This window comes from Vipera berus (assembly GCF_964194415.1).
Source record: "Vipera berus genome assembly, chromosome: 17".
In the NCBI taxonomy this organism is placed as follows: Eukaryota; Metazoa; Chordata; class Lepidosauria; order Squamata; family Viperidae; genus Vipera; species Vipera berus.
Window position 1 is genome coordinate 475,580 of NC_138220.1, and position 71,415 is coordinate 546,994.

Genomic DNA, 71,415 nt, shown 5'->3' on the forward strand with positions numbered 1-71,415 from the left:
TGCATAAGTGCCTCTTCTTCGGCTAAGATCCTGCATACATGATCCACTGTGCGTTGAGCAATAGGCACTTGATTAATCTTGGAAATAGCATCTTTCCACTCATGATTCAAAGAATTGATGATAATGCTGATCATTTGAAAATCATCAATAGGATAGCCTTTTTCACCCAGTTCTTTTCTAATACCTTTCATTTTAGTCAAATGTGCTCCAATATGTTCACCAGGTTTTAATCTGGAACCATGGAACTCAGACAAAAGCAAACATGTAGACTCAATTGATGTAGGCCGATAACATGTTTCTAACTGAGTCCAAATTTGTTGGGCAGTTGCATCATGTGAAAACGTGAGCTGCAATTCAATGTCCATTGACATCAATAATGTTGTGCATGCTCTATTATCCAAGTCCCATATGTCAGGAGTCCATGGCTGGGCAGGAGGATTAAACACCATCATGTGAGTACCTTCTCTGCGTAACAAAAGTCCAACCTCACTGACCCATGCCCTGTAATTCTGTCCTGACTTCTTTAATTTTGAATCACCAGCCAGTGGTACAATGGAAGGTGTTTGATGAGGAATATACAACTGAGGTACTGGCTGTGCAGGTTGTGCAATCCGACCATAACCTGCAGTGGGCACCAGTGGCGTCTGTGCCTGGACATGCGGCAGTTGCATTGAAGCTGCCGGTAGTCTTGGTGCTGGCTGTGCCTGTCTTTGAGCTGTTATTCCACCCTGGCCAGCAGGAGGCTCTGGCGCTTGGACTGGTGCATTAGCATAATCTGCAGATGACACTGGCCTTCGCATATAAGAACCCGGTGGCAATTGCATGTGGGTTAAATATGGCTGTGTTCTGCCAGGTAGAGGGGCTTGCATAGAAGCAATATTAACAGGAGAAGCAACAGTAACAGGAATCCTAGCACCATCAGGGGCTGGAGCCTCAGATAACGGCAGAAATCTTGTATCTCTGAGCAAAGACTCCTCCATAGACAATTGCGAGAGTGAGAGCTCCAATTCATGTCTTAATGCAGCTTCACCAGTAGATGGTGCTATAACATTTGCTTCAGGCATCACTGTGGCTCTGTATGGCCTTTGGGACAGCCCATAATCATGTGACATAGGAGCCTCCGGTTCCCAATCGTCTTGCATGACACTCAATGATGGGCGTGACTTAGGCTTTGGGGAAGAAGGAGGCAATATGGCTTCTCCTCGTGGGTGTGGCAATATGGCCGGTTCATGCTCATAATTCCTCTCATATTGCTGAACCATTGACACATATTTCTTTGCCTGCTGCAAACGCCTTTCAAAAACCCCAATTTGTTCACAGTAGCCTTGCATAGCCCTATCTCGCATAGTTTGCTTGGGGCTTGAAGGAGCAGAAGAAATTTTCTTTGGCTGAACTTTAGGTTTCGCTCCAAGCCTTTGAAACTCATCTTGAGCCCCTGGAGTGTGAACATTTTCAAAAGCAGCTGCCAGGGAGCTTGGAAAAGTAGAAAAAAGAGTGACTGACCTTGCATCGTAGACAGGAGCAGGTGCGTCTTCTCCAAGGCGTGTGGCCGAAGCTATCGGAGTTTTTAAAGTCGAAGGGAGCTGGCCCACAGAAAGACTCCTTTTCAGCCGTGGCTTCCTTCCTGACATGTTTCAGCAGTTAATCACCACTGCCTCACTAGCACTAACTAACTGATAACAGCCGCAGAAACATGCATCTCCAAAAACATAAATCAAACCATCCTCGATACCAAAATGTCAAGGTAAAAATCACCTTTGTAGAGGGCGACGGACCGTGCTTCAGAGAATGCATGATATGCTTGCAGGAAGGCAATAAAAACACGACGCATAATCTTACTAAATACCTTTTACTTACAAAAATATAAAAACTAAATATATATTATACAGAGCTAGCTGGGCTACATCCTAACGTAACAGACAGTAACAGCAAAGAAAAAAAAACAATACAGATAACAACCCAGAACTTTCTCTAGACATGCGCACTAAACAGACTGAAACCATAACATAGCTAGTCATATGGGATTCACTATGGTTACCAGATAAGTTATCACAACAGGTGCAGAGAGAAGAGGAAAATGTACAGTTAGAAATGAACTTTTCTGACGAACATAAAAAAACGTGCAGTGACAAGCATTTCCCAGCTCGCTGTGTTCTTCCCTTCGCCAAGAGTGGAAATCTGTTAATTTATTCCACAAGAACCGAGCAAGGGAAAAAGGGCTGCATGTCAGCACTAAGAATAATTCCGGCTGTTAATTCCACACAAAATGTTGGGAGTTAATGGCAGCTCCTCTGAGTCAAACGTCACGGTAAACAGTTCATTTAATGAAGTCCTTGAGGGCATTTTCAGAAGTTCCTCCTCCTCCAGAACGGTCCCACCAGCTTCTCTGCCCCCATCTTTCTACCTTCACAACTGAAGAGATGGGCCACCTTAACCCTCTCGTTGTCCCTGGACTACAGTTCCCAGCATGCCTCACCCATTGGTAGCAAAATCTGGATCTCGGAGAGTTGACTTGGGTTGGTGAGGAAGGTGGCCTGGCTCAGCCTTTCCATCATCAACTGTGTCGCGTCCATTTGCAATTTCCTTCCAAGAAGAAGGGAACTGTAGTCTAATTCTCACTCTGCTCCTGCTGGTTCACAGCCGCTGTGCGGTTCCTCCTTCTCCAGAAGACCTTTGAAGGAACGGTCCCACCCGGTTCTTGCTCCCCAACCTCCCCAACTCTTGAAGAGGTGGGCAACCCTAGCCCTCCCAATGCCTCACCGTTGGCAATGCAATCTGGATCTCCGAAAGTCGAGTTTCAGCGGCATCTGGAAACCTTCCGTCTTTTGATCAAGGCATTAATTAGCTCCTTCTTATCTCCAAGTCGGCCCATTCAAACTTTACACCAGACGATCTGCAAAAAAAGGAAGAACAATGTTAAAAATTTCTCCCTAGTTTTGGCCTGAATTTCCATTCTGTAATTAAACTTTTTTATCCTCGGAAGAACTTGGAAATTGGATGCTTTCAGGAGCCCGAGCTAGTCAGAAACATTTTGCATGGGGAATTAATCCACAGCTCCTGTATTTATAAAGATTGGATAGCAGGCTCTTTTTTAATTTTATTGTTTCTTTTTGTCCTTACACATTTTGATAATTCTTCCACCCGTCTGTGAGAAGCCACACTTTAAAAAACAAGAACATTCTTTGCAGTTCTTTATTGTCTCGCTGATCTAAAGGGAATATTTGATTTTAAAATCCAAAAAGTTAGAAAGAAAATCCTGTGCTTGGAAGTGTAAAAGGTATAATTTATCACTCGATGGTTTTGTGGGGTTTTTTTAAAGTCGTAAACGGGAAGAGAAGTTGTTGAAATCCCAGATTTTGTACACCTTATTATTATTATCGTTTAACTCGTAGAATTTGTTCTCGCAGAAATTTGCTTTCGTATTCTATTCCTTTACATTTTGATTCTGTCAGGGACAGAACTCCTTTTCAGTCTGAGTATAAAATAGTTTTTTCTTTTTCCGGACAGGTGGCGATAAATTGTAGGTAAACCCACTGTTTTCCTGAAAAGCTTTCAGATAGTCCTTGACTTATGACCACAATGGAGCCTCAAAATTCCCATCGCTAAGTGAGACACACCTCGCACCCCATGGCAGCAACAACATAATCAACCCTGGAGGTTTTCAAGAATAGACCGGACAGCCACTTGTCTGAATTGATCTAGGGTCTTCTCCTTGAACAGGGGGTTGGGCTGGAGGACCTCCAAGGTCCCTTCCAACTGTATGATTCTATGTTCTACATCAGCCCCTTGATCGGCTCCGTCTGGTTGTGGTCCCCAAAACCACATTTTTAGGCCCTTTCAGAAAAGCACCCCCTTGTGGGGAAGATGTTCCATGCAGGAGGGGCCACCGCCAATAAGGCCCTTTTTGGTGGTCACCCCTAATCGATGGGACCCCTAACATGCTCTCCCCTCCCATCCCGGGGGACCGGCTGGATGTCCTTGCTTCCCTTTCAGGCCCGAGCAGAAGCTAGTGGCGGTTGTGCTGCCTCCCAGAGTTTTGCGATATTTTCCTTCTGAAGAGCCCACCCAGTCTGCAACGTGGCCGTGTCTGGAACACAACCTCCGAAGTACCTTCAGCTGCCTGGCAACATGCTAAATTAAAATCCATTTTCTCAAGAATGCATTCGACTGCACAGGAGGGTGTGCAATGCCACTTAAGCTGGAGCTGATAAAGAGGCCGAATAAGGAAGTCAGAAGCGCAGGCGGCGTTTCGCAAACGTTCCCTGATGCCACTCCACCGATGGCTTGCAAAATTGAGTATTCATAGCAGAGGAAGCCTTTAATGGAACCGGGACTTGATGGAATATTTGGCTGGCTCTCTCAAAGCCCCCCCCTCCCTCCCTCCTGCTTTTTACTAACTTTGCTGAAAATTAAAAAATAATTGAACCGGATCCAAGCCCTTCATTTATTTCTCCCCCCCCCCGGGGAGGGGGCGGCGGCTAAGCCGGCGGAGTTGCGAGGCTGCTGCCTGTGTGTGTTCCTTGTCACTTTGATGAATCCTTTAGTCCCACCGACTTTAATGCAAAGAGAGGCTGGCGTCGCCCGCCTGTCACTTAAGTGCCAGATGCGACAAAGGCTTCCGTTTGAAATCAGAAGAACTAATTTGAAGGGGAGGGGGAGATAAGACCCCTCTTCGGGTTTTTTATTTTTTATTTTTTGCTAAATCAGCTGCTTATGTGAAGGCAAATTACGCCTGACAAACAATAAAGGGAGGGCGAAACCCCAGTCTCATGGACAGGAAACAGACACCAAACGGATTCTGTGCCAAACATCAGCCACAGGGTTACGACCTTAACCGACAATCCTTGAGCTGCAACTGGTTGCTACAAAAAAGCCCAGGGTTAGTAAAACTGGGCATGACTGGTTTAGCAAAACCAAGAAATGTTGGTCCTGCTTACATTGTAAGCCAAGGAATACCTGCAGACCCCTTTTCTTCTGTGGGCTTAACGTCCTGTTATCTATCTGTTGCCCTGACTGTAGCTTTTCTTCCTGTTGGAAGGACTGGACATGAGAGTGGTCTTCCAGTATTTGAGGGGCTGCCCCAAAGAAGAGGGGGGTCAACCTATTCTCCAACGCACCAGAAGGCAGGAGAAGAAGCAACGGATGGGAACTGCCCAAACAGAGAAGCAACCTGGAACTAAGGAGAAACTTCCTGACAGTGAGGACAATTAACCAGTGGAACAGCTTGCCACCAGAAGTTGTGGGTGCTCCATCACTGGAGCTTTTCAAGAAGAGACTGGACAACCATTTGACTGGGATGGTATAAGTCTCCTGCTTGAGCAGGGGGCTGGCCTAGAAGACCTCCGAGGTCCCTTCAATCTGTTATGTTCTATGTCTCTCAAGAACATTCCCAGAGAGCCTCACAATAGGAGAAGGATCTGTCCTTTCAAAATGAAATGTCTGCATTTGTGAAGGAACCCCACTTCCATTGGACTGTCTAGGTAGCCAGCCAAGCTCACTGCCCAGTGCCAAGACTGTTTCTGAGAACTTCTAGGAGAATTCCCTGTTTTCTCCTTGGAGTAGTGAGCTGCGCTTTGTTCCGAAGCGCCTTCACTTCTGATGCTGGCCGAAAGAGAGCTGTGGAGAGGACTCCCTGGATCTACACGGATGCTATTCTGGGAGATCTCCGGAGATCGTTAAATGGGGAAGGAGATGATACCAGATCTTCCACCAACTCCGCTGTGGGGAGAGCGGTGAAAGACAGAATCTATTTTCTGGAGGTGAACCCCAAGGCCCCCAAGGCAGAGTGTCAATTAATTACAACCGCTGTTGGGCCTTCCTTGTCTGATGCTCCTGAGGCCCCACTGATCCGAGGGAGACAGCTACTCACCCGTAGCTCCACATCTACGTCAATAAAGGCTTCTTCTCAACAGCAGGGCCTACATCCCTCTCCTCTCTGAGTTGTATCTCCAAGGGAAGTGACAGTAATTGCTTCTGAAATCTCTACATCGCTTCTCCAGGCTGGAGAAGAATATTATTTAAAGTCTCCGATAATTCCTTGGGAGAATAAAAATGGCTGGGAACGCAGCCCATTAGTTTCCATTTCGAATGGAGTTGCCCAAAGAGACGGTCTCACCTTAGCTGGGGTCTCTGGGGTGGGGCGGGGCTGTGCCCCTCCCTGCAGACGAATGAGGGCAGTCCTCACAATCGGGACCAAGACTTCAGTCGCTAAGCAAGTTGGCTCTTACATGATTCACACCCAATTTTATAACCAGCAGGGGATGCCGCAATGGCTAATAGTGTAAAAAATGGTCATAAGTCACTTTTTTCTGTGCTTTGGTCACTAAATGAGCTGATGTACACCTGCTGAGTTTGCTCAAACTTTGATAGACCGAATCGTGTCTGATTCACTTCAACCCTGGCGTTCGATCACCCCAAAATTGACCGGACTCTCTTCCGATGCTGAAGCTGCATCCGAAAAGCATCCCACTTGGATTCTGACATCCGAATCCGATCGGGCTCCACCTCGGAATCGTGGCTTATTGGCTTTGGATCGATTCGGACTGCTCAGCCCAAGTTGTTTATTGCGAGGAGCGTGAGAGCAAGCAAGACAGAGAGAGACAGAGAGAGAGCGCGAATCCGTTCACGTCGGAGCAAATGAAGTCGGATGCGTTGCGTTCAATTTGCTTCAATGGATTGATCGGTTAATCCAATCCTTTCAAGGCAATTGAACAGATTGGTTTGGAGCTACGGATATTCTTCCAGCCAATGCCTTCTCTCGGCCTCTGGGTGCCCCGATGGGGTTAGGCTTAAACTCCCTGCCCATCCGCTTGGGCCACGGGGAGGTCACAGGAAATCCCGAAGCTTTAGAGAATAAGCTGTGTTCCTCTGTGTTCCTCTGATACTTGGAACTGCCTTTTACAACTGGAGAGGCTTAGAATGCAGAACATGGAATGACAGGGTTGGAAGGGACCTCGGAGGTCATCTAGTCTCTAGCAGGAGACCCTATAACCCATTCCGGACGAATGGCTGTCCGATCACTTCTTAAAAACCTCCAGTGATGAAGCACCCACGGCTTCTGAAGGCAAGCCGATCCACGGGTGAATTGATCTGGGATCGTAGAGTAACAGAGTAGGAAACCCTGTTCCATGTCCTATGTTGATTTGCCACTTTGGGAAACCTTTCCCGGACCTGCTTTTAAAATCCAATTCGTGCCCAAATACTTACTCTCCATTCCCCAAAGATCAGATACCTCCCTCTGCTTTTTAAGAATGCAATTTCTTATTTTATTCCGCTGGAAGAAGTGATGTTTTCCCTTCCTCAAGACTCTTTGACGGAGTAATATTTCAACTTTCTTCACTTTGCTCTCCAGAGACCCCTCTGTGGCCCACAACTCTCCTCTGCTCAGCGGAGGGCCGTCACCTCCCTCTCTCCCTCCCCACATTTTTTTTCCACCCTTAAAATTTTAAAAAAACAAACAAACCCCACAGTTTGGACTGGAACGTGGTGGGGAGTAGATTCTCTCCATCCCCAGCTGCCGCTTTGAATGGAAAGCCTTGAATATTCATTTCGAAAATGTATAATTTATAGTTATGGCAGATGAGTCATAATTTAAGTGTTATTGCCCTAAATTATCTATAGCATTTCAAACTTGGAAGAGAGAGAGGCTTAAACATCAAAATTGTGAAATTACGGCAGAGAAGGGAAAACAAACAGATTGCCCTGGAGCTGTTCTGCTCTGGAGACCTCGCTCGCGATCGGCTTGACCCAATTCAAGCGATTGAGGTGCTCCTCGAATGGTGGCACCCTCCATGTCTTGGCAAAGGACACCCCCAACTCCTTGAAACCACGTTCTCCTTTTCACGATGTCTTGAAGACAAGACACTCCATGCTCGTTGAGAAGACAAGTGACTTCATTTAGCTTCAACAGAGGTGGTCCTTCTTCTCAAAGTCTTACTTGCTTCAAAAGACCCCAGATCCACGATAATTCTCATACCTTGGACAAACTGAAGCCCCCTGAAGTCCCCAGAATCTTAGCTCGGAGCTCCTTGAAGACATCTAAACATGGTTTCCAAATTTTGATTACAAGAAAAGATTGGGAGAAGGATTGAACTTATAATTGGGGAGTCACGTCTGACACAAATGGCTGTCCAGACTCTTCTTGAAGACCTGCAGTGATGGGGCACCCACAACTTCTGGAGGCAAGCGGTTCCACTGGTGAATTATGATCTCTGTCAGGAAACGTCTCCTTACTTCTAAGAAGCGAGCCTTGTAAAGCTTGCTAAACAATCACCTTGCAAATTGTGCGTTTTTGTGTTTTCTCCCAGCCCAGTTTCTGCAACCATCAAAGCTTGCCACAATTTGCCCTTGGACTAAAGCAACAGACTGATACTGTCTCTCAATTAAATGTCTATGTTGGGCTTAAATCAGAAAGAGCCCCCGTGAATAAACCGAAGGGGAGGTGGCATGTAATTGGGACTATAAAACATATCTTTAATAAGATTCTGCTCCCCTGAATGTTTATGGGACAAGTGGATTTGCAATTCCTTCCCCATCACCACCACCACCGCAGGTTGACTCGTACCCTAATTAGGTGTGATTATTGCTCTCTTACAAATAATCTTTGCAGCCAGCGTCCATTCCACAGAGAGTGATCAGGCAATGGTTTAATTAAATTTTCGTGTTTAATTTCCTTCTCTTTTCCATGGATACTTTGGGTCTGAAAACATCAAGTTGCTCAGGCTGGGAAGCCAGGATTTCAAAGGTTTAGCTTCAGATAGCTAGAGACCCCCGTGCTAAACTCTTCTCTTTTCCAAACCAGGGAACCGTATTTAATTTGGCATAATGGATGTAAGATTTGAGGATAGTTCCTGATCAGATTTGACCCACAGAGGCCACACCAAACGATTGCAAAGCTTTAAACCAGAGCTTTCTTTTCAAACTTGATGACTCTAAGATGGGTGGACTTCAATTCTCAGAATTCCCAGCCAGCATGGATGGACATCAGCTCCCAGAATTGCTTTGTGCTATGGTAAAGCATCCCTTTTGATCTGTATCTCCATTGAGGCCTGCTTACTCTCTTTTAATGCCTTCCTCTGCAATCTCTCTGCTCTAGGTTTGATAAAAAGCGCATGGTTGGCTATTATGGGAGTCGAAGTCCACACGTTTTAAAGCCACTCAGGTTTAAACGAATTCAAATCTTTGCACTTCAGTTTTTGGCACTGAAATGTCAGCAGAGGCGTCCTCAGCCAAGCCCACCACTCAGTGGTCTGCAAATAAGTTAGAGAAGTCCACGGATTCTGCTTCCTTTCTGGGTGTTTTTTTCTTAATTTTTTCCAATCTCCAGTTCAGTTTGCTTTTAATTAAAAATGTCTGGAAATGCACATACGTTTCTATACACGTTCCTTCTAACTTAGCTGTTTTGGCAAGAAAAACCTTCCCAATAGAAATGGCTTAATGGGTATTATTTTACCCCATTCTAAAACACATTTACTTAATTGGAGAACAGCATTGGTTCTAAAGGAGAAAATTGGATAAAATCTGAAGCAAATTAATTCCCGAACATTTTTCCTTCCAGGACCCGGTTAAATAATTTGCACTTACTTAAGAGGGGAAGAATTGCTTTTTCTTCTCCTAAATTTTCACCAGCAAAACAGCCAAGGTGTGTCTCGTTTTCTGAGTGTCGGTTGGCTTTGGGGAAAATGAAAGATGGACATGATCAGAAAGGGGAAAAAAGAGAATAATTTTTGAAACTGATGCTTTTAATAGACCAAGGACTCTCCTTTTGGTAAACCTAAATTTAAGACCTATTTAGGTCCACCTATTCTGCAAAGCACCTGAAGGCGGAACAAGAAGCAATGGAGGGAGAAAAGGGTTGGAAGGGACCTTGGAGGTCTTCTAGTCCAGCCCCTGCTCCAGCAGAAGACCCTTATACCATTCAAGGCAAATGCCTGTCCAGTGTTCTTCTTGAAAACCTCCAGCGATGGAGCACCCACAACTTCCAGTGGCAAACCGTTCCCTTGGTTAATGGATCTGGATCAGATTTTGCAAGAAAATTGTAAGCAGAATTCAGGGTGATATGAGTTTGAACAACATGCCGGACTCGGTGCAAACAGGACTGGATGTTTGAGATGTCTCTGACATCCGATATGGTGTCGTTTTTAAGGATTCGCACTCAGCCCCTCCTACCTCACAGGATCGCTGTAACGCAGATAAACAAAAGGATATTTTGGGGAATAAGCAACTTGAGCTGGAAAAAAAAGAGCGGTGAAGTTAAATCCATGCCGTGTTAAAATCATAACTAGTGGAAAGTTAAAAAATTAACCTTTTTCCTTTTTTTTTAAAAAAAAGAGGCAATTAGTTAAAATGCCAGCGAGGAGGTGATGAGAAGGATTAATTTCAAGTTGTAAAAGAGGTCAGGAAAAATGAAAGTGTCCTTTCGTAGGAAGCTTCCCCGTCACAGAATATAAATAAGCAAAATTAATGCCGTTTTCGAGATTTGTACCGCACGGAAGGTGAGCCAAAAGGTTTCCACAGCGTCTTGACCCGTGGATGTTCAGAAATTAAAATTAGATGTTTTTTTCCTCTTTTAAATATGCATTGGAATTTGGCTTCCTGCTTAAGGGAGAAAGGTTCTCTTTTGGTAATGTTAAATTTTAGGCTTATCCTACGGTATTGGGACCTCTTGAGGCAATGAGGCTTTGCCTGCAGCTGAGATGCAGAAAGTTGAGTTTTGTATTTCTTCATTAATTTTAATATTTCAAGAGTGCTGTTTGCTGACAACTGGATAAGGAAAGGACGCTGCTTATTTGATTTGTTAATTGCTAAGAAATGTGTTATGAGATGGAGAGTTTTATACTGGCTAATTAAGACAAGAATATGAAGTTGTTTATGCTGGTGATGAGGTTGGTTAGTTTTTTTTTTAAAAAAGTGGGAAATTACAGTATCTGTAATCCTTTCCTTTCCCATTTCCCCCCCCCCTTTCCCTTCCCTTCCTTCCCCTTCCTCTCACAGCTGAGTCAGGGACCACCTGTTCTATACCTGCACGGAATATAATTACAATCGGTTTGAAACGACCGAATATCATTCGGCAGTCTCGTTGCTCCTCACGAATCTTGCAATAATTTATCTTGATTATTTAATAGAAAACCTCCAGAGTCCTTCCAGCCCTTGGATTCTGTGATCCTTGGAGCTCATTTAGGCAAGGAGACAATATGAAGAATCGCTAGATGGGCAGATAAAGCCACGGACAAGATAAACACACTATTTGTGTTGCCCAAGATAAGCTGTTTCTAACATAAACTTTTCCAATTATCTTTGGGGCCATGTGTCTTCTGCCAAAATACGTCTCTCTCTGTAAACCTGAGCAGAGAAATGATGAATATTAGCACTAATTGCTGCCAGTCCCTGCCTGGAGGGATCTGTCCTGTCCTGTCGTCCTGTTCTATTTGGTTTTATTCCATTCTACCGTGTCCTGCTCTGTTCTGTTTTCTATTCTGCATTCTGTCCTGTCCTGTCCTGTCTTATCCCAATTTTGCATGTCCTGCTGCTCCTGCGTCGGAAGTGCTCTCAGGCAACAGAGAGGGGAAACGAGCCCCAGTTAATTTTAGAAATTCTCCTGGTCCAGCAGCAGGAAAGTACGCAAAGGAGGGCAGAGCCCCTTTCCCCACCTCTGCTTCAGCAATCCGGCCCTCCCCGTCATGCTTTCCAGCAGCTGCTGAAAGGCCACGCCAAGCCCTTTCAGCCTGGATTAGCAGCAGCGGCTGCTGCGAAGAGGGTTCCGCTTCAAGCTCTCAAAGTGGCCCCCATTATGGCTTGGCGGTCAGCCCGCCGGTTAATGCATCTATGTAAGTGAAGGCAATTTAGTTAATTTGTCTTTCGTCTTTAATTTCCTCCACGCTAAGCTAACAAGATTATATAACTGCTCAAGAGGGACCAAATCCGGGGATCGGATAGGCCAGGTTTAAAAAACCATGTGGCAGATTAATAAAAAAATTCAGCAATCTCTCTTCTCGTCCTGGAGGAGGAGGAGGAGGAGGAGGAGGAGGACAACGACGACTGTGGAGTCCTTGATGGTCTCAGAGCTTGGGGGTTTCTTGGGGATGTTTTGTTACCCAACTAGATAACGTCATCAGTGCTAAGGGGAGTTGCAAGGAGGAGGAGGGGGATGAGGAAGAGGAAGAGGAGGAAAAGGTAGAGGAAGAAAAGGGCTGTGGGGTCCTTGGTGCTCTTTGAGCATGGCGGCTTTCATGCAGATGTTTCATGACCCAACTAGGACACACCATCAGTGCTAGAAGAGAGTGGGGGGAGGAGGAAGAGGAGGACTGTGGGGTCCTTGGTTCTCTCTGAGCTTGGTGTTTCCCTTGCAGACATTTCACCACCCAACTAGAGGGCGACTTCATCTCCCATCATCGCTACACTTCCAGTGAGGTGAGGACGAAAGTAGGGGGGTGGTCCATCAGCCAGGCGAGGTTCTCCGTCCTAGGAAGCCTTGCAGTGACCCCCCCCCCCGTTCTTCTTCTAGCAGGCAGATCTCTCCTGCCACCCACGGCTTCCTTCCGCTCATCTGTGGTTCATCTGGAGACCACCCACTCATGGCTTTCAAGGTCCCTGCTTTCTCTCCAACCATTCAACTCTCCAGCAGAGAGAGAGAGAGAGAGAGAGAGAGAGAGAGAGAGAGAGAGAGAGAGACTGAGATTCACATCTCAATCTGACAACGGGGGGGGGGGGAGCAAAAGAAAAAAGAAAAAGCAAAAGAAAGAAATATTATTGTCTCTTTACCTTCCCGTGGCTTCTCCCCTTATTAAAACGGAATCCTGATCTTCCTTTGGAGAATGCAAGCCATCGGTTTCCATAACATTTTTTCCTCTCCAACCCCACCGACTTTAAAGCCAGCCTGTTTTCTTTCCCGGCGCTTTGGGGTAGCTCCCCCCCACACAAACAGGGTTTTTGGTTGCTTTTTGTTTTTTTAAAGCAGTTTAAAGTATTTCCGCATGACTAAGGCATCTGCAAGGCCACGGCTCGGCTTAGGACCGTTTCCAAATGGTGTATATTTGATCACCAATAAGGCAGAAGACCCTCCTGAGGTTATTCTAGGAAAAGACCTTGGAGGTCTTCTAGTCCAGCCCCCTGCCCAAGCAGGAGACCCTATGCAGTCCCAGTGAAAAGGCTGCCCAGCGGTGGAGCCCCCACCACCTCTGGTGGCAAGCAGTTCCACTGGTTCATTGTCCTCACTTTTAGGAAGTTTGTCCTTAGTTCCATGTTGCTCCTCTCCTTGACTTGTTTCCATCCCTGGCTTCTTGTCCTGCCTTCAGGGGCTCTGGAGAAGAGCTTGACTCCCTCTTCTTTGGGGCAGCCCCTGAGAGACTGGAAGGCTGCTAGCCTGTTGCTCTCATCTGCACTCTTTCCAGAGTCTCAACCTCTTCTTCCCATCACGGCACCCCAAACTGGGTGCAATATTCCAAGTGTGGCTTTACAAAGCGGCACTAACACTTCCTTTGGGGCTGGGCTGCTGCCTTCCTAGGCTCCTGGGGCCCTCCCTTGCCGATGCCGCCTTTGATCAAGCCCTCTGCAGCCAGGGCCTCTGCCTGTCCAAGACCAGGCCGCTGCTGCTAAGGAACAGGGGATAATGAGGAACGTGCCGGAAAGAGGCTGTTAATAGATGCATCCTTATTAGAGGATTTATGGAGAATGTAAGAGGCTGTCTACATGCTGGTCAAACGCCGGTCCCGCTTAAGAGCAGTAATTGCTTATTATTACCAGACAGTTTCTGAGGAGACACAAGGGGGGCAAAAGCTGGCAGAACCGGTGGAATTCCTGTCTGCGGTTCCAGAGTTGAGTTGATCCACTCTGCTGGGAAGGGATACAGACTAGGTCACTCTTATGGCGGGGAGACGCAGACTGGGGATGTCCCAGGTTGCAATGCACATGCCTTATAAGCTCCATCAGTCTTTCAGTGTTAGAAGGGATGGGGTGTAGAGAGAGGAGGAGGAGGGGGAGGGAGGGAGGGAGGGAGGGAGGGAGGGAGGGAGGGAGGGAGGAAGGAAGGAAGGAAGGAAGGAAGGAAGGAAGGAAGGAAGGAAGGAAGGAAGGAAGGAAGGAAGGAAGGAATTTTCAACAATGCCAAAACGGCTTCTCTCCTTTAGACCAAAGACTCCTCTGCCTCTTTCTCCCCCAAAATTGTTATCCTCCGCTCTACAAGACGCCCCACACAGCCAGCGGCCACATTGATATCCAGCAAACTTGAGTTCTAGATTCCTAATCTTGTCCCAGACTTGCAAAGTCAGCCAGGGTAGCCCCGGTGTCCTTCAGCCCAGGACGGTCTCTTTCCTGCAACATAAACCAGGTTAAATTTCTAGATTTAACCCAATAAACCCACATCCCAGTGCCCAAAGGGCGACGTAAGGGGAGCTGAGGTAGAAATGTTTTCGCCCGGAATGCAAGCAGGGAAGATCCTCATTAAGCCTCATTTCCAGATTCGGTTGATTTCACACAAACATCATCTCTCTTTCTCTCTCTCCCCCTGCAGGCAACACTTAATGTATGTATTTTTAAAAGGATGACTCTGTGTCACACAGGCCGGATGCCAGACTCTGATCCAGATCCGATCTCCACGCACAAAGCTTCATTAGTGAGTCAGCCCTTCCAGCCACGTGACAATCAGGGCAAAATTGAAGCAACGTCCTGCCAGCTGGGGTGGGGGGAAGGACCACGAGGGTGCCATTTTTGGACTCGCAAGGTGGCCATCCCTCAATGGAGGAGGTTTTTAGAGGTTCTCCAATCATGGTGCCTGTGGAACTCGAGGCCACGTTAGAAGAGACTTCTTTGGGGTTGATCTCAAGGTGGCCATCCCTCACGGTGTCTTTGGAGCCTCACAGGTATGTTAGGAGAGACGTGTTTGAAGGTTGGAGACCAGGGACAGAACAGAACTAAATCGTTGTGTGGAAGGCAGTGTGGTGTTTGGGCTCCCCACTGTGGTCTCCCATCCACCAATTCCTGCCGTTTTGCCCTGGCTGTGACAGAATCCCCAACGGAACAGAACACGCAAAGAGCCTCTGATGCCTCCTTCTTCATTCATCTTCAGAGCTTTGCTTGTTCAGGCCCTCTTCTGAAATTTGACCTGGGGACCTTCGGTTATGGCCACCGTTTTCATATCAGCAAACGAGCTGAAAGCCGATATTTTGCCAAAGGTGGTTCCACCAAATATATATACGTATTTTTGCATCGTCTGTTATTTTCATAACAGTTTGTTTGAAATGTTGAGGAAATACTGGTCGTTGATTCAGAAACCTTTTAAAATCTACTTATCAGCGGGTTAGTTTTTAGCTGTTATTTTTTAAATCATGGGAAGGAAATTTGGCCAGATCCCTTCCTGGCAGCCATCTTCCCCCACACAGCAGACCGGTGCAGAATAGCTGAAATTCTGAGACCGACAAGAGAGATTTGAACGAGGAAGATCTGAAAATCCCTTCCCTGTTGTGTTTCTGAAATTGCATCCTCTACTGCTTTACGCTTAAGTGTTTCTCATTACACAGATCAGGTCTTAATACCTGGATATTGGAAGGAAGGAATGCCAGCCTCCCACACAAGGAACACTGGAGTCAGGGACATCACGATAACATTGTGTAAATAAAGCCAACTAAGCTGGTGAGAAAAGTAAATTCTTATACTTAGGCAGGAAAAAAGCCAAATGAATAGGAGGGACCTGGCTGAATAGTAGCAACTGTGAGAGGGATCTCGGAGTCCTGGTGGACAATCCCTTAAACAGGAGCCGGGCGTGTGCGGCACCTGCCAAAAAGGCCAACACAATCTAGGCTGCATCAAGATCAAGATCACATGAAGTGTTAATAAGGCCACACTTGGAATACGGCATCCAGTTTTGGTCACCACGAATGCTTAGATCCAGAAACAGTGCAGAGAAGAGCAACAAGGCTGACTAAGAGGCTGAAGGCTGAAATATATGATGAACAGTTGCGGGAATTGGGTATGGCCAGTCTAGAGAAAAGAAGGACGAGGTGGGACAGGATAGCAGTCTCCCAAATATCTGAGGGGCTGCCACAAAGAAGAGGATGGGCACAAATTAATTTGGAAGATAACCGATATACACACACACAGAGAGAGAGAGAGAGAGAGAGATGAGAAAGTTATAGCTAGATTAGACAGATAGATGATGGATGGATGGAGAGGTAGAGATAGGTAGGTAGATGGATAGATAGATAGATACACAAAGAGACAGGCAGATGTAAGGATGACAGTTAGAAAGATTTGCCCCAAGCTTCTAGGCCTGTGGCATGCTTAGCCCCTCCCTCACCCCCCCCCTCTCTCTTTCCTTCTCCCTCTGGCGTGCTGCACACCCTGCCGAGACACAGATTTATTTACTGAAAGAGGGGAGCAAATGCAGCAATCTCCTCATCTCTCTTCTCCTTTGTTTGCTTGGGCTAATTCCTAGCCAATGATCCTTTCCTGGGCTCTGCTCATCAAGAACCAATTTACATAAAGCTGAACCCAGGGTGACTCTTAATAGGGGTGTGTGTGTGTGGACAAAAGGCCTTTTCTTCCCAAACAGGAAGTTCCTGGAGAGAAGAAAATGCAAATTTGCTGGAATGCCAATTTTCTGCCAGGCTGGTCTTTCTATCCATAGTTCCTGATTCTTTCCTCTCTCTCCGTATCATCTATCTATCTATCTATCTATCTATCTATCTATCTATCTATCTATCTATCTATCTATCTATCTATCTATCTATCTATCTATCTATCTATCCACCCACCCACCCACCCACCCAGTCCTTCTTATGACTTTGCTTCTCGGAAGGTCGCAAAAGGGGATTCCATGAGCCTGGAACACCGTGGCCGTCATAAATATGAATCAGTTGCCATATTTATGAATTTTGATCATGTGACCGTGAGGCGGCTGAAGTGGTCGTGAGTGTGACAAATAGTCACCAGTCGCCTCTTTCAGTGCCGTTGTTTGAATGGTCGCTAAATGGAGTACTGTAACTCAATGCTTACTCAACCTGTGTAAGACTAGCTTCCTCACCAGCAAATTGCAGTGTGTTGCCTCTTTTGGGCTTCTCAGCTGCTGGCCGACAGCCGCCAATAAATTTGGGAGGTTTAAAATTGCTCTGAAAATGCAAAGGAGGACTTTGGGGAGCACCTGTTGAGGATTGGGGGGGGGGAGAAGCATTTTTCTTGGTCTAATCCAGCCCCAGGGGCGTTTCGCTCTGCAGAGAGGCAAAAGGAATCGGAGAGGCGTTTAGAGACAAACGAGCTGAACGGAAAAGGTCATCGAAGAGTGTAAATATTTAAGGACTTTAATCAATAAAGGTATTTGTCATGCAGGCTGAGAAGGACGTGGTAATTCATTCCACGGAGGAAAACATGTGTTGCCAAAAACAAATTAATCACCCCGGGCTACAGCAAGGAGGGTTTGTCGCCTGCCAAGGGCGGACGGTGTCGGCCCCCCCCCCGTTTGGGTTGGCAAGAGGCCAGCCATTTTGACAGCCAGGAGGAAACCGTGAGGAAGGGGCGACCGACAAACCCCAAAACAGAGCTTGGAAGTGTTTGCAGGGCTCTTAGTGATCTCCGAGCTGGGTGGTTTTCTTGCAGACGTTTTGTGACCCAACTAGGAAATGTCATCAGTGTTAGAATGGAATGGGGTTTGTGCAGAAGAGGAGGAGGAGGAGGAAGAGGAGGAGGAGGAAGAGGAGGAGGAGGAGGAGGAGGAGGAGGACTATGGAGTCTTTGGTACTCTCTGAGCTGGGTGGCGTTCTTGCAGACATTTCATGACCCAACTAGGGAACAGCATCAGTGCTAAAAGGCAGTTTGCAGAAAGGAGGAGGAGGAGGAGGACTGTGAGGTCCCTGGTGCTCTCCAAGGTTGATGGTTTTCTCATAAGAGATTTCATAGCCCAACCAGGCAGCCTCGTCAGTGCCAGAAGGGAGGGGGCTTGCCTTGTGCTTACACACGAGTGGCCTGCCCTCTCAGGACTGCTAAAAGTGCTCTTCTGTCATCAAAGACTATTTTTCTGCCCCTCTGGAGGGTCCCCTAAGTTTCCCCTTGGCATGAGAAGCCACCCTGCCAGTCGAAGGACCCGAACCTCTGATTATTGACAGTGGAAGGACGGCTTATCCCTGGCTCGGAAATAACTAGCCAGGTCTTAGAAACAAACCCCCGTTCCTTTTGGGATGGTGATCAGGACACAACTCTGAAGTCAAGAATCAAAGAGTGATGTCTGTTTTTTCCCCCCTCCGCATTCTGCTTTCCACCCACTCCTCCTTTTTTCCGTTTGAGAAATATTCTGTTTTTACTCAAGCCAAGCTGTGCAACAGATGAAAACAAGTATTTTCTGACTCTGGAGAGCAAATGTTGCCTAATGTACTTGCTAAGATGGAGTTCCTCAGAAGACACTTGACAGAAAGCTCTGCAATTTGGCCTCCGTGAAGTAGGAGGGGGAGTAAGATAATGGGAGGAGCTCTGCTGGTTTGGGCTGAAGACCCTGAGTGAGGGTCCCACCTATTCTCCAAGGCACCTGAGGACAGAGTGTGAAGCCAGGGAGGGAAACTCATCAAGGAGAGAAGCAACCTGGAAGGTAGGAGAAACTTCCTGACAGTGAGAACAATTAACCAGTGGAACCACCTGCCTCTAGAAGTGGTGAACGCTCCATCACTGGAGATCTTTTGGAAGAGACTGGACAGCCCTTTGTCTGGAATGGTCTAGGGCCTCCTGCTTGGGCAGGGGGTTGGACTAGAAGACCTCCAAGGTCCCTTCTTACTCTGTTATTCTGTAATCCCAGATGGATTAACCAGCGGAACTGCTTGCCTCCAGAAGCTGTGGGTGCTCCATCAGTGTAGGTCTTCAAGAAAAGATTGGACAGCCCTTTGTCTGGAATGGTCTAGGGCCTCCTGCTTGGGCAGGGGGTTGGACTAGAAGACCTCCAAGGTCCCTTCCAGCCCTAGGATTCTACATGTAATCCTATATTTTCTGGGTTCCTGCATTGGCTTGGCGTGAAGAGACTTTATCCCCCCATCTCAACTTCCTGTGAGAAACACAAGACCAGATGCAGGAAGAGGATGGAAATACAACACGGGCTTGAAGGAGACACAAAGAGCCTACCAAATGGCACCAATTAGGCAGAGCTGCTTCCTTCGAAAACACCGAACAGACACGGTGGTCGTGACACATGTAGAAACGTTCAGGCAGATTGGAGGAAAAACCACAGATGCAGGAAGAAGACCAGAAGAACGTGGGCTTGAAACAAATCTACAGAAAAGTTCTCGGTCGGCCAGCCACCAAGCGTGGTGTGATGGCTCTCCAAAAATGATCACTTCAGATCTCAGAGTTGGACAACCTCTCTTGCACCTTGAAGTCCAGGATAAAGAGACTTGTGGAACTTAGGAAACAGGGGAAATATTTCAGCTGGCGATGGAAGACAGGGACTTTGACGGTTCAGAGAATTCCAGCATTTCAACCCAACCTTCAATAGTTCCAGAATTTCAACTCACCCTTCAGTGGTTCCAGAATTTCAACTCAACCTGCATTCAGCTGTGCTCCCCTAGAAATATGAAAAAATATATATCACTTTTGGGCTTGTTCCGAGGTGCATTTTCCAAACAGGTCGTCTCTTGAATGGCCCAACTCTTACACCATCATAAATGCAGCGTTTGTGAGAAAGAGATCTGACTCTCTCTCTTTTTCTCATTCTCTCTCTTTCTCTCTCCTGTCTCCCTCTTTTGTTCTCTTACTCTTCCTCTTTTTCTCCCTCGCTTTCTCCTCTCTTTGTCTCCCTTACTCTTTCTCTCCTTCTTTCCCTCTCCCTCTCTCTTTTAATCTCTTTCTCTCCTCTCCCTTTCTCTCTCTCTTTTACTCTCTCTTTCCTTCTCGTTCTTTCTTTCTGTGTGTGTCTCTGTGTGTGCGTCATGTGTAACAACAATAAGGACACAACTTACTTTTTCCTCCTCCAATGAATCCCACCCCAGACCTTTGGCGATTCTAAATCCCATCTCACTTTATTAGGAATTTTCCTTTTTTTTAAAAAAAAAAATCATTTTTCTGCCTTTCCCCTCCCACCTCACCCCCAATCACGAACAGCTCCTGTCTGAGCGGTTTATCACCCTTATCAGCTCTTCCAGCATCTTCCCCTGGAATTGATTACCGATTGGACCCAGGGAAAAAAATAATAAATTAAAAAATCAAAACGAGGAAGGGAAGAGGACAGCTTTGACGGCTTTGGCGTTTCTTTTACTGCCGTGTGTTATTAATGAATGGAGACAGGCTTGTCTTTAGCAAGATGTCCCCCCACCCACCCTCTCCTGAATTTAATTTGACATTAGATTTCATCCGTCTTTTCCAATGTTTTACGGTGAAGCACAGATTGAAATAAGAAGAAATAAGGGGGGGGGGAAGGGTGGTGGTGTTGCAGTGTTTGGGAAACTGCCTTTCGGGGAAATTGCTATCGGTGCACATTTGTTAGGCTGTATCACCCCAATCTCCTAGCAATTGCAGCCCCTTCCTCTTTCTTTCCAGATGCTGATGCAAACCTCCCCGGCCTGAAATAACTCAGGGGTGGGATGCCTTGAAATATCGTCTCTCTGAACCCGCTCATCCAGGGTATTCTTACGGCTTCCCCCAACCAGATAAAGAATATTGGGGGGGGAATGTTTCCCCCCCCTTGTTGAGCCTCTGGGTGTCAAGACTTCCTCCACTGAGGGAATAGAGTAGCATCCTTTGGGATGTAAGCAAAAAAGTTTATCTCCCCTGGTTTTGGACGGTTTATCACTGGAGATCACTGAATTGATAGGATTGCAGACTAACAAGGCTGGAAGGGACCTTGGAGGTCTTCCAGTCCAACCCCCTGCTCAAACAGGAGACCCTACACCATCCAAATGGCCGCCCAGTCTCTTCTTGAAGACCTCCAGTGATGGAGCAGCCACAACTCCCAGAGCATCCATCCATCCTTCCTTCCCTTCCTCCCATCCATCCATCCCACAATCCGTCCTCCAGATCCCTTATCACCTTTCCATGCATGGCTTCCCTCCTGCACATCAAACTCTGTTTTTATGTTCTAGTTGATAATACAGAAATGTCTAAATAAACAAGGTAGTCCTCTGCTTATGACTTACACGACTGAGCCCCAAATTTCTGTTGTTAAGTGAGACATTTGTTCAGTCAGTTTTGCCCCCATTTTACAACCTTTCTCGCCACTGTTATTAAGTGAGCCACACGTCTGTTAAGCGAACCTGGCTTCTTCCCCATTGACGCTGCTTGTCAGAAGGTTGTAAAAGGGGATCACGTGACCCCTGGGGACACTACAACCGTCGTAAATTCGAGTCAGATGACGAGCATCTGAACTTTAATCACGGCACCGGGGATGTAAGTGTGAAAATTGGTGCCTTTTTTCAGTGCCGTCGTAACTTTGGATGGTCACTAAATGAAGTGTTGTAAGTGGGGGACTTGTTAACCTGACTTAGATGTTTCCAGCTTCGAGACGGGACCCGTCACTCTTCAAAGGTGTCCCATTAGGGAAATATCCTGCAAGCATTGTTTAAACTTTCAAGACAGGACACTATGGAAGGTGTTTTGCACAGCTGCACAACACACACACAGACAAAATACAGAGGAATTTGTTGGTGCATGGCGAGGCAGCTGAAAGGTTATTCAATTAATGAGATCTCACGGAAAGAGAGAGAGAAAAAATAAACAATTAGGCTTACAAAAATGAAGAATGAGACAATCGGTGCAAACGAATTGCCACCAAACCAGGGAATCTCATTAAAGTACAAAAAAAATAATAATACAATGTGTGAAGAAGCACACACGCACACACAGACAGACACCACAAAGAAAGAGGATTTTTTTAAAAAGGAGAGTGAAAATTAACAGGCTTAATCTTGTTTTTGACATTATGATTATTAGCCACGGGGGGGGGGGGGGCATTGAGGCAAGCTTCATTAAGGTAATTCATTTTCAAATTTGACACTGTGAGCAAATGAATGCCAAGGTAGGAAAAGTAGCAACCGAAGGGGGGTGGGGCTGTGTGAGGGTACAAATCCCACCTGGGGTGGTTTTAAGGGCTGAATTGGGGAGGGGGGATTAAGAATATTTTGTGCCTGTGTTAGAAAAGGCAAGAAAATGGCCCAGCTAGAAAAAGCAGGAAGCGATTCTAAGTTTCCCGTTTCAAGAAAAATGCCCCATAGAGTGACTTTCTGATTTAACAGACCACCTGATTTAACAGACTTTGGATTTAGCAGCACCTAATTTTTTTTTTTTGCCTGAACATCGCCTGCAAACAACAGACAAGTTGTTTGACCCTGAATGACTGGGCAGTTCCTTGTCCATCCTTCGCGGTGGCTCACATCGTTTGCCCAGGATTGTCATCACGCCAAGGATGCCAGCAGTGTCCTTGCAATGATTTCCTCAAGTACGCTGCCCCATTTGCATAACAACATCGCCGTGGCAATGATGTCATTTTCAATTTGCAACTTTCCCCCATTGAATTAGATGAATTGAAAGGAATTTGATCTTGACACTTCTTTCCAAGATTAAGAGAACCTGTGCAATGAATTTTTTTCAACTTAAGTTGTTATTTTATCTTCCACAAATAATTTCTCCAAGGAAATCACTTAGCTGTTCTTGACTACGCTGATGCCAAAGTCAAATCCCTCCGCAAATGGCCTGTATCGTGTGTAGATATGTATACATGTATGTGTAAATGTGTGTCTGTATCAACAGCTATTTATTCACTATCTCACAGAAAAAATGCAGGTAGTCCCAAAAAGCAAGTCAGTTGATAAATGGGTTTTGCCATCATAAATACAAGTCGGTCGCCAAGCATCTAATTTTGATTACATGAACCTGTGGATGCTGCAACGTTTGCAAGTGTGAAAAACAGTCCTAGCACATTTTTTTCCAGTGTTGTTGTAACTTCGAGTAACTTTGATTAACTCTAAAAACGTTTCATTCCCTCACTGACTTTTATTTTATTCCGAGTAAAACCAATGTTGTCTGCCACTTGTTTTCCTCCCTCGCTTGAAACAGGATATTATTCTTTTCAGTGTAAACATATTTACATTTGCAAATAACAGTGTGTTTTGTTTTGTTTTCAAAAGAGACGGTGTAATTACACTGTTTGATAAAATCTTGATAAACAGAGAAATAAAGTTGGAAGCGGGGCTTCACTTGAGTGCGGACACGACAAAAACTTCGTCACCCATAAGTGGACGGCCCGTACTTTTGAACCCCTTCCAATCAAATCACACACACACACACACACACACACACACACACTAATTAAAAAAGCACCAGGTCCAAAGCAAAATGACAAAGTGTCATAAAAAATACATAAAAACAGAAAGTGTATATAACTATGTTTTTTAACTGACTGTACCCCGCCTTCTTTATTATGTTGGTCTCCGGATCCTAATAAAAACTTGATCTGAATTGAATTGAACTGATTTAAATTGATTTAATTTCAGCTGAATTGAAGTGGATTGAATGGAATGGATTTGAGTTGAGTGGATCTGAGCTGATTTGATGTGAACTGAACTGAACTGAGTTTTAGCTTTGCTGCAACCATTTTTGTAGTACAAGATTACCGTTACGTCACTTTTCTCAGTGATGATTTAACCTCTCCGTCTTTTATATGAGATTTTTCTTTATATTTTTGTTCTTTGATCCACGCTGAGCTTTCGGGGTGCAGATCTTAAGCTTTCTCTGCTCTGGTTGTTCTCCACCATCTCTGAGTCCATCACAATGCAGAAGTCAGAACACGAAGCAGACCCTCAACTAGAGACTGTGATTCTTTCCTTTTGCCCCCTGATGTAACTTTGCAGAAATATATCAGTAAAAACAGGATGAGAAACACTCAGAAGTTTGAGGGCAAAGAGCAAAGTATTTTAATGGGAGCATCTTCCAAATGATGTGTCCAACTTTTCTGGGATGGTTGGATCAGAAGGGAGATCTCCAAACTTCTCTTCTTCTTTTAAAAGAATCTCTCAACTGTTCACATGGACATAAAAAAACCATAATATGTCACAAATACCACCTGGGTTGATCCTGCAGACAAGACTTTTGTCCTTGAGACGATCCGGAGATGTTCTTGAGATGTTCCTCAAGTTGAGCAAACAACACCGCTTTTTAAATCACCAGCTGACTATAAATAACTCAGTTTTGACCCTAAATAAACCATCCAAGCTCTGATGGTGTTGTTTGCTCCTGGAAACTTTCAGACTTTGAAAAGTATGTCAATCTCCTGAAAACGATTGGGTTGTGTTTTTTTTGAAAGCTCTGTCTTGTGAAAACAGATGATGGCTCCATCTTCTAAATCCACTTAAGCGTTTTCTTTTGATAACCGTCAAACTTCAGCGGGGAAGAGAAGAGCTTCTGGGATCAGCTCCCAGATCTTCACAAAAGAAGGCAGATAACCTGGATTGAACGTTTTCTTTGAAATTAACTAGCTTGAAGATCCATCAGAAACGGCAGAGCTTTGGAAACCAAAGTACAAATAAAGCGCCCTGGAAGCAAATGTTATCCATCCGTCTGTCTATCTTTCTGTCTATTTCTCTATCTGTCTGTGTATCTTTCTGTCTGTCTATCATCTAGGAGATGGGAATGAGAAGAAGGGAGGGAAGGAGGGAGGGAAAGGATGGATGGATGGATGGAAGGAAGGAAAGAGAAAGAGGGATGGAAGGAAGGAAGGAGATGGGAATGAGGAGAAGGGAGAATAAAAACTCCCTTAGCAACTGTCTTGCTTAGCAACATAAATCTAGGCCTCCATCACTGTCCTAAGTTGAGGCCCTCCTGCCCTTGACAGAGGGAAAACTTTGCCTAAGGGGAACCTGCAATCCTGTTTGGCAAATCCTAGCCATTCAACCTCGTTTTTGCAAGATTCGACCCCGTGTTGTGCTCTTCGCTGTGACCAGCTTGTGCCTGTTTGTGTGAAGCTGCCACAAACAGTGTTATCCTGACCGGCCAATGGTTGTTCTCCCCGACAGGGCCCAGCCAATGAATTAAGAGTGGGTTGCTGCCATTGGAAGGGGAGCCCAGCGGAGGGAACACAGGCAATAAAAAGGGAGCTTGTGCTGTGCAATAAACCAGAGTTCGAGAACATGCAGGCAGGGAAATCAAAGCTTGATCGGAAGCAAAGTGCCTGCAGCCAAGCAAGGAAAAGCATGTTGTTTTTTTCCAACAGGCAGAGCTCATGAATCCTTAAAGGACTTGGAGCTTTGCATAAAACACACTCACACATAACAAACCCATTTCTTTTTAGCCCCGGTTGTTGTTACGAATGCACGCGGGGCCGGCGCAAACAGCCCCAGCTGAGCCAGGCTTTAGGAGAAAATTAACATTTAGCCTCTTCAGGAAAAGGGGGGGCTGCCAATGTGGTCTTTCTTTCTTTCTTTCTTTCTTTCTTTCTTTCTTTCTTTCTTTCTTTCTTTCTTTCTTTCTTTCTTTCTTTCTTCTTTCTTTCTTTCCTTCCTTCCTTCCTTCCTTCCTTCCTTCCATGTATAAGCTGCCTATAAATTTTACAAATAATTCTAAACAATTACGCTAGACTTTCCCCTTTCCCCTTCTGCCTTTCTCCTTCCTTAATTTTCCCGGAATTCTCTTCTTCTTTTTTCCCCTGTGTATTTTTCTATTTTGCATTTGGAGAAGCGAATAAAAACCGGTGACACTAGTTTAGCATCTACGTCCCTTGGAGTGAGTCTTCTTGGCAGCCAATTCCGGAGAGTTGTATCTTTGCAATCAGGGGAGCAGGTGTGATGAAGAGCCTTTTTGCTGCAGTATTTTCTCCCTTCTGTCCCAAGCGGCTCCTGGGTTAGCCAGGGATTGTGTATAACACCAATACGCCTTCCCGCATCTACGGAGAGGCACAGAGCATCTCCCGTTCTCTCTTTTCCCCTGTTTATTTATATCCTGCTTTATTTGCAGAAGCAGCACACAAACCTTTGCAAAATCAACCAAGCTAGGATTCCCTGGGACTTCCTGTCTCCCAGTGCAGGCTCTGCATTTTCCCCAAAGCTACGAAGAGCAGGAAAGCAATGCAAATGTTTAGATATTTTTTTTTTAAAAAAAGATGAGGCTGAGGATATAACAACAGAGTAACAGAGTTGGAAGGGACCCTGAAGTCCAACCCCCTGTTCAAGCAGGAGAGCCAAGAGCATCCAGGACGAAAGACTGTCCAGTCTCTTCTTAAAAACAACTTCTGGAGGGAAGCCCTTCCACAGATCCTCAACTTAAGACCACAAGCAAGCCCAAAATTTCTGTTACTAAGTGAGACAGTTTTGCCCCACTTTATGACCTTTCTTCATGCAGTTCTTAAGTGAATCACTGCCGATATGTCAGTAACTCCGAACGATCCCTCCAAACGTGGGGGGGGGAAACAGTTTCCAGACATGAACAAAAATTCGCTCCTTCCGAGGCGTCGTGTCTTCCCTTTTGTTATTGATGGGAACATCCCCACAATTTACCGCGGATGATCAGAACTACATTTAAGGCCCGGGAAAGGCTGGACCATATTTCAAGCCCTTCACGTCCTCCTAGTCTTTCTATCTCTCATTTCTCTCGGCTCTGACACGACGTTGAAAAGCCGCGTCAGCATCTCTGGGCGGCCTTCGTATTCAGCCCCGGTTGGAGAGATGCTATTTTGGGCCAAATTGGACATCCTAAAATTAGAACTGTCCCTCTCCCTCCACTCCTCCCCCCCGATTCAGTTTTATTTAATTTTCATTTTTTTTTTACTCCAGAATTCAAATCTGGGCAGCAGGACATTTTATTTTGCAAATCAGGGAAGCTGAGAAAGTGATTCCCCTTGACGCTGGTTTGTTCAGGGGAGTTTAAAGCTGAATGATGAGCATATAATAAGAGCTGGAAAGGACCTCGGAGGTCATCTAGTCCAACCCCCTGCTCAGGCAGGAAACCCTATGCCATTTCGGACAAAGGGCTGTCCAGTCTCTTCTTAAAAACTTCCAGCGTTGGAGCATTCACCGCTTCTGGAGGCAGGTGGTTCCACTGGCTAATTGTCCTCACTGTCAGGAAGTTTCTCCCTTAGTTCCAGGTTGCTTCTCCCTTTGGTTAGTTTCCATCCATGGCTTCTTGTCCTGCCTTCAGGCGCTTTGGAGAATAAGTTGACCCCCCTTTTCTTTGGGGCAGCCCCTCAAATATTGGAAGACTGCTATCATGGCACCCCTAGTTCTTGTCTTCGTTAGCCTAAACACATACCCAATTCCTGCAACCGTTCTTCGTATGTTTTTGCCTTCGGTCCCCTAATCCTCTTTGTTGCTCTTCTCTGCAGCCTGTCTAGGACCTCTGACTGGTCCTTCTGCATTTGTCAGACAGCAAAAAGTGGCATCACGAATGAGGATCATTGCATGGATAAAGACCAAGGTATATTTGTGGTATCTCTAGATAAGGTTGGGGGGGGGAGAACCCCAATTAATTTTTTTTTTTGCTTTAAGTCTGGCTGAGGAAGATCATTTCTGAGATTCAAGCCAGGGGCCAGCTTCAAATTCCAATTTTATCCTATTTTGGTCCAAAGCTCAGCCGAGCGTAACGTTTTAAACGCAGAGTCTACGACCCGATAATCAGTTTATACAAGCTCTGAACAAGGTAACTAAAACGTTACGTTTATAGTACAAGCTCTGGAAGACCAAAGTCTTTGAAAAACTATCCGGCAAGTTATGACTCGTATTGATATAAATACACGGCCTGGTGATGGATTAAAATATAGCACAGGCTGCTATTCCCAGAGCAATGAAATAGGATAAAATACGAGCTGAACGGAGAATAAAAATGAAAACGGTAAAAGCTGATTGCATACAAATAGGTTACTCACAATCAAAGTGATAACCAGGTGGCTGAAAGCGAAATTTAACAGGCAGCAGTGTCTCCCTGCAGATATAGAAACCAGGGTTTGTTTGGGGCTGTTAATTCTTAGCAAATTGTCCTGACCTTAACCTAAATGACAGGTGACGATAAGACTGCCAATAAAGGCAGCTTGGTAAAGATTTACAGGTAGTCCTTGACTTAGATCTGCAACCGAGACAAGAAGCGAAGGATGGAAAGTAACCAAGGAGAGAAGCCACCTGGAACTAAGGAGGACAGGACAGGAGAAAGGGGGGGGGGAACACCTTTCTCTCCCTTCATCCCAACAAGTAAAAACAATTTTAGTAATTTATCTACCACCTTTAAATACAGCATAATTATCCCCATACCTCACCTCTTAATTAAAAAAAAAAATCAAAATATTTCATTAAACATTCTTTACTAAAAGTCCAGTAAGGACAACCACATATATTCATATTTCTCTCTCTCTCTCTCTCCCTCCCTCCCTCGCTCTGATCTTCTGCTCACCTGGCAAGCTGCCTCTTCACCTGTTCTGGCCAAGCTGTGGCTCTGCTGCCCTTGAGAGCTGCTTCCTGTGGAGAAGGCAGCAAAGGCAGGAGAGAGAGAAGGGAAGTGCAAGGGCCCGTCTCAGCCGCGGGAGAAGGCTGAAAGAGCCGCATGGGGCTCCAGAGCCACAGGTTGCTGACCCTGAACTAGAGGGTCTCTGAGGTCCCTCCAGGACTCTATGATCCTGAGATAGATGCCCGAGATGGACGGAGGGAGGGAGGGAGGAGAGGAGAGATGGATGGAACAGCTTCCCGCCAGACGTTGTGGGTGCCCCATCACTGGAGATCCTCAAGAAGCGACTGGACAGTCATCTGAGCAGGGCCTCCTGCTCGAGCGGAAGGTTGGACCAGAAGACCTCCAAGGACCCTTCCAGCCCCAGGATTCTCCAGTTCTCTCTCTCTAAGCTGGTGGCTCTTCAGAGCAAGGTGGTTGCAGGATCTGCCCTTGGAAGCAGCCGCCAGGGTGCCTCTCCCTCCCAGCCTGCGGCTCTTCCTTGGACCTCAGCAGCTGGATCAGTTAAGACCCAAACCTGCTCCGTATGGGACTCCAGCTGTTCCTTAGGCCCTCCCTGTTGACTTTGAGGGGGCCGCACTTTTAAAATAACACAAACACAGCCCTGGCAGCCACACTTTGTCTTCTGGCCTGCAAGTCCCCCATCCATCCATCTTGGAGCCCTCCCGAATCTCCGGCAAGCCGCCGTGGAAGGTCACCTCTCTCCCCAGCCGCCCAAACGGCTTTATTTCAAGGCCGCCGAGAAACCTCAGACAGGGCCTGTCTTGTTACGATTATACATGGTTTTTCTCCACGTAGATCCGGGTGGGTCTCTCCTTCTGCCCCGACTTACGACCACCGTGGAGCCCAAAATTTCTGTTGCTAGGCGAGACAGTTGCTAAGTGAGTTTTGGCCCCATTTGGCCACCTTTCTGGCCACGGTTTTGAAGTCCAGTTGTTAAATTAGGAAGACGAGTTGTCAAGAGAAACCCCCCTGCCCCACCCCCAAGGTCGTCTGTGAGAAGAATGACTTGCCTCCAGAGGTTGTGGCTGCTCCATCGCTGGAGGTCTTCAAGAAGAAGTTGGACAACATTTTGACTGGGGTGGTCCAGGCTCTCTTGCCCCAATAGGGGGTTGGTCATTCCAGGTTCTGTGTTCTGATCCCAGCTGAAGCCTGACTTGTCCTGGCCTTTCAGAAGGGCCTTTCAACCCTGATGTGAAACACAAGCATCTGTGTCACTTCCCAGTCTGTGCAGTGGGCAAAGAGAGTCCCGGTCACAACAGCATCGAGAAAGAAGGGGGAAGAACATACACAACTTACAACGGACCTGGCACACTTTTCTCTGCTGCTGGGAGAAAGCAGTATTCCGATCAGGTGTTTGCAGCCGGCGTCTTCCTGTCCTTCCTTGGCTCCCGTGAATGACAATCGCCCACATTTTGATGGAGTTAGATGAAGAGGCCGGCGAAGACTTTGGAGATGCGCGGATCATACAAAATCGGACGAGGAAGCTGGGGCGGGAGACGGTGGGAACGGAACTGAAAACCAGAGCAGAGGATGGACAGAAAGGAGGAAAAAGGAGAGGGGAGGGGAGGGGAGGGAAGGGAAATTGGATTCGCTTAAAGATGGTGTGATTCATTTAACAACCGCAGTGACTCGCTTAACATGTTGCAAAACACCCACCCACCTACGCACCGACACAAAATCCCTCCTTTCTCCCTCCCCCAGATGTAATTTTGACGGGGCGCTGGATTCGAAACTCTCTGATGACTTTCTAGGGCTGCAAAAATTTGCAGCTCGCTAACAAGCCCCGTGCAGAAGCTTGACAACAACCTTGTGCATCTGTGTGTGTGTGTGTGTGGGTTTTTTTTAATGGCAGCCCCTGATTAAGGAGCGAAACACCAGCGTGCGCACTCGCCCGAACTAACTTTAGACAGATCCACACATCTGTCCTGGCCGCTGCTAAGCAACCGGGCCCAAAGTGCTTAGCTTTGAAAAGTCTCGATCTGAATTCCTTTGTGTGCAGCCAGATTTGTGATGCTAAATTAAGGTTGCCACCTTCCCCCCCTTTCGCCCCCCCCCAGCCCTTCCTCTGTAGCAGGCAGGAAGAACATAGCGAGCCAGCATTGGTTTAATTGCTTTCCTTTAAAAAGCTGAAACCGCAGAACAGAATAACAAGAGTTGGAAGGGACCTCAGAGGTCTTCTAGTCCAGCCCCCTGTTCAGGCGGGAGACCTTATCGCATCCTACTCCAATACGGCTGTCCAGTCTCTTCTTTAAAAACTCCAACAGCCACAAGGTCTGAAGGCAAAGCCGTTGCACTGGTTAATTGTTTTGGCTGCTGCCACACACGGCCGGCTCCACCAGGACTCCGAGATCCCTCTCACCATTATTGCTATTGGCCCAGGTACCACCTATCCTGCACCTGCGCATTTGGTTTTTCTTGCCCAAACGTAGAACCTTCCTTTTTTCACCACTGAATTTCATTTTGTTAGATAGTGCTCAGTGTTCAAGTCTCTCCAGATCCTTCTGGATCTTCAGCCTGTCCTCTGGAGTGTTGGCTATTCCTGCCAGCTTGGGGTTGTCTGCAAATGTCGTGGTTTCCCCTTCCATACAGGCTTCCCACGAGCGAATTTCACTTTATTTTCAAGCTGAACCCAGAAGTGAAGTGCTCCATTAGCAATAAGTCCTCGACTTACGACCACGATTGGGGTTTGTTTAGCAAGTCATCGTATCCGGTTGGGCGTGAATCAAAATTACATTTCCGATTGGACCAGAAGGTTCAAATTGGTCGAAATGAATTGGCGTAGGAAGGAATTATCAAGTGCAACTTAGAATTAAGTAAAGATGCCTCTTCTTGTAATTTCCATCTGACCCAACCATGTTGGAGTGGGCAGAAAGGATAAATGGCTAATTAGAAGCCATTAATTATCCCGGCTAATGTTGACTTTGAAAGTTTGAAAGAAAAGAGAAGAGAGAGAGAGAGAAAGGGAGGGTGGGAGGAGGGGGGCAGGGGGATGGACTAGAGGACCTCCAAGGTCCCATCCATCTCTGTGATTCTATGATTCCATGAATCCCCTTGTCTGAATGTGGCACTTTCCCATCAGCTTCATGGCTGTCAGAGTGAGTCAAGCAGAAGCCAGAAGGGATATTTCAGAAGACGGAATCTGCTTTCTTCCTCTCTAATTAAACTTGTCGTGGGACCAGCGTCAAATGAAGTGGAAAAAAGCGGGCTACAATCTGCAGCTGTTGGGAAAACCACAACGGTCCCTCAGTTCACAATGCTTCCAGATTCTCTCCTCTTGAAATGGACTCAAGTGTGCGAGTTCTTAAAAATTCAGAATAACAGGGTTGGAAAGGACCGTGGAGGTCTTCTAGTCCAACCCCTTTATTCCATCCAGCTCAAATGGCTGCCCGGCCTTTTTCCCCCCAATGCCATTGTAACTTTGAACGGTTACTACACAAACTGTTGTAAGCCAAGGACTGCCTGGGCTTATTACTTACTAAATTTCCATCCCGTCCATCTCCCTTACAGGGTGACTTTGCAGCGAATGCACAAAGGGAAGGATGCAGGATTGACACAGTGCAGAAGGGATGCACCTCCATTTTGAGGTACACTACTCTTGTACAGGGAGGCTTGATTTTGCATTGGGAGACCATTGAAAGACTGGGGAGGAAGAGAAGGTGGAAAACTTTGCCCCAAACCATCCATGCTTTGAAATTCCTCTGCTTCCCTGCTGTAAAATGACTCCCGAGGAGACCGGCCTCCCGGGCGCTCCCCACTTAACAACGGCAGCCCCATCCTAAGCAGCTCCTTAGTAACCGTATCCAGGCGAGCATCCTTCCTTGCTGCCCACGGGGGGAAAAATTTGGAGAGACTCCTGTCAGCAAAGGTTGCGAAAACGGGATTGGCAGCCTTCCCCAAGCACCCACGTGCAGCTGGGTGGGGGGGGGGGACCGAAAGGTTACTGGGGGGGGATTGCAACCCCCTGGATTGGAACAAGGAGCCACATTCAAGGCAGGAAGAAAGAGAGACTATGGTTCCTGTCTTCTGGGAAATTTAGCTCTTAGAAATTATAAACAACGGCAGGCAACCTTAGCAACTTCCCGACTGGAAGTTTTCGCTTTTGAGAGACACAGAATCCAAAGTGGAGTCTAAGTTTGTCCTGAGCTGACCTGCAGTTTGCAGGATTACCTCAGAAAGGAGGGAGAAGCATTTTGTACATGCTCAGAGGCTAAGAGAAAGAAAAGAGAGAAAAAGAGACAGATAGATAGATGTTCCTTAAACCTGGTTTAAACTCTTGGTGCAAACGGTGGTTCGAGGCTCATCCTGGCCTGTGCAAGCCATCTTTTTCATCAAGTGTGGTTTGGGAAGAGTCGGGGTGATGCCATCGAAGCCCCAAATTCCTAGCCAGGAGTTGCAATCGAGGGCAGGAAAAATAAAAGGTGATTCATAGGGACAGATGAAGTAAGCAAATATTTAAATATTTAGCACCGTTCACTGGAGGTGTGAGGTTACTCATTTGGCTTCTGACACTTCAGGATCCCTGCGTTTGCATCAAGTACAGGAAGGAAGCAAAACGGGTCTCTGAATCCATCCCTTAAATCGCTTTTTGCATCTCCAAAAGGCCAGCTCTGTGCAATCGGTCGCTGACTTCATTTTATCGGCAAACCCAGTTTGTGCAACATTTAGAGTCACTGGGCAATGTGAGTTCACACAACTTGCTGGACCTCAAAGGGGCTTCTGGGATTAAATCGGGGCTGGTTCCACCGATTTTTGTGTATCCACACAAAACGGACGGTCTTTTTCCTCTCTGAATGCAGATCTCTAGATGTAAGGGGTAGCTGCAGACAGCGGTTCATTGGTTTAAGCCATTGTTTGTCCAACTTGGTCACTTGAAGATGGGTGGATTTTGACTCCCAGAATTCCCCAGGAAGGAAGGAAGGAAGGAAGACAGGGAGAGGAGGGAGAAGAGGGAGGGAGTAAAGAAAGAATAAAGGGAGGGAGGGAGGGAGGGAGGAGGAGAGGAACGTGGACACAAGCAGTGCTTTTCCAAAAAGGGCTGGCAAATATATATCTCTAAATGCCCTGGAACACCAAACATTGCAATAAAACTTCTGGGCTTCTTCCAATGTATAAAATGAACTGAGCTGAGCTATTTATTGCCTTCTATGTTATTTACGCCACGATTCGAGAGGCAGGGAGCTTTATTTTTGAGGTAATGGGGATATAAACTCGCCTCCTGCATCCTTCAAAAATAAAAGCAGCTTTTCTTCAATTTCAGGCTACTTTTCCTGGTCTTAAATAACCATTTTTGAGTTGAACGAGGCCTTGCAGTTCATTTGTAGGCTCTCTCATAACTTTTGAACCATTTTATTGGTTGGCTCAAAACTCTGTCTTTCTCCCTTTCTGTCTGTGGAATTCCCAAAGGATTTTGCTACTGCCTCTCAGATCGAAAGGAGAGATACTTCAGTGCAGAGTTTGTCAAATTTGGCAACTTTAAGATGGGTGGACTTCAGTTCCCAGAATTCCCCTGCCATCTCCCTCCCTCCCTCCCTCTTTTTCCTTCCTCCTCCCTCCCATCCTCCTTCTTCCTTCTTTCCTTTCTTCTTCCTCCCTCCCATCATTTTTTCCTTCCTTCCTTCCTTCCTTCCTTCCTTCCTTCCTTCCTTCCTCCCTCCCTCCCTCCCTCCCTTCCTTCCCTCCCTCTGTCCTTCTCCATTCCCCCAAATCTCCAGCAACTTTTGTAGGCCCTCATGTTGACCTCATGGTACTTTCAGAGGACTCTCTCACCCATCATCCCCTGCACCCTCCGAGCGCCCGTCAGATTATCAGTTTTAGAGGACACAAAGTGCAGAGTTAATCCGTGTGACCTGGGAAGACCCCAAAGGCATTAGCCGCTTTAAATGAGTTTAGCATTATTTCAGTGTCACCTGCCAGTTAGCCCCAGATGCAGGCAGCCGGAGCAACATCTGTGCCCGCTATCCGTGGCTGGATTGGCAAACTGGTTTAAATAAACCCTGGTTCAGCCTAGCCAAGGGGCGGTTCCAAAGCTTCCTCCTCCTTTTAAATCTCTCCCCTTCCCCTTCTTCAGGGATCCCCCAGCGTCCCGGGGGTCACCTGGCTGGGGCAGATGGGCCCTGGAGTCCACTTGTCTCTCCTCTAGCACCCGGGTAGTCCCCCGGTTGAGACAGATGGGCTCTGGGTGCCCCTTCTTCAGGCTGGCTCCGCGTGCCCCCCTCTTCCCTCCGCCCCACGGCCGGGTGTGTGTGTGTGAAGGAAGATAAGGGGGTTCGTGCCCCCCCAGCTCCTGGGGGTGACGTCAGGCGGGGCTGGGCCAGGCGGCGTCGGCAGCGTCGGAGCCAGCCAGAGCCACCGGCGGGGCTGCAGCGGCGCAGCTGCCGAGCCAGCCAGCAAGCGGAGGGAAGCGGCGGTGGCGGCACCGGGCACCGGGCAGGGATCGCCGCCTGGATGCTCTGCGGAGGAGGAGGAGGAGGAGGCCCGGCTGACCTCAGGCGCCCCCCCGGCCAGGCTGAGCCCTCGCCCGCCGCCCCCCTCCCAATGATCCCGGGCGGCTGCCGGGGGGCGGCTCGCGCCCCCCACTCGGGCCGGCTCCGGCGCCCCCGCTGACCCCTCGCCTGCCCGGGCCAACTTCGCCGCGGCGGCGGCGGCTTCGGGGGGCGGCGGGGGTCGCCCTCCCGCTCCTCTCGCTCTCTCTCCGCCGGCCGCAGCGGCGACCCCCCCCTCCCGCCCGTCTCCGCGACCGCAGGCGTGACAATGTGGATGCGGTGGGCTCCGGCGACCAGGTGAGGGGCTTCCCCGCGCGGGGGGCGGGGAGGGGGCGGCCTTCTCCTCCAACTGGCCCGGCTCCGGGCGGGGGTCGCGGCGGCCGCCCCCTCCCTGGGCAGGCGAGGGCGCAGCGGCCGGAACAGCTGGCCCGGCGCGGCGAGGGTGGGGGCGCTGCCGCTCGCCCCCGGAGGCTGCCACCCGGGATCTCGGAGGGCTGCGTGGGGCTGACTGCGACGCCGCCCTCCTCCGGGCAGCCCCCGGCCTGGGGCGCAGCCGAGCGTCACGCGTGTCGCCCCGGCCGCTGCCCAGGACTTGCCCTCCGACGGGCAGCCAGACGCGGGCAAGGCGAGCCTTAAGTTGCTGGGGCGTTTATGCAACAGCCTGCCACGCACGCACCGACACGTGTGCCTCTCTTTTTGGGGGGTGGGGAGTAGGTTGGACCCCGGCCGGACCGAGAGAAATTAGCTTGGCGGAAAAATCCCTCCAGCCCCGCGGGGCGCGCGAGCCAACCCGAGTACGTGTGAAGGTGAACCTGTCCGTTCCCGGGGCAGCCGCGCGCGGGCGCGTGTGTAAGGGAGCGTGGCGGGCATCGTTCGCTCCCTCCACACACACTCCCCGCCTCCCTCTCGGGCGGGATGCAGCAGACTTCGCAGCGTGCGCGGGGTCTCCGGGACCCCTTGGAGATCTCCCCTGGAGGAGAGCTCCGTTCAGACGACCGAACTGGGCTGAGTCGAGACCAAGGGCTAATTCCGACGCCGGAGTCTGGGTGGTCCGATGCCGCCCATCTGTCTTAGACACCGACGGTCTTGGAATCGGGGTTTTCTCCTAAAAGCCAAACATTGTGGACGTCTTCCAGAAGAAACTGGACAACCAGGGGGTTGGACTGGATGACCTCTAAGGTCCCTTCCAGCCCTATCCTTCCATGTTTCATCCTTGCCTCTGAAAATGAATTAAACTCACACGTTCTTTGCGACTCTCAAAATCCGGGTGGGCGACGTTCGTGGGATGAAGGTCAAGTCTTGTTCGGGCAGTTTCCAAAGAAGATAATCTAATGCTTGATAGATAACAGATAATAATCTAATAATAATAGAATAATAGGCAGCATCTTTTCTTCATGCAAAGAACGGGGTTTTCCTGCCCTCCCTTATTGTGTGTGTGTGTGTCGAACACCAACGGCGAACATCGTCCAGCGTCTTCTTTCCTCTTTTCTTTAAAAAAAAAGGGGGGGGATAAATCGAGATGTTTTGTGAGTTTTTTGGGGAGGGGGATTAAGGTCGATCCGGCATGCTAGCTTCATTCTATTTATGTGAGGCTTGCTTGAAATCTCTACCTTCTCCAGACTTGCCCTGAACTCGACACAGAAAAAAAATTCCCTTCTTCAGATGCTAGCCTCTCGTGCGTGGTTGCGGGCCCGTTCGTGATTTTATTTTTATTTTTCTTCTGAATGCCAAACACCAGGAAAGCTCTGACCCCTGCCAGGAGGTGGGTGGTTGGGTGGGTGGGGTAGGGTGGGGTGAAGCCTCCTCAAATATCCGATTTTTTACAAGACTTGCAAAGTCTTCTTATGCAGGCAGGATTCACAAGGCTGACTTCTTCCAGTCTGGCTCCATTCTGTTGTTTCCAGGAAGGATAGGCACCCCCCCCACCGCCTTTCTCCCACCCACCCTGGATTTATTATTTCGAAGAAGAAAATCTTAATCAGGGCTGGCTTTTAACCCCCTCCTTGCCAGGGCTGACAGCCGACTCGATGCTGACAAGAATTTTTTAAAAAAATCAGGTTCTGTGTGCTCAGCGTCCCGCTGAGAGTCCCTCCTTGCCTGCTCCAAGCTACATTTTTAACCCAATTTTTGAAAAACGGGGACAGGGACCAGTCCCTGTGAAAGTCCCAAGGAAGCATTTTTGGGCACATGTGATTCCTGCAAAGCCTGAACCCGCCGGGCGATTCTGGTGATGAATAAGCAGCTGATCCACCAGCAAGGCGACACGATGGGTGATTTATTGAGTAGCTGGAGTGATCTGCTGAGGAGAGAGAGGCTCAAGAGAAAAATAACCAGGAGGCGAATTGGGAAGCGACTCTCGGCCAGCCCAGACAGAGGTTTAAATGGGAAATGAGAGTTAAGGAAAGGACTGGACCAAATCCTGCATTTTTTGCACATCTGTGCTTGGGCTTTGGGGCGAATGGATAGAAGCAGAGAAGTCGGTCCCGAGTCCTTGAACTCTTTATCCGAGTGTGTGTGTGTTTGCAGCGTGTTTGCAGCAGCAAAACTGCGTTTGGGAAAAGCTCAGCCAGTTGCAGGCGATGCCAAGAAGCAAGAAAGAAAGAAAGAAAAAAGGCATTTTGGTTTGGAGAAGGACTTTGGCTGGGCTTTGACGAATGCAAAAGGAGAGTTAGCACCCTGGGTGATTAACCTAGTAGCCTGCCGTCTTTTTTTTTTTAATTTTAGAAACAAACTATGGTTTAGTGTGACTGACGCAGAAGCGGAATCTCTCTGAATATTGCAGCAGGGCTGAGATTCGAACCCAAAACCCTCTTGTTGACGATTCTGTGTGTCTGTTTGCAACGGGGCTGTCGGTCTGTAGTTTTTTGCAAAGCTAATTTGCAAGTTCCTAGAGTCGGTTTGCATGCAGGAGGCTAGAGACGGCCTGACCTTGGTTTGATTCAATCAAGGTGTTTCCAGTGTCTATGTTGGCTTGTGTTCAGCTCCATGACAACTGCCTCGCGCTCCTTCGGTGCAGCAAAAGGACACTGCAAGACACAACCAGCCATTATATTCTCATCAAGATGTGAAGGTTGTTCATTTTTTCGGACAGCCTGGTTGCCTGTTTTTAAAGAAATGGCAGAAGTCCTAGGCGCAGAAAATTGACAAGAACGAAAGCTAAACGGCGCTGGTTTTCAAAGCCATCTTCCCAGCAGGAGCAAAGTTTTCATTCCTGGAATCTGAATGGTGGTTTGAAACGTTTGGAATTATGAATGTTTTTATGAGATCAGGTTGTTTGGGATCTTTTTTCTTCTGAGATTACTCTCCTTTTTTACTTGCGTTTTTTTTAAAAAAGGATCTTACTGTATGTTTACATGAGATGAACCCTGGGGCTTCTTGGGCAACCCAAAGTGCTCCGGGCCGCAACATTTTCCACGACAAAAACAGGCTGATTTCCACATAATCCGCAAAATAGAGGCTGTCCCCGCTTACCACCGCAGTGGCGCCCCAAAATATCCCTTCCTAAGCGAGACACCTGTGAAGTCAGTTCTGCCCCACTTTTATGACCTTCCTTGCCACCGTTGTTAAGCGAATCCCTGCAGTTTTCAAGTGAGTCACCCGGTCATTAAGTGGATCAGGCTCCCCCGTTGACTTTGCTTGTCAGAAGGTCGCAAAAGGGGATGCTGCGACCGTCGTGAAGATGAGTCAGTTCTGAATTTGAATCACCTGACCATTGGGAACAGTGCAGCGGCCGTAAGTGTGAAAAACAGTCGTAAGTCCCCTTTTTCAGTGCTGCTGTAACTTTGAACATTCACTAAATGAAGTTGAGGACTAGCTGTACTTGCAAATGTCTCACTTAGCGACAGAATTTGAGGCTCCCTTGTGGTCATACACCGAGGCTGCCTGCATAGAGTTGCTGCATCGTATAATTGTGATCCCTTGGATATTCCCTTGAAGCTCAAATTCAACCGTATTTCCAGCCTATTTGGAAAACGTCGGGACGAAAGGATTATTTACAGCCTCATCCGCAGGAATATCTATTCTGGAATTATCTCCTTGTAAAAAATGCAAGTAATTGTATTTTTCCCCTTCTTTTTTTATTGTAATTCTTGGGTTAAAAGAAGGGCGAAGCCTCCAGAAGACCAGCTTACTGCTAATTAAGTTTTTCAATCATCTGCTTATAGCCAGTGTTCCTTCCTTTGTCTAAAACGGCGGAATGGCAGGAGAGTCAATTAAAACAGCTTTGATTCCCACAGTCGGGTCCAGACAGGTTAGCAGCCTCTAAAAACTGAACTACGGACAGCATCCAAGTGTTTTTTTAAATGTGCTTTTTAAAAAAGACAATTAAAGAGGTGTTTTTTTAATTAAAAAAGTGGATAACAAGGATGGGCAATTGAATTAAAGAGTTGGCTAACTTTGTCCTGATTAATCAGCGGTTCTAGGTCTTAATGAATATTAAAGATGATTCTTGGGATAAGAGGAAGCTTATATGTGTGTGTGTGTGTGTGTGTGTGTGTGTGTGTGTGTTTTCTTGAACTTTGTGCTGGAAGCATCCTAGGAGGAGAGGCTGCCTTCCCTTCAGTTTTGTTTAATATTCATAAGTTTGTGGGGTCCTTGGTGCTCGCCGAACACGGCTGTTTTCTTGCAGACGTTTCATTACCAAACTAGGTGACATCCTCCGTGCTAGAAGGGAGTGGGGTTTGTAAGGAGGAGGAAGAGAATTGTGGGTCCTTCTCTCCCTACCCACCACACTAGAGTGTGCGTCTCTGTGTGTGTGTGTGTGTGTTGCCGCCACCTTGCTTGGAAGCGGGCCCTTCCTCCTGAAGGCTCTCCCCAAAACACTGGCCGTTCTGTCCCAGGGCAGACAGACAGTTGCGGTTTTCATCGCATGGAAGACCAGGCCCCCCCCCCACCGCCTCTCCCACGTTCAAACTGCGTCTGGTGGAAACAAGGCCGGGTTGTCTTCCCTGAAATGTGCACCTGCTTCGCACATTCAGTGCCTCGGGTCTCCCAGGGGCCCTCGCAGACAATTGCCAGAGGGGTAGCAGCGAGTCAAGAGGCAGATCAGACGACTCCAGAAGGATTTTCATCCTGGGAAGTCATGGATTGAATCCTGCGTTTGGAAGGGGCCTTGGAGGTCATCCAGTCCAACCCCCTGCTCAAGCAGGAGATCCTACCTAGACCGTTTCAATCAATCAATCAGCGGACGGGGCTTTGGAGATCTTCTAGTCCATCCCCCTGCTGAAGCAGGAGATCCTAGACCATTTCAATGAATGAATGAATGAATCAATCAATCAATCAATCAATCAGAATAGAGTTGGAAGGGACCTTGGAGGTCTTCTAGTCCAACCCCCTGGTCAAGCCAGAGACTCTAGACCATTTCAATCAATTAATCAATCAGAATAGAGCTGGAAGGGACCTTGGAGGTCTTCTAGTCTAGCCCCCCAGATCAATTAATCAGGGGAAAGGCTTGCCTCTAGAGGGTGTAGGTGTCCCATTGCTGGAGGTTTTCAAAACCAGACTGAACAGCTATTTGACCAGGATTAAGCAGGGGGTTGGACTAGAAGACCTCCAGGGTCCCTTCCACCCAATCAGGATTCTGATATTCCGAAGGTAGGTTTGGAAGTCTAAAGAACCACCCTGGCAAAAAAAATGTAATAGCAAACGGCTTCTTTATTAGTGTCACAGGAAACTATATTCATCCATCCCTTGGTATCACCAGAAATTGACCTTAATCTGACAGAGATTCCACCTTTACTTTAAATCAAGATCTGCTCAACCTATTTTGGAATTGGCGAAGATAATTTTATGTAAAACTCCTCCGGCTGTTTCCAAGCGAGAAATACAGGATGGAAAAGTCCTTTCATTTTGTGATTATATTTGGTACCAGAGGGAGAATCAAGGTCACATCCTTGTTGAGGTTGATTCATGGACTTTTATATTGCCAAGAAATGAACAAAAACCGAATAAAAATGAAATACGCACCCAAGCAGACCATGGAATAAAAGTTCATTGAAGGGGCCTGCTGAAAAAATTAAGTGGTGTACCATTGTGGGATACAGGTGGTCCTTAACAACAATTTGTTGTTAAATGGCAGTGATTCGCTTAAAGACTGTGGTGAGAAAGGTCGTAAGATGAAGCAAAGCTCAGTTAGCAAATTTCTCGCCGAGCAACCTAGATCTTGGGCTCAACTGTGATCGTACACTGAGGACCACTTTTAAAAAAACAGCGTTTGTATATAAAGCACAATTATTTAATTCACGGATGTCGAATTTTTACAGTGTGTGACTTCGCCCAGATTTCATGAGACTTACGCAGCCTTGCCTTCTCCCTGGAGACTTCTCGCCATCCCAAATGTGACTTGCCAAATCACACGTTCTTTCGAGAGGTCGCACAATTTCAACCTTCTGCCACGGGGTCCCAGGAGACCACATGTGAAAATTGGATCGTGACATTCAGCCAGATGGATCGGGAGGATGCTGGTTGATGTCGGCTTCTCTCCTCCTTTAATTTTCATTTGGTCAGAGATGGATACCTCTGCAGGCTTTTCGAGATGCCTCCTCAAGCCATCTTAATCGTTTTCTCAATGTGGGCTCCTGGATGCCACATCGTTTTTGCGTGAAACGCGAGGAGTTATGGGCTTAGTCCGGTCAACAGACCTGGATTCAGCTTGAATCCTGATTTCTGAGGCATCAACTTTGTCTGTCTAATTTGCTCCCATCTAATTCCTGCGTCGCCGTCTCCGCTGGTCCTCAGATGTTTGCCAGATGGAGATATGTCTCCTGTGGCTTTGATTTCCATCCCGCTGCTTGCTTAATGGATGATTTCTTCTCCATTAGATCACTTCTGCCTGATCCCGCTAAGTCCAATTTCCTGGGCCCCTCCTCATGCGCCCCTTCACCCTACAAAGTGAGCAGGGTTGGTGTGCCAGCAGCCAGGCCGTTTCCCCCAAAAAATTCAAGATTGAATTCTCAACATCCTCCCACAGCGGGGAAGGTCTCTGTCAACAGATATTTTTTGCTGCTCTTTCAGCAGTTCTTTCTCTCTGAAGAAAGGTTGGACTTTGGCACAAATCAAGCTACCATCTTTTGTGTTTCGTGTGTGTGTGTGTGTGCCGCCTGCCAACGAACCTGGAAAACACCCACGGTAATCTTTCCATCCTGGAGAGCCACGTGGATGGAAGGGTGAGCATGGGTGTGGGAGACTGTGTGCGCGAGAGAGAAAGCCAGCCGAAGCTCTCTGGGCAAATACCGTTCCAGATGGATGGAGAAAAGTCTCGGCTGGCCAAGGGTCCCTCAGCTCTCCCACCACAGGATGTGGGGTCTTTCGCCGCCATTTTTAAGGTTTTGGGGCATCGTCTTCCTGGGACATCTGGGCCTTAACACACTAATGAGACAATGACAGTTTCATAGGTCTAGCGAGAAATTGTGCCATTGGAGGTGCCATCACACCTCGGGTCCGTCTTGCTGATGATGCGGGCCAAGTCATTGCTCATAATTTGTGTTGATTTCAGGGATGACTTTGCAGTCGTGGCAACGTCCCTTCTCCAAGTAGACTCTTCAGAACTTCTTCCAGGTCAGGAGAGGTCAGATAACAACTCTCTCCCTTAGCAACAGAGGTTTTGGGCTCCATTGTTGACGTAATTTGAGGACTCCCTGAGGTTAAAATATCCAATTATTGTCAGACTGGCTGTCCTTTTGGTGAAATAACCTTGGATGAATCATTGATGGCTTCAACCGCCCCAATTTTGTTCTTTATCCTGACAAACTCACCTTGAAATCAACTGTTAATTTATCTAACCAGGTTGTCATGGCTTTTGGGGAGAGAGAGAGAGAGAGAGAGAGAGAGGATGAGAGAGAGAAAAGACAGAGAAAGAAGAGAGAGAACGAGAGAGAGAGGAAGAGAGAGAGAGAGAAGAGAGAGAATGAGAGAGAGAGGAAGAGAGAGAGAGAGAGAAGACAAAGAAGAAAAAGAGAATGAGAGAGAGAGAGAGAAGGGGGGGAGGAGACTGTTGAGGTCTCTTCTCAAGAAAGGATCTCTGCTTTGAAAAGGGATGCATCCAAAGTCAGGGAATTTCAAGATTAAAATTAAATTAAAAACTAATTTCAAGATTAAGTTTCAAGCGGGTTTGTCTTTTAAAGCCGAGCGTTTGGCAGATGCTGGCAATGAGGAGAGACTTTTGCAAAAGGAGGCAACTCATCTCCTCTTCCAAGTTTTGAAGGTGCCCACCTCAGTCACTGCCAAAGAGCTTTTTGTGTCGTTGTGCTAGGATCAGCTCCTGGAACGCACAATTGCCTTGTGTGTCTTGCAAAACGAGGATTGCTGTGTTGCCTAGACAACTGCAAACTCCCACACATGCCTGTTTTATGTCGAAATACATCTTGTCATCACTCACACAACCATCATCTTTCTCTCTCTCTCTCTCTCTCTCTCTCCCCTATCAATTATCTATCTGTCTGCTGTCCATCTACCTATTTATCTACCTATCTATCCCTTTATCTATCATCTGTCTATATCAATTCTCTTTGTTTGTCTATTGCCTGTCTGTCTATCTATCCACCTATCCATCCATCCATCCATCCATCCATCTATCTATCATCCATCTATCTATCTATCTATCTATCTATCTATCTATCTATCTATCTATCTATCTATCTATCTATCTATCTATCTATCTATTTATCTATCTATCTATCTATCTATCTATCCCTTTATCTGTTACTATCTATTTGTCTGCTGCCTATCTACATCTCTATTTACCTATTTTCTCTTTATCCCTTTATGTATCACTGTCTCTCTCTTCCACCTCTCTCTCTCACTTTATCTACAGTATCTCTACCTACTTATCTCTCTCTCTCTTTCTCTCTCTCTCTCTCCATCCATCCTATATCTCTAACTCTACCCCTGCATCAGCCAGGCTCTGGAGTTGAGGTCAAAAAAGAGACTGGCCAAGCGCTGCAGGGAAGTGAGGCAGGCCCCGCCAGAGGAAAGTCAGCAGTTCAGGCTTTTGCAGAGCAGCTGAAAAACCACTCCTGTCCTTAAAAATGGCTTGTCATTTATCATGATCTGTCAAACTCCAATCCAAACAACTTGCTTAATGCAATTTGAAGACTTCTCTTCTGGGGGGTTGGGGGGGTGGCGAGAGGCAAGAGTAGGAAAGCCATGCACTCTCTCTAGCGCAGTTGTGAGATGCACACAAACACAACCCCGGCATCCTGCTTCTCTTCTCTCCGGACAGTAAAGCTTGGAGAGAGAGAAAAAAACCACAACCACAACCGCAATCACAACTCTGCGGACCCGCTGAGGAGAGGCTGGAGCCCAGCCAAGCTGAATTGTGTTGGGGGCCCCATCTCGCGCTTTTCATTAAAACGGAGTTTGATAGCCTATATCGGATGGCGGGAGCCCTGATCTCCATCCAGTGCGCTAAAGAGGGACGCTGGGCAGGCTGTCTAGATGACTTTGCAGAAAAGAGCAAGGGGGGGGCAGGAGGAGGAGGAGGAGGAGTGGTAGAGAAGAAGGAAGAAAGGAGAAGGGGAAGGAGGAGGAGGAGGAAGGACAGGGAGGGAGGGGAGAGGAAGAGAGAGAGTGTAAGGAAGAGGAAGACCGTGGCACACCAACACCCACAGCAAGAGCAAAAGGGCCAAGAGGTAACTCTACCCGTCGCAGCACCCTTCCTTGTCCTTCCTTCCGTCTCTGCAGCCCTTCAGGTGACGGTCAAGGCCAAGGGCCCTCCCGTGGCGATTCAAGGCAGGGCCAGACTCCTCCACTTACTGCCACAACTGGCATCAGGATTTCCCCTGCTAAGCAACGCTGGGGGATAAGTCAGGCTTGCCCCTTTTTTACTATCAGCATCCAGAGAGACAGAAAAAGTCCCCGGGTGTTGCACTGTCCATCCTAATTGTATGTATGTTTATAGCAACTTCTGAACATCCTCACAGCACGTCCTTCCCGTTCAACGGGGAGCTTTGGGCTCCCCAAGGTTGCCTGCTCTGTTCTCCAACTAGGCTGACAGGCCTGATCTTCAGGTTCCATCCCATTCAGGAGAAGCTGGAGGTGTGGAGGAGTTGACTCCCTCTCTGTCCATCTGTCTCCTCCTTTCAATGAATCGCTTGCTTGATGGGTCTCTTACTCCATCAAATGACACACGAGCTGGTGGACGTGAAACGGGCGAGAAACACAGCTTGTTTCCAAAGAAACATTGTTTGGTGCTCGCGGTGGCGCGTAAGATGGAGGAGCGTAGGAGGAGGTTAGGAGACCCCATCACAGAGCCTTCTGTGGTGAGGATTCTCAGCTGTTCCATTTGTCAGAGTTGATCAAGCAAGACAGAAAAATGAGTTGAAAGATTACCCCAGGGTGGCTTGGAGACGGTTCTGCTGAACTGGTGAAGTTCTGCAGAACGCAGCTGAGGTGGAAGGCGAGGTTGGATGAAGAGATCTCAACGCTGGTCTGTAGGCATGGTGGCTGAGTGTGAGAAGCGTAGCAAGAGGCTGTCAAAGGAACAGGGGGTTATTGATTAGAATATTCATACTCTATAATATGAAGTAAGGATATCCAAAAGGAAGGAGGATAGGGACACCAGGAGAGGAAATGGAAAATAAGAGGAGAACCTCGTTGGGGTTCTACTGTAAGGTTAGAATCTGATTGTGGTTGAGAAACACACTTATTCTGGAACTAGAGTATTTACAAGACATTGGGTGAGAAGGTCAGCCGGCCAAGGGTTGGAAAGCTGGTTGACCTTGATGCTGAGGGAAACATCACCTGAGCTTGCTCCTCTGTCCTACAGCCACCTTGAGATGTTTGGGTTCATGGAGGTCTGTATCTAACCAGTTCTCTGTCTGTCCTCAGGTCAGCTTCTCCTGTGCGAAGCCACCCTTGGATTTTAATAGCCATGTTTCGACTTGCCATGGAGATCTCTTCTTGCGCGTCTTTGGGCCGAGACCATCGGCACCAGTTTTTGCAGAGACCTGCCCGCTGGTATGGATTCCCTCACCACCTTTTGTGGAGCTTTAGATATGGACCACAAACCAGGAGACTGGGGTTTCCAGCCGGCCTTGACTACTTGGAACTGTCCAATGGACAACGGCCCAACTTGTCCCATCTCAAACGGTTGCGCGATATGGTGGACCTCTTGTGGGAAAGCCAGCGGACGCCGTCTTTCGCCCACGGGAAAGCCAGCCCTGCACTGGCGGACAGGAGAACCGTGTCCCAGACTTACTTGAAACGGAGGAAAAGGTATCTCCGAGCAAATAGCAAGCCAACATTGGAAACCGAGGTCATCGTATGGGGATCCACCAGCCCGTTGGAAGCTCTGGAGACCAGCACCATCCCTGGGATTTACAATGGTCCTGCCACCTCGGTTTCGGAAAGGATGACCAGCGGTATGACGACCACCACCACTATCGCCACCACCACAGCGGCTTCTACAACCGTCCAGTTCAAAGGCCTTGGCCCAGGGTTCGGGGAACCTAAGAACCAGCCCATCAGCACGCTGCTGCCCCCTTCGACATCTGGGGGCAGCAGGAAAAAAGGTCCACCACCATCACCACCTAAAATACCAGGAGACACTTCAGGTAGGTGTCCTTGTCTTCTCGGTGCCTTCACGGATGTTCTTGGTGTCTTCTGGATGTTCTGAGCTAGGAGGTCACTTGGTAGGCAGATGTGACATGGATGGGGGTGTCCCTTCTACCTCTGATGGGGCCAAGGGTGGCTCAGAAGGCTGAGATTTGTCTTTGAGGTTTGAAGAGGTCCAGTTGGGCCCAAGAACTTCTTAAGAGGCCATCTACTCCTTTTAATGGCCACCTCATGTTTGGGCCATGCCTCTTCAACTGATACCCCTGTATCTTCTCCTCTGGACCTCCAGAAAGTTGTTAGGCAAAGTCCCTGATCTTCTCAGATGTTGGCCATCACGTCAGTAATCCAGTTCTTTTCAGACACTGATTTGATGTGACTGTTAGCAGTCAAGTGGTTTTTCTGCTAATTAGCACAGGGGAAGCAGCAGCTCTCGTTTCTAAGGCTGATGGAAAGTTCGGTTCATGTACAATTTAGATAATTTTAATCCCAAATAAGAAGGGAAGGATTTCCCCCCTGTATCTAATAGCTTCTGCTGTGTAATCCTCCCGGTTCTTCTCCGATCAGGGCTCCACCGTTTTGCAGCCTTTCGAATTTTCAGCCCCTTCGCAAAATCCAGACTCCGAATCGAATCGGAGAGAGCGGGGGGGGGGGGGGGAACCTTATTTTTTAAAAAAAATATATTTTTCTTTCTCCCACCCAGCAAATCTCAAAATGGTCTGTGTTTCAAGACATCCCACTTGGAAAAAAAATATTTTCACCAGCTTAGAAAACACACTCACACAAAATAAGCTTAAAGTTTAAAAAAAATATTTTTTTTTGAGCACCGTCTTCAAGAAAATATTCAGGCCAGGAGGGATTGTGCAAGTCTGACTGATCCCTGGTTTTTATCTGAGGGGCTGGCTGGGGATTTAAGGGGATTTTATCCATCACGTCGGTGAATCAGCCAGGCCTCGGAGTAATGGAAATTGGGCAGGGAAAACGGACGGTTTCCTGGCCGATATCTTTGGCTGGGGGGGGGGGGGGCGGGGGAAGTGAATCCCCCCCACTTAGTTCAAATTTTGTTGGCCATGTCAATCCAGAGGAGACCGCCTCCTCCTGGGAGGGTGTGTCAGTCAAATTGCTGGATGGGTTTTATGTTGGTCAGAGCAATGAGGGGCAGGAGGAATAGAACAGGTTTAAACCCAGGCGGGCTCAAGAGGGATTCCCTTCCCTCTTCCTTCCCTTCTGGTTTCCAGCAAAAAAAATGCCCATTGGGAAGAATGGATTCACTTAAAGACTGTGGTGTTTGCGTTAACATCGCTGTATTCGCCTAAAAAGGTCGTAAAATCGGGCATGGTGAATCACTTAATGACCAACATGACTTACAGCCGCAATTCCTGGCTCACCTACGGTCGTAAAGTCGAGGGCTAGAACTATATTGCATCGTTCCCAATTCCCCCTCTTGAGAAAAACTTGGAGAATGTTGGTTTCTTGCAATGGGTACCAAACCTTCGGTTGCCCCTGGCAACGCACATGGATGCCCATTGCAAGGGTGGCGGGTTCCACCCACACGGATGCTGGCAGTGAAAATGGCTGCGTAATTGTTTGAGTTCTGAGAAATCCAGGGGCCTTTTTCTGTAGCTGCTTGGTGGGAGGATGCTCTTCTCAGGAACAGAACGGAATATTTCCTAACAGAATAACAGGGACCTTGGAGGTCTTCTAGTCCAACCCCCTGCTCAGGCAGGAGACCCTAGGCCATTTCAGACAAATGGCTGTCTAGTCTCTTCCTAAAAACATCCAGTGTTAGAGTACCTTCATCCTCATCCTCCTCCTCCTCTCTGCAAACCCTCGCATGGATGGTTGACTTTCTTTTTCTGCACATTAGAGAAGGTCAGTCTTGAGGGGACCCCCTCATCTTCCCGCCCTACAACGCTGTGGTTTGGTGGTTTCTCTTGATACCACCCAAGATCACCTTTGCTGTTTGGGCAGCTGCATTTCACAGCTAGTTGTGGCCACTGAGCTGGCCCACCCAACCAGAAAGCCACCGTGCCCCCAAAGAAGGACCTCCACCTCTTCTTTTCTGAAGGTCACCAAAGGGCCTTCACACCACCCGTCGAGAAGACTTCCGTCAACAAAATCACCTAGCTCACTTTGCGAGCTCCTTCCAGTTGTGCATACAGCTGTGTTTGTACCTTTGTGCACCTTCCTGTGGAATCCATTAGGAGAGAAGTAATTAACAATTTCCTCTGCTGAGCGAGCAGAAGGTTTTCTGTCATTTTTACTCCTCTGCTATGGATTTCTGGCGTTACGTTTTCCATCTCCAACACGGTGGGGAAGGGAAGGACTGTTGAACACGAGCCGCGGGACAGAAATATTCTTATTAATAAAAGCAGCAAGGAGTCATCTCCGCCTCTTTTAAGGTATGGTGAACAACCTTGCTTGGGGCTATCTGCCTTCTCTGACTGGGCTGATCGGAGTCAGCAGAAGTCACGTATTTCCGCTGCCATCACCGTTCTTCAAAATTGGCTGAGATCAGGGACCAAGCAAGGGGACAACAGACCTAACAGCAAGGTCAGTGAAGGAGGGTCTTCTTCTGATGTTCTGCTGATGAGAAGCCTTCTTCTCATCGTTCAGGTGGAACATTCCGGCACGTCTACTGGACTGTTGAGTGACCAGCGGATTACTTTGTTTGGGTTGAGCTTCTCTGCAGCTTCTTTGGCAAAAGAATCCAGAGGATTTCATAGAATCCTACAGTTGGAAGGAAGCTTAGAAGTTATATGGTCCAACCATCTTGAGTGCTAGCAGAATAACAGGCAAGCTTCTATTATTGGAGGATAACTGGAGATTATCCTCTATTCTATTCTATTCTATTCTGTTGTATTCTATCCTAATGTTCTCTTCTCTTCTCCTCGGTCCTATCCTATCCTATCCTCCTATTTTAAGTCAAATTTAACTTAAGAATGCAGCCTTACACTTCTCAAACCAATAGATGCTCCAGATACCACGCAGCATCCCGGTTAGCGCATTTTAATATCACAAAGGGCAGATTTAAGGAAATTGCGTAATAAAAGCCAGCGAAAGCATTCAATGGCCTTCTCCTGACAAATCCTCCTTTTACAGCGACTCTCTCCGTTTAATTATAGCCGTTCTTTTTTGACGCATCCGTGAATTTTATTCTTCTTTTCTCTTCAACCCAGCCATCCTCTGTCACGTAAAATTCCCTGCGTTGGTTTGGAGAGCCAGTAAAACGTGGCAGATCCGATCGGGAAGGCCATCTTGGGTAATGCGCGATCTAATTCCCAATAAATGCGGGCGTAATTTTCGTTAATTATGTCATCAGTGTTTGGGTTTGGAGAGCTCCTTAGTTATTTATCTCTAGCTGGTCAGCGACTGTAATAAAACATGATTGATTGAGCTGGATCGTTGGCTGAATATTAAATCCTGAATCGCAACAAGCCGGGATATCTTCAACAGCAGCTGGCAGGGAGCTAAATTCTCTCCTTCTTCACCAGCTTTTTTCATTTTTTTCTTTGGGTTCCTCCCCCCCCCCTTAATCCTTTTGCATTTTTATGTTCTTGAGATCGGGGCCCGGAGGCTGGCTGTGTGTTCGCCCTTTGCGCCAGCTGAGCTTGGCGCAAGTGTGTTGCTCAACAACCCTGTCGGGGAGCAGATGGCCTGGAGAGAAAGCACGTTGGTGATTCACGCCATCCATGCTTCGCTCCGGAAGAAGTTGGCTTGTCTTCAACACGGTGGATTAACTACCCATCTTCTCCCTGCCTTCAGAATGACAGAGTTGGAAGGGACCTTAGAGGTCTTCTAGTCCAGCCCCCTACTGAGGCAGGAGGCCCTCCACTTCTCCAGACAGAGTCTCTTCTGGAAAGCCACCAGTGGTGGAGCACCCACCACTTCTGGAGGGAAGCCATTCCACCAAATGGTTTTCACCGTTGGGAAATTTCTCCTTCCTTCAGGCGCTTGGCAACTGGATCATACTTACGACAGGATCACGTGATCCCCTTTTGCGATCTTCTGACAAGCCAAGTCCAGGGGGAAAGGCAGATTCACTTAACCACCGTGTTCCTAACTTAACAGCTGCAGGGATTCACTTATATCGCTGGTCCGAATGTCGTAAAATGGGGCAAAAGCCACTTAACAATCCTCTGGCTTTCTTGTCTTGAGTAGTAAAGGACACTTTGGCTTCAGTTGTTTGGGTGGCCTCTCTCCGGCCCTCGCTGGAATATTTGTCAGCTTCGACCCACAAATGGAAAAACATTTCTTCTCCTTCTCCTCCTGATTTACACAAAGTGCCCGGGTTTCTTGCAAGCCTGCATGCGTCAAGGCCAGCCCTCTTGTGGCTCTGATGCCGTCTCCTTTGGTGTGACTTTGCCCAAGGCCTTCGTCTTACCTGCTACTTAACCCCTAATTAATCAGGCTGACCCTTTCTCGCCTAACGGGTTTCACTGTTATTCACCCTCCAACACAAGAATTTCTGTGGTTTGAACCGGCCATGAATAATTTTTTTTTAAACCCAACCGGTTTTTTTTTTAAAATGAAGGCCTCTTTTGGATGCCGGCTTGCAAAGTAACCAGATCAACAGTGATCCGGAGGTTGCAAGGCACAAACTCCTTTAAATTCAAATTCCGCATCTCGGTGGACTTACTACAGGGTAGTCCTCGAATTACGACCTCAGTGGAGCCCAAAATTTCCGTCGCTAAGCGAGACATTGGTCAAGTGAGTTTTGCTGCATTTTACGACCTCTCTTTGCACGGTCACTAAACAAACAGTTGTAAGATGAGGATTAACTGCAAGTCTTATTGAACAGGGGGTTGGCCTAGAGGACCTCCAAGGTCCCTCCCAACTCTGTTATTATTTCTCTTATCCGTGATTCTTTTTAACTGCCCATAATCTTTCTTTCTTGAAAAAAGGGAAAAGGATTATTTTATACTCACACACACACACACACACACACACACACACACACACACACACACAGAGAGAGAGAGAGAGGCAAACAATGGGCTGTTTTTGAGAGGGGAAGAAGAGGCGGCACGAAACAGCCCTGAAATCTCCCATTATTTTTATAGCCCTTGTCAGTTTGATATAGGAACCCAGCAGACAGCAGGCTGGAGGCGAAGGGGAAATAATGAAATAAAACGAAGCCGAGGAAATTTCTAAAGGATTGGAGGAAAGAAAATAAAAGCAAAAGGAGGAGAACTAATATATATATTGCTCCAAGGACGCTCTGCAAATAGGGGCCTTGCTGGACACAAGACCCCGGATCTGAAGAGCGACGCGTGGGATGGAAGACTTGCAGCTCAGGGCTTGAATGAAGGCTGCTCCCTGAGCTTGGCGGTTTCCTTGCAGGCGTTTCACGACCCAGCTAGGGAACATCATCAGTGCTAGAAGGGGGGGGGAGTGTGGCAGGAGGAGGAGGACGGTGAGATCCTTGGTGCTCTCTCTCTCCCGGCCAAATGGCAGAGAAGTCCTCTTCTTGCGCCGAGTGTCTAATCTGCCCTGAAGGGCTTCTAAACGGCCGGTTAGCCCGGCGTCTCGTAGGAATACAAAGCGGGAGGCAGCTGCCAGGCCGCATTAGAGGCCTCCAGCTCGGATTCGGGCTGGCTGGGAACCGGCGATGGCAGCCCTCTCCCTGGCCAGACAGAGAGTGTAGGAGGGAGGCAGAGATGGATGGATGAGAGAGAGAGAGAGTAGATGATAGATAGATAGATAGATAGATAGATAGATAGATAGATAGATAGATAGATAGATAGATAGATAGATGGATGGATGCTTTGGAAACTAAGTTGACAGCTCCTCAAATATTGGAAGACTGCTATCAGCTTGTCCTTCCTGCTCTTGAGATGCTTTCCAAGCCCCCTGAATCTCCCCCTCCCCCTCCCGAAGAATGCCCAGCTGCCCCCCCCTCTCTGTCCCTCGACTGCTTTCTTGAAGGAGTCTTCTCCTTGCCCAGCGTCCTTCCCGCTGCACCTTCAACAGAAGACGACAATCGTTGGCCAGGCGGCAGCTGCTGGCGTGACTCACAGAAAGGAAGGTGCCCTCGGCTTTGTCACAGGGTGGGATTTGTCCACGAACCTTCAAGAGATCCTTCTCAAAAAAGATTGCCCGGTGTTTGTTTTAACCTGGTGGGGACCAACTGAGCTTCGGATCCATTTTTTGATCTGAGAGTCGCCTGGTTTGATTCTGGAAGGAGGGCAAATGTTGGACATCTTTAGCCTGGAGGAGAGGAGACTTCAGGGAGATGTGACGGATGTGTCTGAAGGATGTCGTGGAAAGGCTGAACAAAACTGTTTGGAGACGCTCCAGAAGGTAGGAGAGGAAAGAAAGGACAAGGAGACAGATGTTGGTTGGGTTTCGGGAAAGATTTCCTCTTGAGAAGACCTGCTCAACCGGGGTGGGCTCTTCTTGGCTTGAGGAGCTTCAACAGAGGCTGGAGAGTCGTTCTCCAGGGTAGATGCCTTACACTGAGCAGGAAGGTGGATTAGACGCTCTTCCAAGTATCTCCCGAATCTTCTAGCATGTTGCTATAACCCAGGCATCTCCAAACCTGGCCACTTTAAGACTTGTGGACTTCCAACTCCCCTGAGAAATTAAAGTGGCAAAGTTTTGGAGTCTCCTGCTACAATCCGTGCGATTGGGAAGCTCAGGACTCAAAAATAAGCTTCAAAGAATTGCCCTTTCTGCTGTCCTGAATCTAAGGACAACGGATGCTTCTGAACAGATGCTGTCCCTGTCGCGTAAAACATTTAAGCCCAGCTTAACCATCTGGGGCCCCATCATCCTGTTCCAGAACATGCAGAGTTCAAGCCCAAAGACATTTTCATGAATCAGCCTCTTCATCGGAGGACGGTGGCTGGAAGCCTCTTGCTAGCCTTTCCCTAGAAAACTGACCTTGGTGATTACACGCACACGGCCACAAAACTGGCACAAGAGCGTAGAATCCTAGGCCTAGGAGGGACCTTGGAGGTCTTCTAGTCCAACCCCATGCTCAAGCAGGAGACGAGACCATCAAGCTCTTCCCCCGAGGCCCAGGAAAGCCATCAGAAGGATGCAAACCCTCGATAGTCCCAAGCAATTGTGATGCAGTTCATTGCGTTGGGCACAGTTGCATGTTGCAGATGGTCCTCAATTTACGACCACAATTGAGCCCAAAATTTGTTGCTAAGCGAGACAATTACTAAATGAGTTTTGTCCCATTTTACGATCATTCTTTCGACATTTGTTAAGTGAATCACTGCAGTTAGTAAGTTAGTAACACTTCCTCTCCTCCCTCATCTTTCTCCTTCCTTCCTTCCTTCCTTCCTTCCTTCCTTCCTTCCTTCCTTCCTTCCCTCTCTCCCTCCCTCCCTCTTTTAATGTCCTTTTCCTCCCTCCCTCCCTTTCTCCTTCCTCTCTTTTCTTTCTTTCCTCCCTCCCTCGGCATCAGAAGATCACCCAAACGCCAGTCAATGGAGGGAATTACAGGGCAGAGCAGGATGAGAGAAGGATGTGCGTCCCATGATCTTTGGAGGAAAAAATTCTAGCCTGCTGAAACGGCTGGTTTCCCACCTGGAGATCAGAGCGGAGGGTCTGCCAGGGACAAAAATCTCTCCCCGAGCTCCAGATTGCGACAATCGGCTGCCTGAACACGGCAGCGAAGTGGATCACTCTTGAACTGAACGGGGCTTAATGAACATAAACAACCATTGCCGGTGATGTCTCCGGCCGCAAAAGAAGGGGAAAGTTGACAGGGTAATAACAGCCTCTGTCATGACACATCGGCCCTGGTGGAGCTGGAAGGGCTCTCCGTCGAGGCTGGCAGATGCCGCAACAGGCAGCGTTTCTGCCCCCTCCCCTGTCACAGCTCAGATGCCCCTGGTCTGGGATCACTTCCCTGGGACTGAATTGGGACTATTTTACCCCTCCAGGCTCCTGGAAGGAAGGAAGGAAGGAAGGAAGGAAGGAAGGAAGGAAGGAAGGAAGGAAGGAAGGAAGGAAGGAAGGGAGGGAGGAAGGAAGGAGAAAAAATAGGGAGAGAAGGAAGGAAGGAAGAAAAAGAGAAGGAGGAGCTTTTTTCAGTGACGTTGTAACCTCAAACGGCCACTAAACAGTCGTAAGTCGAGGACTTCCTATAAATGCATTTATTTCTCCATGTTGCATGCATAATTGGGGTCATCGTCATTACACACAAGCACACTGTAGAAAATGGCATTTTAAAAACACTTTTGGGGACATTTGTAAGAGCCACCGCAGAGATTGGGGTTAAAAACTCTATAAAAGAGAGGAGGCTGGGTGTAAAAACTTAAAAATTGGAAAACAGGGTGGGTTCCTGGGGGTTATTTTTGAAGAAATGGAAACCTCGTAGACCAGAGCCTTGTGCCGTAATGCAGACATGAAAGTAAATTGGATTTATATTGATCGGTGCTTTGTTGCTATTTTCAAGAAACATGTATTCTTTAGCTGGGCCGACACAAAGGGGGCCTTGTTTCTCGCGAGGGTCACTAATTTCTCGGCAACCCGGATTGATGTGCTCGAAACTTACTTATTTTTATTTGAGCTTTATCTGGAAAAGCCGAGATTTCCGGCGTTTTAGCCTCAGGAAAAAAAACCAATTGCGGTGTCGGTTGTTCTGAGAGAAACTGACCAGTCCTTAATCAGTAAAAATTAGGAGACGGATGTGAACGTGGAATTTGAGTTTGATGTAAAATTGATGGACTTAACGAAGAGAGAGAGAGAGAGAAATTGACTTCTTGGTTTAGAGACTATAATATGACTAAATTTCAGGCCGTTGTGACATTTCTTTACAGGATAAAGAGATGAATCAACTCTGGGATTGAGGATTAGATGGGATTTGAATAGAGAAATGTTGCCGCCTTTGAAAGATAAGGTTATTTACATTGGACAGGCTGCCGGTTATTTAAAGATGAAATTGAGAGAGGAATATTTTATGAGGGATGGTTTTTAGAAGGCTGACACTTGGTATTTTAAGGTACTTCATAGAGTGATGCTATTGGTGTAAACATAGAGGTGGTTCTACTGTTATTAGCTCTGAAGCGACTGATAAATGTAATAAATAGGTCTGCAAGAGAACTACCAAGCAGGAGCCCAGAACCCCCCTCCTTCCTCCTCCTCCTTCCCTTCTAGCACTGATCCTGTTCCCTAAACGTCTGCAAGGAGACACACACACACACACACACACACACTGGCTCAGAGGGCCCCCAGGGACACACACACCCCGGCTCCACCCTCCACCACGAAGACCCCCCCTTTTCCTGACTCCTTTGAATGTTTGAGGTTTCCTCACTGGCTGACCCTTGGACCCCCAGGGGCTTTTGCCGAGGGGCTCAGAGTTGGGGGCTGCAGGGAGGCCCCGATCGATGCCCAGGATCCCCCCCCCCCCCATCTTCAGCTTTTCTCCTCTTTCCCCAGGTCTGGCACTCCATCAGATCATCACCATCACCGTCTCGCTCATCATGGTGATTGCCGCGCTGATCACGACCCTCGTCTTAAAAAATTGGTAAGGAGCTGTCACACACACACACACACACACACACACACACACACACACACACACACTCATTGTGGCTTGGGTTTTAAGCCTTTCCATGGGAAACATAGATTGAAGCCTCATCGTGTTGTTTTGAAAAACGATCAAGAAAACTCTCCTTAAAATTAGAAAGAAACCAGCAAATTTTGGTCCTCTCTAAGTGTCTTTCGCTTTGAAATCCGCCTTAGAAATCCAGCACGGAAAAATTGTATTTACACCCCCCGGGAAGTGCTTCTGCACACAATTTTCTCCCTTTCCCAATTAGAGAACTTCAGGGGAAAGAAAGGTAAGACACGAGCTGGTTTTAAAAGTTAAAACTTTTCCTTCCGAGTTTTGACTCCTTGGTCCTGTATTTTACCCTGACGATTTAACAGAGCCGCACGGCACAAGGACAGTCTACCTGTTTCTTTTGAAACTGGAAATGCAGGCTGTTTTTACTCATCCTTGGAAGACCCAGCCAGGGATTCGCCAGCTGTGTTGTGAAGCGGCAGGAGTTTTGCAAGCTGGATTATCACTTTTTCATACAGAGAACACACGTTCTCGGTTCTATGCGAAATATTTTTTCTATGCAAAATATTCTTTCCTGCAAAATATTCTTCTGTGCAAAATATTCTCCTGTGCAAAGAAATCATCCATGCAAAGCATTCTTTTATGCAAAACACTCTTGCATGCAAAATATTCGTCTCTGCAAAACCTTTTTTCTAGGCACAATCATCTTCGCCTCTTCAAAGCTTCTCGCTTTCTCCTTCAGTGGACTGAAGTACAAAGAGGATTTTTTCAGCTCCAATCAGGACTGTAAACCCTTGGCTGTAATCACACACAGAAGCATACAAACAGACGGAGCACCAACGATTGGGAGGAAAGGGCAGGATAATTTGTGTCGCCCCGTCTGATTTGGGAAGAACCCGGCAAAGATTACCAAATTCATTTCTTGGAGAGGAGGGTCTTAGAAGGGGGGGGTGAGGACCAGATCCGCAAGCGGCGCAGAGTTCACGCCGGGCAGCCTCCGTCCACCGGCCAGGAAATCAAGAGCCTCTTCGCCTGCCTCCCTCTCTCTTGCAAGCTTCTCGCGGATCGGCTCCTGCGTGGCGTAAACTAGGTTATATCTTAGCTCCAGGCTCCTCTGCCGTCACCTCACCTCCTAGAGAATTCAACCTACTTTGAGATCAGCTCGCCTCATTTTCATATGAAGGCAGAACCCCTGGGAGACGATAGCCAGGACTGGGGAGGAGGAAGAGGGAAGATGGCTGCCTTTGGAAGCTGCTTTACGAGATCTCGCTGGTCTCCTTGTTTGCTCCTCAAATGCTCCAGATCTGGAGAAGGCGAGGACGGAGACCCCTAGGGTTGGTTGAGAAGGTCTCATAAAACGTAGAAAGTCTCCTTGGAGGGTGAAGCCTGCTGAGATCCAGGCGCCACAAATCGACTGGGACATTCTCGGAAGGTTACGCCGTTACAAATAAAGTCACCAGTTCAAAACAACAACAACAACCCAAAACCCTCCACATCACTCATTTATCTTTTTTCTCCCAAAAATGTACACATTTTCCTCTGCGAGTTCATGATTCCCCTTCAAGATGAGCTTCAGATCTCTGCAGCAGCTCCTAATAGTTGCGACTTTCTGTCATATCCACCCTTGAGTTACACAAATCAACCTCAAAATGATTTGGCTGCAAATTACAGTCAAACTAACCGAGGAGAGAGAAAACAAAAAGTTTAATCTTGTTTCGTTTTAAGGCAAACTAGAATAGAATAGAATAGAATAGGAATAGAATAGAATAGAATAGAATAGAATAGAATAGAATAGAATAGAATAGAATAGAATAGAAGAATAGAATAGAATAGAATAGAATAGAATAGAATAGAATAGAGTAGAGTAGAGTAGAGTAGAATAGAATAGAATAGAATAATAGGAGGAATGAAGAATAGGATAGGATAGGATAGGATAGGATAGGATAGGATAGGATAGGATAGGATAGGATAGGATAGAAGCTGGAAGGGACCTTGGAGGTCTTCTAGTCTAACCCGCATTCTGGGCAAATGGCCATCCATCTTTTCTTGAAAACCTCAAGTGATGGAGCAGCTCCAGAGTTGCACGGATGTTAAAGTTCATCTCCATAGTCCAAAACCTGGGAGGGGTCACCTGCCAGGTGTGTGTGGGAGGGGGCTGTGTCTGTCGAGGAGGAATCACCCCCCAAGAACACAATGACAAGGGAGAACAAAGGGAGAAGACAATCCCCCCCCCATCCAGGGCAGAAGTGTCGGAGTTATGACAAATTGGGCGATGTGTCACGCATCCTAAATGATCTCAACAAGCACAGTGTTAAACTTGGTGTCGTTGCTTGCACGGACACGGTACTTAGCATCAGTAATTTCCCCTTAATTACAACAGCCATCGTTTGAAATTCGAGATCGGATTATGGAAGATAAATAAATACACGCACAAAATATACCCGGAGCCCAAAGATCGCACTTCGTGGCGAGCGCTTGTTTCTCAGGTACTAAAAAGCGATAATTAAATTTGGAATTGCAGGTAATTGCCGTCTCAGGCACGCCAGGACCACTTTGGCATTTCTGTTACTTTGCTTATGAATCATTTACAGCTTTTTAAATCCCACCTTTCTTATTCCCCCCGTGGAGCGCTGAAGAACAGGCGCGCTCACAGCTCTGCCGAGCACACAATCGCAGGGGTTGTGACTTTGTGCTGAACGAGGCTGAACCGGTTGCACAGATGCTCTGTCACAAAGCCCTTGGCCTCCTTCCTTCAAATCAAGCCAGCATTCGTAGGATGCTGGTTTCTCGCCAGCTATCGCTTGACCCGTTTGTCGGCATGAGTTGGGGCTGGACTAGAAGACCTCCAAGGTCCCTTCCTATGCTGCCATTCTGTAGGAACGCGTCTCCTGTCTGTGCAGAGGGTTGGACTAGAAGACCTCCAGGGGCCCTTCCAACTCTCTTGCGCCTTCATTCTGTAGGGAAGGATCTCCTGCTTGAGCCGGGGGCTCGGCTAGAAGACCAGATGTTTTTCAACTGCTCTCCTCTCTTCTCCTTCCAGCTGTGCGCAGAGGGGGAATGCCCGTCGGAACGGCCACCAGCGGAAAATTAAACAGCAGGAAGAGAGTTGCCAAAACCTGACGGACTTTACTCCAGCCAGAGTGCCCAGCAGCCTGGACATCTTCACGGCCTACAACGAAACCCTCCAGTGTTCGCACGAGTGCGTGAGGACGCCCGTCTCGATGTACGCCGAGGAGACGATACTCTCGCCGGGAGACTATAAGACCTCCTTCAACGGAAATAGGTGAGAGCTGTGGCTGATGGGTCCAATACCACAATGGATCCTTGATTTGGGCTATTCCCATCCGGAATAAATTGCGTTGTGATGAAATGTTGTGTCGGGAGCGACAAAGGAGAAAGTCCCTGGAATATGGATAGTCCTTGACTTACCCCAGTTCATTTAGCGACTGTGTGAAAAACGATCCTAAGTCCCTTTTTTCAGGGCCGTTGTAACCTCGAACGGCCACTAAACAGAGTGCTGCAAGTTGAGAACTATGTGTAGTTCGACTGCAGCTGCTGTGAATCTGAGGTAGGGTTTTTTCCCCTTGAGCGATAGGAAAGGAAAAAAATAAATTCTTGTCAGCCACGTTTGCAAATCCCCTTTTTCCCTCCCTGTGCAGGGGTTCCTCCTCCGACCGCCATCTAATCCCTGTGGCCTTCGTGTCGGAAAAATGGTTTGAGATATCGTGCTGACCAGCCAAACTCTGTTTTTACCTTCCTGGGGGGGCAGCCGGACGCCGCGCAGCCATTCCAAGGTAAGTCCCTTCTCTAGCAGTTTTGAGTTGTTGTTTTTTTAAAAAAAATATTCTAGATGTCCTGATGGATCTGATGGACCTTCTCTCGTTGGACCATGGATGTGTCCTATGAGAAACTCTCAAGTCCTTCTGGAGGCGTTGATTCTTCTACCATCTCAAGAACTTTATGAGATGTCCCACAGGTGCTTTCTCCAAAAGGCCACTGGACTTGCTTGGCTTTGGCCTTGAAAACGTTTCGCTTCTCATCCAAGAAGCTTCTTCAGAACGGGCAGTGGGGGCTCCCAATGGAAGGCCTGCAAGATTAGATCCCTGAGGAGGTCCATCTAAATTAGTTGACCCAAACCCGATGGCCAGAACTTGCCTCCAGAACATGCGGGTGCTCCCTGACTGGAGGTCTTCAACAAGAGATTGGACATTAGTCCCCAATAGTCTAGAGTTTCCTGCTTCAGCAGGAGGTTGGACTAGAAGACCTCCAAGGTCCCTTCCAGACCTAGGATTCTATGATTCCTTCCCCTATCTAGTTCTCACCAATTCCCATCCTGCCTTTACTGTAGTTTGTGCCCTCCTCTTAACAGAATAACAGAAAAGCATAGTCAGAAGGGACCATGGAGGTCTTCTAGTCCAACGCCCCCCCCCCCGCTCGAGCAGGAGACACTTCTTCCTTCGCTTTCCATTAAAACCCCACCCCAAGTTTAACCCACACAGAGGCTGACCTGTGCGCCACCCCCAAAGCTTTACCTCCACGCTAATTGATTAAACATTTCTTTCTCTCTCTTTAAAACAAATAATTATTCTAGACTATCCCCATAGCACAAGATCCACGTCAGTCTCAGAAGGGTTGAAATGGGTCACCAACCGCCCAAGAACTGAGGTTTAGACGGTTTCAGAGGAATGTAAACAAGGGCAGCAGCTTAATTTCCTTCCCTTTTTAAAAACCCTGTGGTTATCTGAATTGCTTCCAAATCGGAGTGGCTCACCCCTTTTATGGGGTCAATATATTCATAAACAGGAGGAGGAGGAGGAGGAGGCTGGATGATAAACACGGACAAATATGGACATGATGATTTGTTTCTCTCTCTCCTTTGTCTGTGTGGGCTGGAGGGGAATGGAGACACAACACTGGGCAGCAGTGGGTTCAGGGACGCGGCTGAGGATAAAAAAAGGAAATTTAACAGGCCTGGAGGGTGACTTCCAGGAAGGAGGAGGGAGGGAGGGGGGGAAAGAGAGGAGGAGGAGGAGGAGGAGGAGGAGGAGGAGGAAGAGGAGGGAGGGAGGGTTAGGGTTTTTTCAGACACCCAGTTTTTTTCCCCCTCTGGAGGCATTTTGCGTCACCCCAAAAGGAGAGGAGGCTGCAAATGATCAAGCCTGGGTTAAATCACTACCGTCTTTCCTCCTCACCCCAAATAAATAAATAAATAAGTAAACACCCTCTGAATAGAAATGGAGAGTGGGCAGAAAATAACCCCCTTGAATAATAGCTGGGTGAGATTTGTCTCCTGCATAAACAGCAATTAAGAGGGGGGGGGAGAAATGTAATTAAAATTGTAATTACGGCTTCACAACGGCAGAGGAAATGTCTTCGGTGTGGCGGTGGATGCTCTGTAGATCTATGGGACACATCGATCCCGTTTTGCAGCCACGTAGGGAGGTTTTCTCGGAGGGACCCAGCAAGAAGTTAAGATTTCATCAAGCATGGTATAGCAGAGTTGGAAGGGACCTCAGAGGTCCTCTAGTCCAACCCCCTGCTCGAGCAGGTGACCCCATGTCATTCTGAACATTCTCCTTGAAAGCCTCCAGAGATGGAGCCCCCACACCTTCTGGTGGCAAGCAGTTCCACTAAAAGATGCCAACTTTGTAAAATATTTAAGAAAGAGGAGGTTGTAATTCTCTCTCAAAGGGAAGGTCTGAAGTTATTCATATATTCTTTATTTTTAATCTTCCTTCCTCCCTCCTTTTCTCTTTCTTTCTCTTTCTTTTATTATATGGAGAATCTAAATGCATATAAACTAACATTTAAAATTAAACCGTCGGATTATTTTTATCATGCAGATGGGATGTAAGCGTACCGGGCAGGTGTTCTGATTTCTTTAACAGATTTTAATTGCACTTTAATTGTATTTTAATTGGCTCTGCAAATGTTTACGTTTCATTACCGCCGATTGCCTTCTCTGAATGCCATTGGTAGAAAAGACGGGCGTCCGTTAAATAAATTAAACCACGGCCGAGGTCTGCATCCTACACGCCCGGCGGCAAACTTTGACCCAGGCTAATCCAGAAACGAATTAATGCCTAAATCTGCTTTTTCTCTGTTGTTTGGTTCTCTCTGTGTACGTGCCTAGGACACTGGATAGCGATAAAACGGTGAACTTTTAAGGGTCTGTTAATTATTCTGTCCAGGAGATCATTTTATCCTCTGTTATTGCCTCTGCGTGCTTTTTTAATTTCCTTTTTTTTCACCCATAAATAAAATGGCTTAAAAGCTCCCCAAATGACGTCAGGTGTTCCTCGACTTACGACCACAGGGGGACGCTGCAGTGGTCGTTAAGTGTGGAAAAACGGCCCTACGTCCCTTTTCCCAGTGCCGGTCACTTCAAAAGGTCACTAAATGAATGGTCGTATGTTGAGGACCACTTGCACAGCCTTGTGTGATACAGAAACAATTTTAAAAAGTGCATATATCACATTTTCTTCTTTTCCTTTCCTTTTCCTTCCTCCTTCCTCCTTTCATTTCCTTCCCTTTCCTTTTCCTTCCCTCTTCCTCCTTCCCCTTCCCCTTCCTCTTCCCCTTCCCAACAGGATTCCATTGGTGAACCTGTAAAAACAACATTAAAAGGAAGAGGAAGATCTACAGCTAACGTTTGTGCTTTGCTGATGGAAGACTGAAAGCAATGAAATATATTTTTATATTTATACCTATACATAAATATACATGTGTTAGCCCCGCCCTGCAATGTTCGCACTATTTTTCACGCAAACGAGAGACGATGGGAGCCAAGGAAGGAAAGCGGGCTCCAGACGTGGACGTCCCTTGGGAAGGAAGGCCGACCAATTTTTCTGAAACTGTGCCAATTATAACCATTATGTGCCATGAACTGCCAGGGGAGGGGGGGGGAAAGGACAAACTTGGGAGAAAAAAACAATTTAAGGACACATCAAATATCTTAGGAAGAGTGAGGGCCGCGTCTTCTCGTAAAGTCAGTATTTCTGGTTACTATACATATAATATATATATATATATAGATCTATATATATATAAAAAACGCAAACACATTTTGTATTGTAGCAAACTTTTGAAAAAAAAAGCGATCTTAAATGTCTGGGGTCTTTTTTAAACTAAGAAATGACTTATTTGAGTTATGTGATTTTCCCTTGAAGAGAGTCGATTCCCGGACTTAAATAAATCAGTGTTTTTCACTCCGGAAATGTAGTTTGCACCGAGCCGTAAATGTCCATCTTGCTGGTTCCTAAAAAACCCGTCTCCAGTGAGGATCTGGGCCCTGTGGTGTCGCTTTCTCTAAGCAATCCGGGTTGGTTGTGGTTTGTTGGTGATCACATTTGCGGCTGCATTGCAGCGCCTCGTAAGCAGTGCTCAAGATCCGTAGTCCTTGACTTACGACAGTTCATTTACTGACCGTTCAAAGTTACAAAGGCGCTGAAAAAGGGACTTAAGGACGGCTTTCACCCTTACGAATGTTGTAGTGTCTCCCGGATCACCTGATCAAAATTCAGATGCTTGGCCACTGACTCATAGTTATGACGGTTGCAGCGTCCCCTTGGGGTCACGCGATCCCCTTTTGCGACCTTCAGACAAGCAAAGTCAGCTGAGAAGCCAGATTCACTTAACAACCGGGTCACTAACTGAACAACAGCAGTGATTCACTTCACAAGTGTGTGGCAAGGAAGATTGTAAAATGGGGCAGAATTCACTTGCTCCCTCCCTCTCTTTTCCTTCTTTCCTTTCTCCCAGATTTCCTTCCTTCCCTACCCCTTCCCTCCTCCTTTCCTTCCTTCCTTCCTTCCTTCCTTCCTTCCTTCCTTCCTTCCTTCCTTCCTTCCTTCCTTCCCTAGCCACCAGCTGAACTCACCCCAGCCTGCTCTGGCAAGGATTGCGTAGCCAGGAGGCCCCAAGAAATATTATCGAAGCATCACACAGCTTTTCCAGTCACTGTCTGCAGCCTCACTGCGCAAAACCCAAACCCAGGAGGAAGAACACGGAATCACACAGCTGGAAGGGCCCTTGGAGGTCCTCTAGTCCAACCCTCTGCTTGAGCAGGAGCCCCTAGACCACCCAATGAAGGCTCGGCGCAGTATTGATCGTTAACAGGGCGCACTGGCTAGTCAGAGGTATATCCTTGCAGACAAAGATATGAACTAAAATCCCCCACGCCTGGTTTTCCCCAAATCCCAAAACACCCATTGCACCACCCGATTATTTTTCGCCTGTTTTTCAGACATGCAGGTCAACACAGCATTGGCTGAAATGTGAATTTTTCTCTCTCTTTCCCCCCCCCCCCAAGAAAAATAACACCTAAATCAAGGCGCAGGGCCCGGCAGACCATCGGAGACAAGAAGAATCAAAGCACAGAAAGAAAAAACACCCCAAACCCAAACATCTCGCAGCGATCCTAAAGACAGCTCCGGAAAATAACCTCCCAACAAACCAGGATCGCCAAGAAAAACTCAAACCGGGAATAAGGCAGAGTTTTTATTCTGCGGGAATCAAGGAAGACGGGAAATTTTTAGCCGATCGAAATGTGGATGCTCCATTTCAGAAATTTATCCCCTCTCCTGCGGAAAGTCTCAAACATTTGTTTTTTTAAAAAAAAATCTTATTTTTTTTTTCTTTTTTAGAAATTTTGGTAGAGGAAGACCAAAATCTTTTCAGAAAAATAAGGGCTGAGCCCGAGGACTTAGCGACCTCAGGACTGTCGTCACTAAACGAGTCACTCTGCCTCCCTTCTCCCTATATTTTTAACACAGTGGGTTTGGTCCCTTCTTGTTTTTAATCTATTTAAACTTAAAATCAATTTTATTGATTTCAGATGCTGGGTTCCCTCCCGTCTCCTCCTTCCCCCCCCCCCCATTAAATGTTTCTAAGCTCCTTTATCGATGGAATTGTTGCTTTTAATTTTTGTAAGCTGCCTCAGGCAGTTAGGAGAAAAAACCCTGAGGGTGATTTATTTCCCTAAATAAAGACATTATACAAGCCAAATCCCCTGTAATGTTGAGAAGGGAGATTCGTGTTCTCTCTTGCCGTGTGAAGCAGCTCTCGGGTCTACAAACGATTGTCTGGACCCACAAAAGTTTAAATATAAAATCAGTTTTCCATTTTTAAAAAAATCAGGCTTCTGAAACAGAGGCCAACTGCCGTCAGCGCCAACTTGGTGGATAATGGGAATTTGAATCTAATACAGGTTGCCTCCTTAATATCTCTGAGCATCTGCAGGAAAACCACCAAACTCAGCACAAAGGACCCCACAGTTCTCCTCCTCCTCCTTCCTCCTCTTTCTCCCGTCCTCCTCCTCCTCCTCCCCTCTGCAACCCAATCCCTTCTAGCACTGATTATATAATCTAGTTGGGCCATGAAACGTCTGCGAGAAAACAACCAAACTCAGAGAGGGAGACAATCAAAGATTTCTGCAAATGTGTCTATTTTGCAGATATGGTGCAAACGGTCAGAAAGTTTGCTAGAACTTTACAGCTCACGATGTTCACCAACCATCTGTAGCTGTGTGTGTTGTTGGCACCCACCATTTCCTGCAGGGAAAACGCAGCCATTTAAGGCTGCTTTTGAGGAACGAAACACTTGGGCTGGTCAGTTTCCAGGATGTACAATCTAGCAATTTTTTTCCCCCATTTCGCACACCACCTGCTTTTCCAATTCAGCATCTGCTGTTGCTAACTTTTGTTTTTAATCTCCCCACCGGAGCGGAGAGGAAAGAAGCTAGCATAAGGCCCAGGAAACAGTTTTATTTATTTTTAAGAATGTTATTCAGTTTCAAAAAAAAAATTATAACAAGGAAAATGTTCCAAAGGCACAGAAAAGCAAAAAACCAAAAAAAAAAGTTACAAAAAAAAAGGTTACTTTCATCTCTCTTCAATAGGGGTATAATAAAGGATATAATCTTGTTTTTATTCCACAAGAGAGAAGATCGGAAACTAAAAATAGGAAAGATATGCATACCGAACAATCAGATAACAGCAACAACGTAGACTGCAGAATATCTTCGCTCCTTCGGCTAAAGAAAACGGGTAGATCCAGCCAGGCGTTTGCTCGCACAGAGGCCCCAGGGACTTCCTCCGAGTGCCCACAAACACGGAGCAACGTCTCTCAAAAAACCCCCAGCCTTCTATTTCAATCAGGTCTTTTTCCCATCAAGAAGACCCAGGTTGTGGAGATGCTCTCCAGAGGTTCTCCAGCCTTATGGTACCCCTCAAGGAAGGAGAGCAGCTGCAGGCACTCAATCCTCCACCAACGGAAGCAGCAAAAAAGCTCTCGTGCACCCAGCCCCTAAGGGCTCTGCAGGAAAAGGAGCTGTCCAGCGCAACACGGAACAGTCAACAGGGCTTCGGCTGGCTCTTGGCTGTCCTGAATTCCAGTTCTACCACTTTTCCCACCCTCTTTCTCTCCTTCCCCTACGGGCCTGTGGACAGACCCCTTAAAGAGATGTTTGGAAACCATGCCAAAAATCCTTTTTGATACGATTTGACACGCTCTAACCGTGCCAGCCACCCCACAATTAATTGTTTGGGGGTTCTTATGAGATGGGCTGGAAGAGTCAATGTGCAATAACGGCCTCCGGATCAAAGAAGCCTCTCGCGTCTCCCGGGAGGCTGAGGCAATTCTCTTTCTTTCCCCATTTCCTTAATTAAACAATTAACAAGAAAATGCCACAGAGACGGAGAAGCAAATATCTATAACCTCCTTTAATTAGATTATCTACAAAGCTGGACCTGGGTGGTAGGCAACCATTGCGCCTTCCTTGCATATCATGAATAGGTTTAAACCAGGTGAAGTGAAAATCACCACACTGAGTTCTTTCTCAAACTGAGTCACGTTTAGTCTCCTCCAGCATATTTAGAATGCAAGATAACCAAATTGGAAGGGACCCTGGAGGTCTTCTAGTCCAACCCCTTGCTCAGACAGGAGACCCTCTACTATTCCAGACATCTTCCAGTACTTGAGGAGCTGTCACAAAGAAGAGTAGGTTGACCTCTTCTCCAAACCACCTGAGGGCAGGTCAAGAAGCAAGGGATGGAAACTCATCGAGGAGAGAAGCAACGTAGAACTAACGACGAATTTCCTGACAGTGAGAACAATTAAACAGTGTTACTACTTGCCCCTAGAAGATGTGAATGCTCCATCGCTGGAGGTTTTCAAGAAGAGATTGGGCAGCCATTTGAGCAGGATGGAATAAAATCACCTACTTGAGAAGAGGGTTAGACTAGAGGACCTCTAAGGTGCCTTCCAGCCCTGTGATTCTATAAAGACGCCAGGCTAATTTTGTAGACAAGATGCTGCCTGATGTAGCCTTCTTCTTCATTTCTTCCAGCTCTATTGTGTGTGTGTGTGTGTGTGTGTGTGTGTGTCTGTGTTTTTCCCCCCCAAGTGTGGTCACCAGAAACACCCAGATTTACATTCAGGCTACATAATATTGGCTGTTTTATTTCCAATTAGTTTTATCATCCCTGGCAAAGATTTGTCCTTTTCTAAAGACAACAGCTTAATCAATAATGCCTTTTATGGGCTCTTTTGGCTGTTTATGGACATGGTCACACTTCATAAACCAGCTGAGCATGCCCACTTAGATCCATTTCTGGGGAAAATCTGGGATTAGAAACAAATTAATGTCTGTTTGCTTGAAGACCGAGAGATAATACACAAAAATAGGAATTTATCTGACCAAGAAAATACATTGGGACATTTATCATATTAACAACAACTTGGTTACCGCACAGATGTGACTGTGAGGTCAAATGTGTAATTATAAAGTGATACCTTGTCCACATTAAGTTAAATCTGTTTTTTTTTCACTTCGTGAATTTTTTAATAGAAGCACAATCTGTTGTGACCATCTTCCTATCCTACTATCTTCCTAAGCAACATAGAATTTTACTTGATATTGGAAGGACGGCAACTTTGATGGGGCTGCCATCTGATTTCATTGTCACGGTGCCAATATTGTGAAATCATTGTGTTCCTGGGGGTTTTATATTTCTGAAGAAGGAGGCAACTGAAAGAGGAGAGAAGCAGAGAAAAGAAGAGAGAGATTTATTAAATCCTTCAGCTAGCTCTCTGGCAAATCTGTTTACTGGGAGACGTTCTTGGCTAGAGAGAGATAGGTTCCAAGAATATCTACAGGTCCACCGTGAAGAACATCTGAAGAACCACCATGAACGTCTACAGGTCTATCATGAAGAACATCTACAAGGCCACCATGAAAAATATCTACAGTACATGGCCACCGTGAAGAACATCTGCAGGACCACCATGAACATCTACAGGTCAATCATGAAGAACATATACAGGTCCACCATGAAGAATATTCCAGACGTACGACGGATAAAGATATTGAGATCTGTTCTAGGTTACATACAAAGAAGGCTGTTGGTTGTAATACCATCACTGGAATGAATCTTAGAGAAGATAAAACAGAATTTGAAACTGAAATTGGACTTTTGGAGGCACTAGATGACCTTCAAGTTCTCTTTCAATCCTTCTGTTCAACAAGTCCATGTTGTTCAAATGTTTGGTCTCCTCTGATCCAATTAAGCTTGCTGTGTGACTACAGTCGAAGTCAGAAAATTTGACATCCTTAATTGAGTTTGTTCCACAGCTCCACCTCTTTGTCTTCATCCAATATTTCTTATCAAATGCAATTAAACATCCTCTATATTTGCAATACCCAGGAAAAAAAACCCCTTGGATTCATGGATCAATTGTCTGGTGGAAGAAAAGAATTAAAGGCCCCGTTGAGACCAGCTTGACTGAAATCCTCGTCATCAAGATCATTTGGTAAATCAATACTCTGCTCAGAAGCTAGCAAGGGAAGATACGGGAGAAATAAAACTAATTACTAGGAAAGCCATCAGTAACCGCACAATGAAGTGCTGACATCTTATCATCTTCTCTGGATGCAATTTGGAAAAAATCCTGTTAATTAATTCCAAGCAAGGTAAAAAAAATTTGAACATTATGGACTGATTACATATTCAGAACCTCAAAATCTGTTCTTCAGGAGGAGGAGGAGGAGGAGAGTTGGAAGGGCCCTTGGAGGTCTTCTAGTCCAACCCCCTGCTTGATCAGGAGGGCCTATTGTCAAGTTTCCGACGTATGGGCTTTTCAAGTGACTCTGATGTTAGCAGCGTTGACACCTATTCCATCCCGGACGAGTGACTGTCCAGTCCTTTCTTGAAGACCTCCCACAATGGAACATCCAAAGCGTCTGGAGGGGAGTGGAAGAGGACTGGGAAGTTGCTGGGAAGGAAAGAGAAGGTGACTCCAAGCAGAAGGTTAGTATGAGAAGAACCGCTGGGTGCATGAACTTTGTATCTGCTTCAAACTCTCGGAGAACTCTAAGGAGCTCTTAGAGCTACAGCCCCAAGAACACGTTCCACGTCAGAGACTTCTGCACAGCTCCGGAAGAAGTTCTCCTTCTCCACTGGATAAACACACACAGCTTCTGCACGCCTGTTTCACACCAGCTGCTTCCTCTGTTAGAAGAACGATGTGAGATGGCACTAGCTGGAAATCAAATTAGCGTTTCACAATGGCATCTGTAGCTTGGTCAAAGAGACTCAGCTGCCGCCTGGCACATGTCCATCAGAGGACACCTTCCAAGCCAGAAAGAATAGCCGGTGATGGATGGGCTCGTTTGTCATTCGAGGAGACAAACTCGGCTTTGATGAGACGGGAAGGAAAATAACAAAGAGGAATACGGGGAGCTGGAAGCAGAAGATACGGTGGTTGCGCACCCATCAGAGAAAACCTCCTTCCCAGCCAGACACAGATTGGTCTTCCAGGGGACGCCTCCTCATCAACTCACTTGTGACGAATGTATTGTGGGCACTGCTCCGTCAGTAGAGAGTTGCTGAGAGCTTTGGGAGGTCCACCAGAGGATAAGGCCAGAGATCAGCAGAAAAGGACAGTTCTCTATTGGGTGAGAGACAGATGGACACATGGAGACAGAAGATTCGTAATCTGTCCAAAGGTCTCAGATCCTCAGACCCCAGCTGAGCTAAAGGGGCCTTCGCTGCTTCCCGAATGGTTTCCAAAAAAAAATTCTGTTCTGTTGAAGGACACCTAGAACCCTCTCAGTCCTCAGCGTGTCCATTCTGCCAGGGTTTATAATCCTGCTCTGCCCAAACCGAAGGCTTTGGAGTGTCCATAGCACGTGGTCCATAAGATGAAGATGCCGGCCTTCCCGTTGGAATGGAAGCTCTCTCCGTGATGCCCAGCTTCAGCCAAGCTGTGGTGGACACTATCTTAGCATCTTCTCTCACGCCAGCCATGTGTTCTTGTTGACCGCTTCTGCTCTTCTACCCCGTGTAACGCTCCGCAATTGCTTTATTTGTCTATTTGTAACATCAGAGACCATCGTTTGATACCAGGGTTGGTCTCCACAATAAAAAAAAGATGTTGAGACTCTAGAAAGAGTGCAGAGAAGAGCAACAAAGATGATTAGGGGGCTGGAAGATAAATGATAAATATAAAGAATAGTTGCTGGAATTGCATATGTCTAGTGAAAAGAAGGATTAGGTGGTGACATGATAACATCTTCCAGTATTTGAGGGGCTGCCCCAAAAAAGAGGGAGGTCTACCTATTCTCCAAAGCCCCTGAAGGCTGGACAAGAAGCAACGGACGGAAACTAATCAAGGAGAGAAGCAACCTGGAATTAAGGAGGAATTTCCTAACAGTGAAGACAATTAATCAGTGGAACGGCTTGCCACCAGAAATTGTGAGTTCTCCATCACTGAACATTTTAAAGAAGAGACTGGACAGCCATTTGTCCAGGATGGTAGACGGTCTCCTGCTTGGCCAGGGGGTTGGACTAGAAGACCTCCAAGGTCCCTTCCAGATTTGTTATTCTGGAAGGTGGATGGTTGTAAGTGGAGAAGTCCTTGTATCTGCCAGGCGTGAGTCGCATCGAATGGTTTCCCGACTCTGACAAAGTTGTTGGGGATTTGTTTAGTTCCTTCAAACAAAACTAGGCTAGGAATAATTGCATTTGTCAGGAAGGGCTGGCGGGAGGGGAAGAAAGCGAAACGGCACAAAATTAATATTGATTCCAATTAAGCTATTTATCTCCCCGTGTTTTCCAACCGCACATCAAATGCGAGGCGCGACACGCAAAGCCGAGGCCGTGGAGAACCACATTATCCTCCAAAGCCTTTTCACGGGGCTGTCCTATTTATGCTGCACAACATTACACAACCACACACACACACCCCGTTTTTCCTGCACCCGGCCGAGAGGCTGCTGCTGCTCCGACGAGGAATGGAGGCATTCAGTTGGGCGTTAAACGAGAGCCGGAGTGTTTGCAGCCATGAAAAGTTTCTGACAAAAAAAAACCCCTCAGGGGCTTCTCTGGGAACCACGGCTGAACTGAAGAAAAGAAACTTCTAAAAAGTAGAATGAGAGAATGGGAAGGGACCTTGGAGGTCCTCTAGTCCAACCCCCTGCTC

The 71,415-nt window shown here is 47.1% G+C and overlaps 1 protein-coding gene and 1 long non-coding RNA gene across 2 annotated transcripts; one reads left to right on the plus strand and one right to left on the minus strand.

The window, feature by feature from the left end:
- Window positions 1–2,760: 2,760 nt before the first annotated feature.
- On the minus strand, window positions 2,761–29,465 carry LOC308675657. Its single transcript, XR_014028180.1, has 4 exons — window positions 29,388–29,465; window positions 19,479–19,528; window positions 9,583–9,669; window positions 2,761–2,893 (listed from the first exon to the last, which is right to left on the minus strand). It is a non-coding gene; the product is annotated as an uncharacterized lncRNA (long non-coding RNA).
- A 15,599-nt stretch (window positions 29,466–45,064) lies between these two features.
- On the plus strand, window positions 45,065–59,667 carry AJAP1 (adherens junctions associated protein 1; the record flags this gene model as incomplete). The annotated part of the gene is made up of 5 exons (XM_081341259.1): window positions 45,065–45,084; window positions 45,666–46,408; window positions 55,809–55,896; window positions 58,976–59,218; window positions 59,595–59,667. 5 exons carry the CDS (start codon window positions 45,065–45,067, stop codon window positions 59,665–59,667), a joined length of 1,167 nt encoding a protein of 388 aa, XP_081197385.1.
- Between the last annotated feature and the right edge of the window lie 11,748 nt (window positions 59,668–71,415).